This window comes from Pelodiscus sinensis, chromosome 1 (assembly GCF_052426305.1).
Source record: "Pelodiscus sinensis isolate ZL-2025 chromosome 1, ASM5242630v1, whole genome shotgun sequence".
Taxonomy (NCBI): domain Eukaryota; kingdom Metazoa; phylum Chordata; order Testudines; family Trionychidae; genus Pelodiscus; species Pelodiscus sinensis.
The window spans coordinates 178,258,732-178,330,820 of record NC_143052.1 but is presented as its reverse complement, the minus strand read 5'-3'; the positions used below and the strand labels follow the sequence as shown (position 1 = coordinate 178,330,820).

Below are 72,089 nucleotides of genomic sequence, written 5' to 3'. Positions count from 1 at the left end.
GGAGAGCTGCCAGCCTGGCCACCCAGGAGCAGGTGTGCATGAAAATCAAGGTGGTCCACTGAGACCCCCGACCCTGAGCCCTGAGCTTAGAATGGCCATACTGGGTCAGACCAAAGGTCCATCTAGTCCAGTAGCCTGTCTGCTGACAGCAGCCAACCCTAGGTACCCTGGAGGGGATGGACCAAAGACAGCGACCAAGCCGTTTGTCTCGTGCCATCCATCTCCAGCCTTCCACAAACTTTGGGCAGGCACACCATTTCTACCTCCTGGCTAATACCACTCCATGGACCCAACCTTCATGACTTGATCTCACTTCTCTTTAAACTCTGTTCTAGTTCTAGCCTTCACAGCCTCCTGCAGCAAGGAGTTCCACAGGTTGACTCTTTGCTTTGTGAAGAAGAACTTTCTGTTATTAGTTTGAAGCCTGCTACCCATTCCTTTCCTTTGGTGTCCTCTAGTCCTTCTATTATTGGAACTAATGAAGAACTTTTCTTTATGCACCCTCTCCACACCACTCTTGCTTTTATAGACCTCTATCATATCCCCCCTCCATCTCCTCTTCTCTAAGCTGAAAAGTCCCAGTCTCTTTAGCCTCTCTTCATATGGGACCTGTTCCAAACCCCTGATCATTTTAGTTGCCCTCCCCTCTCCCACCCTCTCTCTTCCCCTCTCCCACCTCTTTTTCCCAGTCTCGCCCAGTTTTGTTCAATAAAGAAAGATTCTATTTTTGAACACACGTTTTCTTTATTTTGTACATCAGGAAGGGGGGTGAGGGAAGGGTAAGTGGAAGGAGGTGAGGGAGGAATGGGATACGCGTTCCCGATGGGGAGGACTGGGCTGGCTCTGCGGGCTTCTCGGGGTGGAAGCTCTCCTGCAGCCCCCCGATTGTCCCCTCCCCCCGGATGGCAGCCTGCGGCAAGTGCAGCCGGGGTGATGGCCGAGTGCTGTGATGTTCCGCGTGTGGGCACTCAGGGAACTCCAAGCCAGGACTGCTTTGCAAGCGGGGAACCCTGAGAACTGTCTGTCTGGGGTGGGGGTCGGGTCCCTTTAAGCACAGCCCTCGGCTAGCCTGAGACAGCAGCTCCACGCTCTAAGTCCTCATCTGATGCCCTGCCGGCACTTCTTCCGGCCATCCTTAACCTCTGTTCAGGGTCCACTCTGTGTGGACATGCTAGTTCGAATTAGCAAAACACTTATTCGAACTAGTTTTTAAGTCTAGCTGCGCTAATTCGAATTAGCTTAGTTCGAATTAACTAATTCGAACTAAGTTAGTTCAAATTAGCGCTGTAGTGTAGACATATCCTCGAAGAGTAGGCAGGATTTTGGTTACAATAGGACAGAACCTGCAAGAAATTTCAAGTTACTTTCACTGGTGGGGGCACAGAGAAATTTCCTTTGTACTTTCTTTCCTTGGCTGCACAGGGTGGATTCTATCTGAATCATATTTCTCCTACTTTTTTGCGGAAAAGTGCGTCTAGATTGGCACGGATGCTTTTCTGCAAAAAGTACTTTTGCGGAAAAGCATCCCTGCCAATCTAGACGCTCTTTTCCGAAAATTCTTTTAACGGAAAACTTTTCCGTTAAAAGCATTTCTGGAAAATTATGCCAGTCTAGACATAGTCCTTGAGTCGTTCCCGCCAGCCGCTCTGCTAGCCACCTGCTGGTTGTTCCCGCCAGCTGCTCCACTGGCTGCAATGGGTCTGGCTCCCAGCCAAACCAGTGATTTCAGCTCTTAACGATTTCAACTCTTTAGCCCCCAGCTAGGCTGGCCAAAGACTCTAGCTTCCACTGGACTAGCAAAAAGACTCCTCATGAAGTCTGCTTTAGGTCTGTCCTTAAAACCAGGGGGAAAGGGGCAGGTTGAGCCAGTCTTACAGCTCACACGTGGCAGGCATGAAGCAGGCTGACTCAAGCCCTCTCCTCCCTCCCCCAACTCAGTTCACTCAACTCTGGCAGGGGGGAGGCTTGTTCCTCTGAGACCTCTTACAATGATGATGTCTCTCCTGCAAGCACTGGTGTCATATTTTACAGTTCCCACATTTAGGGGTAGCATGATTTGTGACCCCCCTCAACAGCCCCAAATTAGTTACAATATATCACATTCCATTCCAACACTGATCCTCCATCAGCCCTGGCTGAATTAGATTTACATAGCCACACCTCGGATTCCTTCCCCCTTCTGGCATGAACTGTATTTACATATCAACAGTTAATTATCTTGATGAGCTAAACAATTGGAGTGAGCACACCCACTCCCAGAGCAGCTCTCTCCTTTTAGCTGGCTGGTAGCATGCAGTAATTCAGCCCCGGCTTACACTCACATTGATGGAAAGATTTATTCCTCACATTCTTGCACATGGATGGAAAACATTAGAAGGAATATAGCTCAGAATTAAGGTGCTTGCTCCTTTAATTTGAAAAAAAGTGTAAGGGATGATATACAGATGTTTCCTTTTATTCTTTCTTTCATCAGGCTTTCGTCAGCTGTATAACCAAATTTGTTAACTGACATTCAGAATACATATACATGTGTGTTGAGTATCGTTTGGTTTTCCAAGTGCATAACTAATAACTATATAGAATATTGTTTTTTAAAAAAATCTTTATTAACAAGTAAAATACAATTGTATACTAAGGCTGCTTGATCTGATTCTCACTGAAGTCAGTGTAAAGCTCTAAGATCAGATCCTTTGTGCTCAAGGTGAAATACAAACAGAGCCATCCTGTCCACAAGATGGTTTGGGGCAACCACTCTGGGCCACCTACTTTGAGGAGCCTCATGGCAGCCACCCCAACCATCCTGTGAATGAGATGGTCCCCCATATTGAGGTTAGCCCAAGGGGCTCAGGGTGGCCTGCCCTATAAGTTTACCTGTGGGGCCTGGGGCTGGCATCAGGAGTCACCCCCCCCACCACCCGTGCTCACCACGGCAGCAGGAGCCGCGGGAAGTGGAGCCGCATAGCAGCCCGCTCTGTTCTGCTGTCATCTCCCAGCTAGGTCACCCTGTCTCACCACTGTAACTACCACTGGGGAGTTAATCACTGCACTCAGTCCCTGTGCCCATCAAGTTTAGCTCAAACAGCAAGGCTGTATATTTCCTGGTGTCCTATGCAAATCTGTAAACATACCTAGTCCTCATCTGCTCCCTTTCTTTATCCCACGGCGTGTTATGCTGTGTGTCTCTGTCCTTTGGTGGTTGTTTTTTAATAAAAGATTTGTTTTGGTGTGCAATCTTGATTCCAGTAATTGAAATCAAGCATAGCACAACACAGTAACTTGCACTTTTCTAATCAGAGCATTGTACAGAGCAATCACAGTCACCTACTAGCAAAGCACCCCAACCATCCTGTCAATGAGATGGTCCCCTATATTGAGGTTAGCCCAAGGGGCTCAGGGCAGCCTGCACTCCTGTGCATGGCAACAAATATTACTGGCTTTCAGCATCAAATTGCTGTATCAGGGCACCTATGATCCTTATAGCCCCATGCGTTGACCCTTTAATAGCCATATTCTCTGGCTGTTCAAATTGGGTGCACCTACACTGCAGGGCTTATCTTGAAATAAGCTATGCAAATTGAGCTATGCCAATTGTATAGCTTATTTTGAAATTGAAATTGGGAGCGTCTACACACCACTTATTTCAAAATAGAGCACTCTTCCTCTGACTTCTCTTTTTCCTCGTACAATGAGGGTTACAGGAGTCGAAGTAAGAAGTCCTCCTGCTTGACAGAATTTCCACATTATTTCGAAATAACTGCCTACTGTGTAGACGTGGAATAAGGTATTTCAAAATAACGCTAGTTATTTCAAAATAATGTTGCTCTGTAGATGTACCCATTCAGCCTGCAGGTGCTGAGCCTCTGTGGTCCATCTTGAGTGAAGCTTCCCCCTTCCCTTCACAAATATTCTGAAGGGTACAGCATTTGGCTAGCAGCACAGGAATGTTGACATCGGCCAAGTCCAGCTTCCTATATACACATCCCGAGTGGGACTTTCTTTGGTCACAGACACATTCCACAGTGATTCTGCATTTGCTCAGCCTGTTGTTGAACAGCTCTTTGCTTCTGTCAAAGCTCCCTATGTATGGCTTCAGCTGCTATGGCATTAAGGGGTAGGCAGGGTCTCCCAGGACCACAATAGACATTTTGATTTCCTTTACAGTTATCTTCTGGTATGGGAAGAAAGTCCCCATTTGCAGCTTCCTGAACAGGCCTGTATTCTGAAAGGTGTGAGCATCATGCACCTTTCTGGACCAGCCTGTGTTAATGTCCACGAAACACCTGAGGTGATCCACAAGCTCCTAGAGAACCATGGAAAAATATCCCTTCCAATTAATGTACTCAGTGGCTAGGTGGTCCAGATGCCAGAAATGGAATATGTGTGCCACCTCTCACATCTCTGTAGATAGGGAAGCTCATTTGTGCAAAGCCATCTACAATGTCATACACATTGCCCAGAGTCACGGTTTTCAGAGCTGGGTGCAATTAATGCTCTGCACACTTCCATCAATGTAAGTCCAATGGTCGACTTTTCCAGTCTGATTAACTGATTAACGACTAATCAGCTTCCACAGTACAATTGCTACATGTTTCTCCATTGGCAGGACAGCTCTCATTCTCGTCTCCTTGCACCACAGCTGGGGGCGAGCTCATCACATAGTCCCATGGAATTGTGATAGAAATGTAGCAATGTTAGTCTGGTGTAGCTGAAACAAAAAACAGGACTATGTAGCACTTTAAAGACTATTAAACCATCTTGTTAGTCTTTAAAGTGCTACATAGTCCTGTTTTTTGTCCCATGGAATTGGCTTTCCTCATCCAGAAGTTCTGCAATCATTGCTTGTCTTCCCAGACTTGCATGATGCTGTGATCCCACCACTCCATTTTTTTCCCTGGCACTAAAAGCAGTGTTCCACTGTGGTCAGTACTTCCATGAATGCCACACATCTTAACATGTATTAGCTACGACACACGGCAAGATCAGAGTTGGTGTCCCCTTCTTCACTGTAGTTTAAGGATAACTTGACTGCCATTTGTAATTTGTTGGTGAGACCTATTAGCATTTTCTTTAATAGTTTAGGATATGTTCCTGCAGACCAAAGAGACAGAGCACTCAGTACAAAAGCCAATGAGAGATGACACCAAATGCAGATGGAAGCACAGGTTTTACCAGGATTTGAAGTAATGCATCATAGGGCACTGGAACAGGACCTAGGATGACCTGTGTATTCCCCTGTGTTCCCACAAGCCTCAGCAGCAGAAAAATAAAAGATGCTTTGTGGGAGAACTGCCCAGAGTATAGCACTCTGAATGAGGCTGCAAGCGCCACAGGTGTGGTCTCGCTAATACACTGGCAGCTGACAGTGTGGATACATAACAGTGGTTTCCTAACTGCAGTTGAGTAACTGCAGATGGAAATGGGCATGGGGTTTGCTGCCATAGTTATGTGGGCATCCAATTCACTGAGGAGGAAATATCCAGTTAGCATAGGACATAAAATCCTTGATAAATATATTCTCATCAAAATAAGTAAACTAGTCCTGATAATAAATGGAAGTAATATCACAATGTCTTGGTTGATATGCATGCATACAACTGTGTACCAATTATTTCTATTGGATGGGCTCAACTGCTTAATCCTTGATAGTGGGGGCACATCTACACAGCAGGGCTAAAGTCAAATTAAGCTGCCCAACTTCAGATACATCAATTGTGTAGCTGAAGTTGAAATTGTTTAATTTGGCTATCTGCACAGCAGGAAGCCGAAGGAAGAACACCCTTCCTCCAACTTCCCTTACTCCTTGTGAAATGAGAGTTACAGGAATCAGTCAAAAGTCCTCCAGCTCAATATTATTTGGAAATAATGGTTTTCTGTACAGACAGACTCTTTGTTATTTCAGAATAACATCAGTTATTCCGAAATTATGCAGCTGTGTAGACATAGCCTGGGAGACCTAACAGTGTTCCCTTTTAGCTCATGGATTTCCCCTTCTAGGGCAGGGGAGTCCAAGTTCTCTTTCTAACAGAGCCTTGAAGTTCCAAATTGCTATGGCATGCAACCATGGCTTTCTTAGATAACAGTGTGACGGATCTCCCCTCCATGCTTTATGAAACAGACTTATGGACATGAATTTATGTAATTCAAAGGTGCTTTGAACAAATTATTTCATGTAACCCGTCAATCTTCATGTCATGAGCTGATGATTCTGTTTATCTTACTTCGATGTATTTATCATGTGTGTGTGTGAATTTTGACATATGGAGTGGAGAATTCTTTGTGTGTTTCAAATGTGTGAATGAGAGACATAGAGGGTGTTAACCTTCAAAGTCTTGATGAGCAACTGTTAAACAATCTTTTTTGTCCTTAAGTCTGAGCAGTGGTAATTAGGGAGTAACCTCAATTCTTTAACAAAAAGAATAGGAAAGCAGAGGCCTTGGTCATTTGGCCCTGCTGTACCTGAAGGAAAGGAACTAAAGATCTCAGGGGCGGCGGGGACACAGCCCTGTTTTGGAGGAGTAGATGGAAAAGAGGTTTTAGGGTGAGTTTGTATAAGTTTGTACTGAGGTTTCAGTGTAGAATTAGCTAAGCCTTTTTGTTTCTTTTGATTTGTAACCTACTTTGTTCTGCCTGTTCTCACTTACTATCACTTAAATCCTAGTGCTTGTACTTAATAAAATCATTTCTCTTTTCTGTCAAATCCAGTGTAAATAATTGTTACCTGGGGGGAGGGAAGGGGGGCAACCAGAGTGTACATTCTGCCTTTCATTGTTAAAGGTGGCTTACCCTTATCTAATTTTGGGGGGGGGGGGGCCTTGATCCCATCTGGGAGTAGTGTCTCAGGAAGCTGAGCCCTAAACTGCACTTTCCTTGGGCCTGAAGAGGTTCAGTGTCTGTACTACTTCTCGATGGGGGCAGGAACCTCAGCTGAGGGTCTTGGCTGGGGGGAGCTGGCCTGGCAGGACCGGGCAGTGAGGAGCCCCAGAGAATGGGAAGATGAGTGGCAGTGGCCATGTCAGCACCCTGGAAGGTACCCCCGAGAGGTTGTCTGTGACCGCACCCTGTCACACACAGATTTGTTGCAATTCTGATTTCTTATATTTAAAAAGCAGCTTGGCAAAACCGTTATGAAATTTTAACACCCAGGCATAAAATGACCTTGTTCACTTTTTATTGTGTCACTGATAACAAAAAAAACATCTCTCTCACCCTCGACCAATTGCTTCCTGGGCATGTAGTTCAGTAGAATTTTGTAAGGCTAGTCTAATGCTTTGCATTGAGGCTCTTAAGGCACTTTTGCACATTGATTCCAGGTGATTAAATTTAAGCAATGGACAAAGCAAGTCATGTGAATAGAGCCCTTTTCCTCCAGACCTTTTCTTGTGTATGACTCATTATCAGGAGAAGCATTCAAAGAAGAAGAAAAAGTGACATTCTTTTTTTCTCCACCCTCTAAACAACAGTGAAGTGATGGCTTGATATAATCATCAATGGCTCTCCACACTGACTGAAGCCCTGATGCACAATAGAAAACCCTCAAATATTAAGTGGTTTAGTAAGTAACAGGTAGCACAGGCAGGCTCAGCTCAAATAGCACAATCTGTATCTCACTGCCTAAGGTCTCGTAAAGCACAGGGCTAAGAGGGGTATGGGTGAGTTAGATGGATAAATAGTCCAGATAGTATTGTCAAGTTGCAATTCCCTGTTGCCAGCATACTTCATGGTCCATCTTTTCTTTTCATATACATGAAATGTCCAAGGGTGAAGGTAATAAAAAAGTCATGTCTAAGGCCAGTTCCTGAGAGCACATGCAAATGCTGTTGGTTTCATCTAGCTTTAATATTACACTTTTCATCTGTAGAACTCAAAGCACTTTGCAAAGGTGGGCAGTGTCCTTATCCCCATTTTCCAGATTGAGAAACTAAGGAAGGAAGCAACTTGCCCAAGGTAATGCAGCAGACCAGTGGCAGAGCTCAGAATTAAATCAACTCTTGAGTCCCAGTCTAGCACCGTAGCTCCTGTATTATGCTGAACAAGTGCCGAGGGGAGACACGTTTGGTTGGTATCTCTCATCATTTGCCCTGTAGTTGTATGGAACTAGACTTTTTCAGATCACAAGCACTGTGCTCTTTTTGTTTTCTTTTTCTGGGAGATGTAATCATTACAGAAGTCATTGTTCCATGTGCAGGAAGCCTACCATACAAGGCATATCAATGCTCACCATTTAAAATTGTGTTTACAAATAATATTACTTGGGTATTTGCAGGATCCTCTATACTAGAGAATAATATGAATGCTGCAATAATATTTAATAAGCAAAAGTTAAAACTGTAAAGATCTTACTGGAATCTAATAGAGTGTTCTGGTTTCAGCTAATGAATAGGGTGAATAATTGGTCCTAGGGGCCAGATACTTAGCTGGTATCAATTACCATGGCTTCCTTGAAGGGAAGAGGCAAACCCATAAAACCACATTCCCAGACACCCTGCCAGCCTAATCCCTTTTCATTTACGAAGGCCGAGATCATGGACTCAGCTGGTCTGATATGCCCCTACAGTATGCCAGAATTCCTTCTAGCTTCTCCCCTCTACTAATTTTTGAAGCCTGTTTCAAGCCAACTCCCTACAACTGTCTTTCACAGCCGACACACACAGCCACCAGACTGACTGAAAACTAAACTGACGAGGTGGAAGTCAGAAAAAGGTCACCCTTTGAAAAGCCTTGCTACGGCACAATTCTGTCTGTGGAGTCTGATCTCCATTATGTTCAGAACACTAATTCCTGCCTTACAGCCATTTGGACACTGCAATGACTGTCACATTAGAGCAGATAGTTTTAGTTAGTGAACAGAACATGAGAAGGAAAGGAAAGCATTTGGCACAAAACCCATAATACCCTACTATCTGATTGACAGGTTTTTGGATGGATGCATGCAGCCCAGGACGCTCTCCTGGTACTGAACATGCTCTAGCTCCATTATGTTTATAATATGTAACTCATTTCCTTTGCAAGAGACCTCAGCCTGTTCTTTGGACCGTGATTACTTTCTCTCATAATCTTTACAAGCTCCCTGCCACTGCTGATCTTTTCTAATGGTGTGTCTACCCTAGGAAAAAAAAATACTGCAAGCAGCAATGATACAGCTACTGGGCTAAGCCACCAGGGTTCAGCTGATTTAATTTAAAGCAGGTTCTCATGAGGCATCCAAGCCCTGTTTAATTTATCAACCCTCCAGGTGTCACCTCATATGCCTCCTCCACTGAGCTATCCTTTCATTTATCAAAATCAAATCTGACTCCAGTTGCACTTGCCTTGTTTTCTGACTTTAACTTAATTCAAATCATTCCCAGGAATAGTTCAGAATCACTGACACATTTTGGCCCTTCTATCGGCTCTACCATCCAAAAGTGCCTGCTGAGAATAATCCTGATTTTGGTTTGACCAGCAAGAGGATGGGCCTGGTCTGGGGTAACATTGTCAAAACAACGACATGGCTTAGGCACCTGAGTGCCACTTGTGAAAGTGCCTTAGGCACAGAGGAGCCTGCACAGCCGTGGCTTTTACTAAGTCTTTGGCTTGTCCGTGCCTTAGTCACTTTGGAAACTAGACTTTTGTGAATCAAGTCAGCACTTTTGAAAACATTAGCAGTGGTTCTGAAAGCCAGACATCCTGTCCCAGCCCTGCTGGGTCTCCTGTATGCTGCTCCATTGCCCTCCCAAACAGACATGGTGGCATGGTTAGAGATTCAAGAAATGCCACTTCTGGGTTAAAAATACTGTAATTGTTGCAAATATTTTTTCACTGAACATCCAACCATGCCCATCAATAGTCGCTTTCTACTGCCTACTCTTTGATCTTCCTTTCCATTTGACCATCTGGCTGCCCAGCTCTAATTGTTGGCTCCATCACTTTTCAAAGTTACCTCTCACTCCTCTAGCATTGCACTCTCTGGCAATGGGCAAGACTTAAAAGTCTTCTTACTCTCCCCTGTATTCCAGTGCTCAACTTTCACATACTCTCTTCTGTCTGGTTTAGATTAGGTTGAGGGGAGATTCATATGTTCCAGTTAGGTCCCCACTTGGGATGAGACAGGAAAGATTCAGCCCTCTCTCTCCGACCAAGACTGCTCTGATTCTGCTCCTTTGTTAGCTTATTATAAAAATTCATTATTTGTATTATCATGGTGCCAAGGAGCCCTGGCCATCAACCAAGACCCCATTGTGATAGGTGCTGTATAAACAGCTTAAAGAAAGATTGTCCATACTGCAAAGAGCTTAAACACACAAACTGAAAAAATAAACCAACAGGACTAGGTTTAGGCAAAAGCTTATCCCAATTACCTAGTCTAACAGGTTTTGTTGTGCTTGCCAGAAGAAAACTCATTCAGGCAAATGTGTGAGGTGCCTTCTCTACAGGATAATTTTATACTTATTTGACTCTCTTGATTAATTTATACCACTTCAAAACCAACAATTTTTAAACCAGAGCATTAGTGACACACATGGGTTTGCGCCGGTTTCACTAACTCAGTAAAAAACCCATTTCAGTTAAATGGATACACTTATTTCATGTAGACTCCAAGACCCGAGAGAATGTTCTATGGACAGAGCAACCATCCCACTCCTTCTATCTACAGGCAATATAATTATAACACCCTAACATTCTCCACTACATCTTCTTCTCTTATCTGCGGGGACAGAGGAAAGAAAGGAGGACTAGGAAACAAGAGGAAAATCACTTTATTTTCATGAGCACTCTACATCTTTTACATCTCCTAGTAGCTAATGAAATTAACATTTCAGGAAAAGCAAGCCAGAGGACATTTGTTGAAGTCAGTTTCTTTTAATCTGCTGACTGCCTTATTGCTGGGTTGAATGAGAGTGTGTTGTTGCAGTCAGTGGATTTTGATTCAGAGGCTCTGATATTTCCTTTCACATGAGACTAAGTGGCAAAAAAAAATCTCTCTATAAGATTTCCAACAGCTAATTCATTTCAAGGGAAATTAAATTTCACTTCCTTCACATGAGTAATACATTGTCTTTTTCACTTCATACTAGTGGAACATATTTCTTCTCCAAGAGAAGATGCAGTAGCACTACAAAATCAACAACAACAAACCTTAGCAGCATTAAATAACACAGTCAAATCAAGGAAGTAAAATGAACAATTACATAGATATTGTTCCTTTGCTCCTGCGAACAATATTTGTTTGTGGTTTCCATTCAAGAAGTAAACAATGTGGATAGTCATTTCTCTGGAAATAAGAAGAGACAAAGCACCCTCTTGTGGCAACTCATGAAAATACAAGATACCTGCTCAAACATACAGTAAATACAAAGGAGCTTCAGGGGGTAGCCGAGTTACAGGAAAAAAAACCAGAAAGCAAATGGTCTAGTATCACTTTATAGACTAACAAAACATGTAAATAGTATCATGAGCTTTCATGGGCGCAGCCCACTTCTTCAGATGACCGGAGTTATGATTAGAGGATAAGGTAAGCTCCATAGGCGTGCGCAGCACATTTCATTAGGGTGTGCACCCAAAGAATTTTTTAAAAATGTACTCTTTGACCCCCATTAGCCACACCACCCACTGACTCCCATTAGCCACGCCTCTGGAGGTAATACTTTCGGGGCAATATGGACACATGACCAGATATAAAACGTGTCATATGACCCCCCCCCCCCAAGGATTTTTCCCACCATCCTCTTACCAATAGGGATTAGTTTGGCCCTCACCAAACTATCCCCCCGCCCCATGCAACTATCCTGCAATTGCTTTAACCCAATGTGTGTGACATTAACTTGCAGGGGTGGAGAGTCTGGGGGAAGTGTCCCCTCTAAGAGTTTCCTCCCATGAGCACAATACATTTTGTGTTGTATACCAGTACTGAGTTTGTGGCTTGTTTGGATGTGCCAGTGTGGTACCCAAGTTATTAATAAGTATCTTATGAACCTCTACCTTTCCCCTCTGTTGCTCTTTCTCCTCCCCTTGCTCCATCAGCTCCCCTGGTGCCTGCTGCCCCCCCCCACAACCCCTCACCCACCTCTGCTGTCCTGACTTATGCCCTTCTCACTGCCCTCAGCCTTCCTGAGACCTGCCCCCCTCCACCAGCCCTTCTCTCCCCCCTGTGCCCACTCCTCCAGTAGCCCCACTCTGATCAAGTGAGCTACCCCTCCTCATCCCCTCTCCTAACACCTCCCTCTACACACCTGCCCTGCCTCTCTCCTTTGGTGCTGGTCCCTCCTCTGCAGGTGTCGGCCTTCTCCTTCATCTCTAGAATCCCTTAGCCCTGCACCCTCCTGGTGCCTTCCCCTTCCTTCACTGCCCCTGTCCCCTTTTTCCCTGATAACCACCTCCTCACCACTCTCTGCCCCATTCCCCTCCTGCCCCTCTGTGCCCTCACACATGCCTTGCTCCATCCCCACCTTCCTTATGCCCAGCCCTTCTTCCAAGCCTTCTCCCAGCACCTCCCCTTCTCCCCTCTAGCCCTCAAAGCCCTTCCCTTCTCCTAGCATCATCCTGTCCCCCCTCTCACTGACACTTCCCCTGCTGCCCTTTTCCTCATTGTCTCGACTTGGACCCCTGGCATTTGTCTCTCCTCCACCCAGTCCCTTGGTGCCTTCTCCTTTCTTCTCCCAGCCTTGCCCCCGCCCTCAGCACAAGCCCCTTCCTCTCTGACCCTTCCCCCTATTTTTCCCTCCTCCTCCAGCAGCCGCCAGCTGGTTTGTAACAGAGTTCCAGGGTCGCCCTGACTGTCACCCTTCTGGTGCTCCCCCTACTCTGTCTTTCTTGGGTTTCTCAGCCCCCTTTTGGGCCACAAACCCTCACCTCACAGTCTCTGGTTCCCAAAGTTCCAGCAGTCTCCCCATCACTTGGTGTCTGCACCCAGTCCGACTCATAGGGTTGCCAGGTGTCTGGTTTTCTACCGGACAGTCCGGTTATTGGGCCCTCTGTCTGGTAAAAACATCCAGAAAATATCCAACATGTGCAATTTCTGGTATCTCCTGGTTTTCTGGCTGGATACCAGACCCGGGCTAGCCACGCTGCTCCTGATCCCTTGTCCGGGGCACACCTCCACCTTCCCTCTTGGAGTTTAAACTTACCTCGCTTGCCAGAGAGGTGCTGCTTCCTGCTGCCTGTTTCCCTGGGGTCCTAAGACCTGCTGATTTTGGCTGAGCATTTGTGGCAAACCTGGCACAGCATCCCTTCCCCAGTGCTCCAGGGCAGCCCTTTGAAACATTAGGGTGTGCCTGGGCACACCCGGCACACCCCGTGCACATGCCTATGGTAAGCTTTCATTATTAAAAACACAGAGAAAGATGAATAATTTTTCACCTCATGGCCCTAATACTAAGCAAATGGTGTTGGGCAATGTTCAGTAATACTTAACTTTTGAAACTTACCAGTTGTGTAATGAACGGATGAACTTTCATTATTGTCCCTTCTGTTTTAGAATCCAGTTCTACAATCCACTTGTAGGGAGTGTGCTGTGTGTCCAAGGAATCTGAATTTAAGATGGTTGTTGTGCTAGGTATGGTCTCAAAATATTAAAGACAATAAAGTTATAATTGGCAGAACTTTTTAATTTTAAAACTTTACATTCATCGCAACATGGCGCAAAATTGCAAAGCTGCCTACTGTTTAATAACAACATATTCCAAAGGAAAAGAAAAAGGAACAAACCCACTTACCTGAATTTGAATTGAATCCTGCCCTAGTATAAGTTGGTGGAAATGGGTCTAACTCAGGGGTAGGCAATAAAATGGTGGTGGTTCACCAGGACTAGCCCCTGTTGGGCTGCCACCGGTATATTTACCTGCAAGAAGAAGCACAGACCGGGACACCACTTCCCGCAGCTCCCATTGGTCAGGAACAGTGATCCATGATCGCTGGGAGTTGCAATTGCCCATATCTATGGTGGTATAGGCAAATTTGGTGGCAGCAACCTGCCAGGGGCTAACCCTAGCAAACTGGATCCAGCTCAGAGGCCAGTGTTTGCTCATTGTTGATCTAATTGAACAGAGTATACAACCTCACCCTTAATATGTCCAGTCACAAATGCACAAAACTAAATTATTTGTCTGACAGGCAAAAAATCTGCCAAGTGATTATAAGACGCTTGGAACATCACAATTACATTTGGACTAAAATACACAGATCATTGTAAGTCAGCTTTATCTTCTAATCTTGTGGTGGATTAAGATGTACGAGCTTACCTGCACTGGTATGAAGTTGGAGAGATTGCTCTATATATTTTAAAGATTTGTGCATGCTTGTCTGTTTGTTCAAGAACTCCCCCTAAATGGAAAGAGGTAGGACCACCAAATATGGAATGCACCTTCCTCTTATCCTAACTTTTTATCCTAACTTATCCTATCCAAAGGTCAAGGATAGGTCGAGCCAGCAAAACAGGATGTGCCTGGAATGGGACTGTTTTCCATAACATGGAAAGAGATGGACAAAGAGAGGAGGGACACCATACTCACAGTCACCACTCGGGGCAGCAAGCCCAAAAGGGACAGCTGTCTTGCAGAGTGACCAGTCAGGGCAACTGCAACACCAAGGTAGTTCCTAGATGGGGATAGGGCTTGCCATCTTGCTTGCAACTGGCCCAGGTAAGTGGCCCCATTTTAAACCTCTTGCCCCCAACCCTTGGCCCGAAGATGGGGGGAAAGTCCACTGGCTTCACTGCTATGCCCCTCCTCTCTCCCAGGAGCACCACCTGGGCCAGGAAGCTGGCCAATCTGTCCTGTCCCAGGCAGGGCTCAGAGAACGCCAGTGGGAGCGGCCAACACTGACCTGATCCCTTCTCTCTTGACCCTGGGCCAGGCTTGGGGAGTCCTGTGTGGCCTCAATCCCTGATAGTTAGCTCAAATTTGAGTTAGTTCAAATTTAGATGAATGAGTGAACAGGAGGGGTCCTGAAGCAATTTGTGTACTGGGGGTGATGAGAGGAAAACTGTAAGCCAGAGGTCGGCATCCTTTTCAAACCAAAGAGCCAAACTACATCAAAATTCAGAACAATTGGTCAACAAAGAGCTGTATAAGAATGTCCATTTGCATGACTGAGAATATACAACTTAATATAATTGATGATTGACATGATGATTAATAAAAGCATAAATGAAACATTGTACTCACAAACATTATTTAATAGGATTTCTGCTGCTGGTGGGGTGCAGTTTGTGGATGTGGAGGTGCAGGAGTCAGGGTTGGGATGTATGAGGGGCTCAGGGCATGGGGTTGGGGTGTGTGGGAGGTGCAGGAGGTATAACACTATTATACCTGCTTTGACAGAGCCAGGGCTCCAGTCCTGACTGTGTAGGTGCAAAGGCAGCCATCTACTGAGACAGTCTGAGATACAATGTCATAATAATCACACAACATCAAATTCATCAAATTTCTGTTATTCATGGACAGATTCCGCAAATTATCTTAGGAATTGTGTCAAAATGTCCATACTCTAAATTAAAAACTCAGGGTTCTGATTTGGAAAGAGGTGTCAAAGTGTGTGTGTGTGTGTCTAGAAAGAGTGTGACCTGGGGCTTAGGTCATTGATATAGTTGGCCCAGGTTCAACTCCCTGTTCTGTCTGGTTTAAAGCAGAGTTCTCCTAGGGTATGTCTACGCTACAGCATTATTTTGAAATATCTAATTTCAGAATATGTTATTTCGAAATAATGCATCTAGACACAAACTGCATTTTGAAATAGCATTTTGCTATTTTGAACTAGCCTATCCACACTGATTCGATGCTGAATCTCATTTAAGGCTGGCCAGAACCGGTTCTGGCAGGGCATCAGGTCGGGAGTTACTTTGTGTGGCTGCTGCCTGAGGCCTGTGCGTAAAGGGACCCCACTGGACAGCCACTTCTCAGCTTTCCCTGCTTGCTTGCCTACCTCACTGAGGGACAGCAAAGCATTTTTTCCTCTGCATGATCTGGTTGCCCTCACTCAGGACACCACAGCACTCTGCAGCATGGAGCCGGAGCCACCCTTGGGCACTCTGGTGCTTCTCTTGGACTTGTTGCTGAGAGCCTGGCAGCACTTTCTGCAGGCTGCCTCGCAGGATCTGCAGCAACCCCACCCCCAGGTCTTCTTCCAGACCCTCCTGGGGTATGTGGAAGAGCAGCTGCAGCTCCTGGATGCCAGCGTGCCCCACCGCATCTGGCATCTGGACACCAGCACTGACTGGTGGGACCACATCATCCTGGGGAGATCAACAATGGACCCCAAACTTCAGGATGAAGAGGGACACCTTCCTGGAGCTCTATGGGTAGCTCGCCTCTGCTCTGCGGCAACGGGACATGCACATGAGGCCCGCCATTCCCCTCCAGAAGCATGTGGTCGTCACCCTCTGGAAGCTCTCCATGCCTGATAGCCACCGATCTGTGGTGAACCAGTTTGGCGTGGGGAGATTCACCATCGGAGCAGTGCTCATGCAGGTATGGCAATCTCCAGCCACTGTGCCAGAGGGGGGGGGAGTGCAAGGAGGGAATGGGCTGCCTGGCGTGGCAGGGAAGGGGGAGGTGGTGAAAGTCCCCTCCCGGGCGGGGGCAAGGGGTTGTTCTGTCCTGCCCACGGTGGCCAGGATTGCGGGGGGGGGGGGGGGGTTGCTCCTGGGGAGTAGGGGCAGGGGGCAGTGGTGGGGAGGGAGCACTCTCAGTCACCCTGGCACTCAGTGACTCTTGGTTTTGTGTGTCCCTCTGCAGGTGGTCAAGGCCATCAACAGAGTGCTGCTCCGCAGTGTCATCTGCCTCGCCAATGTCGATGCGGTCATCAAGGGGTTTGGCACCCTGGGCTTCCCCAACTGTGGGGGAGGCTATCGATGGGACACACATTCCCATCTGTGCCCTGGACCACCAGGCCTCCATGTACATCAACTGGAAGGGATACTTTTCCATCATCCTGCAGGCTGTGTCTGACCACCGGGGCCACTTTGTGGACATCAGTGTGGGCTGGTCTGGCAGAGCACGACACATGGGTATACCGCAACTCCTCCATGTGCCAGAGGCTGCACACCGGGACTTTCTTCCCCGTCCGTCACATCAGGGTTGGAGATGTGGACATGCCTGTCTGCCTGGTGGGGGATGTGACCTATCCCCTACAACTCTGACTCATGAAGCCCTACATGGGACACCTCAACCCTTCCCGACAGGCATTTAATGCCAGGTTGAGCAGGGCCCGCATCGTAGTGGAGGGGGCCTTCAGCCAGCTTAAGGCCCAATTTAGATGCCTCCTTACCCTCCTGGACCTCTCTGAGAGGAATATTCTGCGTGTGGTGACAGCGTGCTGTGTGTGCTGCACAATTTGTGTGAGCGGAAGGGAGAGGCTTTCCTGCCAGGCTGGATGGCAGAGGTCGACCACTTGGCTGGCCTGTATACACAGGCCTCCATGGCTGCCATCCGGGAGGTCAATTGGGGGGCTGTGCATATCTGGGAGGCACTGTGGGAGAGCTTCCACCCAGAGGAGCAGTAACTGTCTCCCTGGTGTGCCCCACTGGGGGCTTGTGATTAATTCCTCCCTCACGTCCTCCACTTACCCCTCCCTAAAGCCCCTTCATGATGTAAAATAAAAGACACATGTGTCCATGAAAACAAAGTCTCTTTATTGAACAAAACTGGGAGGCGGGGGGGAATGAAACTCAGGTGAGACTGGGGAAAGAAGGAAGGAGAGGGGAGCAGAGAGGGGGAGAGGGGGAGGGGGAAACCTGGGAGGAGGGAGCTGGAAGGGGGAGGCAAGGGGAGGAAGGGGGAGGAGAAGCTTAGGGTTGGGGGTCTCACCGGCCCAACTGTCTCCTAGCAACGTGGGTACGGATACCTCAGCATCCCCGGAGGAGGGGGAGGGGTTGGAGGGTATGGAGGGAGAATGAATGGGAGGAGAAGCGGTAGCTAGGGAGACAGCAGGGGCTGGAGTGGCAGGAGGCAGCAAGCTCTGCTCCAGGATCTGCAGGTGCTGGCAGATGGCATGGCCCTGGGCAAGCTGCTCCCGCCAGCTCTCCCACCGGAGCTGCAGGTCTTCTTGCACCCAGTGCTCCAGCGTGTGGTGCAGGGCTTGTAGTGCCCCCAGGTGCTGCCACTGGTAGTTCTCTTGTGCACGGGTCAGCCTGCAGAGTGCTCGGGTGCGGGAGGATGTCCTGGACAGGGCGGTACGCCCTGCACTCGCAGCTGCTGCGGCTGTGGAGAAACAAGAGAAATGGTCAGTTATCCCTGGGGACACAGTGGGTGAAGCCCAGCCACTCTCTGCAAGCGAGGACGACAATTCTCTGCACCATCAGAGCCGATGTGCTTGCACACAGGCCATATTCGGGATGTCCTGCTATCTCCGGGAGTGGGAGCTGCCCTGAGACTGCACCCATGCCCCTGTGCTGCATCACTGTGTGTGTGTGTGCGGGGGAGGAGATGTCCCCTGCCTCTGTGTAGAGGGGGCTTGTGGAGGGAGGGAGTCCTGCTGTGTCCCACCCCGGGCTCAGGAGCATGTCATGTCTCTTCACACATGTGTGTGGCTAACAGGCCAATGCCCCTGTGTGGCAGCCAGCTGGGGTCATGTGCCCAGAGGTGGCATGGCACGTGCTCACACATGCACAGGTTGCTGCATGATCTGTGGTCAGCAAGGCCCACGTGCGCAGTCCCTGGTCTCCTTCCCCTCCCGCCCCTGCATATGGGGACAGTGATAGAATTCACATGTTGTTGCCTCACTGGCCTCAGATGACACCAGCGACAGGTCCGCTGGGATGGCTCAGAGGTCCTGGCTGTACGGCATGCTCCCTCCGGGCTTCTGTGACTCCTGGCCCTCCTCTTCATCCTCCTCCCTGCGCTGGTCAGGGCCCTCTGCCTCAGGGTCGATGACCACCTCGGGGTCACCGACCATCCCGCTCCCCAGGATGCAGTCCAGGGCATCCAAATAGGGGCAGCTCTCTGGGTCTGCTCCTGGTTGGGAGCTGTCCCTTGTGGCTCTGGCATATGTCTGCCACAGCTCCTTAATTTTCATCTGAACCTGCTCCTGGGTTTGTATGTGGCCTTTGGTGGCCAGGCTGGCAGCCATCCGGCTATAGATGGCCACATTCCTGCATCTAGTGCGGAGATCATGGATGTTGGCGGCATCTCCCCAAACCTCAGTCAGGTCCATGATCTCCACACTGGACCAGGAAGGTGCCCGGCTTCTCCTGGGAGCTGGCAGTCTGCTCCTGGGGAGCGGTGGAGGGCTGGCTGCCAGCGGCTGGCTGGCTCATGTTATGGCCGGCTCTGGACTGACAGGCCTGGTGCTAGCCACAAAAGACTGAGGCTAGACTCTACCCCTTTAAGGGCTCCAGAAGGGGGAGGGAGGAGAGGAGTTTTCCTGTTTGTGCCCAGAGTGGCCACCAGGGTTGGAGAACCGCTATTTCGAAGTAGCCCCTATTCCCTGCCTACACAGCACCTATTTCGAAATCGCTATTTTGAAATAGGTGCTATTACTCATAGAATGAGGTTTACCAGTTTTGAAATAAGCACTCCGCTATTTCGAAATAATTTCAAAATAGTCGTTGGCTTGTGTAGACACTAGGAAAGTTATTTCAAAATAACGGCTGTTATTTTCAAATAACTTTGCTGTGTAGACATACCCTAAGTCTCATCATTCTCATGTAAAGGAGGGACTTGCACCTTGGTCTCCCACATCCTAGACTACTGCCCTTAACATCAGTCTATGAATTCCTTCCTCCAGCTCCCAATGATAACTGCAAAACATTTCTAACCAGTTCTAGAAATAGCCAGTGTGGCAGTTAGTGAAGTACAAGGCAACAGTTCCTTGCCAAAACAAGACATTATTTTTCACCTGCTAGAACTGTGGCTGAATAAATGGTTTGGAGACTTTACATGTAGTAACAGATCCTAATATTAACTAATTATGCGCCGATGAAAAAACAGCCCTCAGTTATTTTTTTCTTTTATGTTAATTTGCTCAGTTGTTAAGCACAAAAATAAGGTAAAAAACTAAAGATTAGGATAATGAAAGACTGAAAGCTCTCCTTTGACATTTGTAACCAGGATTTAATCATTGGTTTTTAAAGATCTTCCTTCTGATATGAAAGTATTCCTTCTCAAAATATGAATAAGTAATGAGATACCCAATTATGTTTTTGGAGCTGTATGGTGCAAACACTCATAATCTTCTTGTAACTTAAATAGCTCTTTCTGTATCCAACAGTAAGTGCTAACTGTTTTAGCTCAGAATCAATCTGTTGTCTGCAGGGTTTTTTGTTTGTACAAAGAGGAGAGTTTAGAAATAAGATCAGATTCAGAAGGCTCAGGATTACCCATTTCTACAGTTTTGTAAGGTTACTTTTTATAAGTTCCCATCAGCCTAAATTTTCAAAAATGACCAGTGACTTTGAATGCCTCAGTTTTGGATAACCAACCTGAGATGACTTTAAAAGGCATCTGCCCTCTGGAAAAAAATCAGATTGTTTTGCTGTACCTAAAATGGGGTAACCCAAAAGTGGAGGTGTCCTGAATCCCTCATCACTTTTGAAAATATAGACTTTCATTTTGCAGCAAAATTGCATGTAACAAATTGTTACACTATAACATTGCTTTAGTATATTGAATTAAATTCTATAATTAGGTAATCTCTTTCAACTAGTACCTCATAGAATACTAATATTTTTCCAGCAGACAAAATTTTTGTCCATAACTTTTGAAAATAACACTTGAAAATATTTTTTTCTGCTTCACTGATTGGCTCATTATCATGCCTGATCTATTTTTATTTCTACCAGTATCACACATCATAGTAAAAAGCTTACTTAATAATGAGTTTTCATCAACAAGTTACTTCTGTTCTGTAAAATCTGAGATAAAAGACAAAAGGATTGGATGATAATTTCCTCCTCATCTTTCCAAAACAGCCCAGGCAAATAAAACATAGAAAAGTTCTAAAATACTCAACCATTTTATTGCCAGAAAGGAAATTCTGATCCAAATCAGGGTTGATATTGTGTGCTCTATAGAAGGAAATGTGGTCACCATTAGAGTTCAAATCGTGTTTTTGAAAAGACATTCCTTTGTCCTGTTCTTAAAAAAATAAAAAAATAAAAATTAAAAAAAAAATCCCTCTTCCCCCCTACCCTTCACAAAGAGATACATTTACCGCAGTGCTGGGTGAACAACTTAACTGGGTCCTATTTGGTATCTATCAGTATTTGGTCTTCCAAATTCAGTGTGTGAAAAAATGGTAATCTGTTTGAAAAGACACAGCGGCTGCGTCTAGACTGGCAAGTTTTTCCTCAAAAGCAGGTGCTTTTGTGGAAAAACTTGCCAGCTGTCTACACTGGCCGCTTGAATTTCTGCATGAACACTGATGATCTCATGTAAGATTGTCAGTGTTCTTGCAGAAATGCTATGGTGCTCCCATTCGGGCAAAAGCTCTCTTGCGCAAATGCTTTTGTGCAAGAGGGCCAGTGTAGACAACAAGGTATTGTTTTGCGCTAAAAAGCCCCGATGGTGAAAATGGTGATCGGGGCTTTCTTGCGCAAAACCGCATCTAGATTGGCACAGACGTTTTTCCGCAAAAAGTGGGTGTGCGGAAAAGCATCCATGCCAATCTAGACACTCTTTTCCGCAAATGCTTTTAACGGAAAAACTTTTCCGTTAAAAGCATTTGCGGAAAATCATGCCAGTCTAGATGTAGCCTGCCTGTATACAACTGTCAGTGGACATTAACATATGACTACTTCCACATAAAAGCAAGCATTTAAAATTATATTTTAAGAGAATTTAGTGTTTGTGAGTAGAGCTAATCAAATAGTTTTCCCCCTCAAATGTAAATTATTTTGGGGAAAAATCAACTGAAATCAAATATATTTATTTTGAAATGCTACTTCAGGGCCTCATGAAACTTATAATTCATGTGCCTCATTTAAATCAGGTTCTCTGGTCTGATTATATCTTTCATAATGTTCCATAGTTTCCCCTCTCCAACAGGGGAAGTGGCGCACTGCCACTGTCCCAGGCCTTAATGCATCATGGGAAGTGTAGTCTGGCTGGGGAGCCTAGTCTGCAGAAGAGAATGGGACACGAGGCAACCAAACTACAGTTTTCCCAAATTGAAATATAGTAGTTTTCAGCATACGTAATACCCAAAATTGAAAATTCCCGTGGAAAGCAGGCACTTTTTGAAAATAATTTTGTGTAACCAATAACTCCATTTTCCATCAATAGTTTTGATGGGAGATTTTCACCCAACCCTGCTTGGGACATGCTAGACCAACCTGACATGGTAATCCCTCTTGGTTCCCAAGAATAGGTACAAAACTGGCAGCAGCAGTGCAGGTTTTTCCACCCTGCTCACCTTGCACTACAGTGAACACAAGGAGCAGAGGGATGTCCAGATGCACAGCCAGGTTCATCACCACCCTGTACCTTCTCATTTCAACCACTGTAAAATGTTATCCCTCTGATGGGCAGTGAGGCGGAGATAAAGTGTCCCTAATCAACCACATCACTGGCTCCCTACATACCAAATACAGAACCAGCTCCGTCAGCCATATGGCACTTACTCAAAAGGCATTAGACTAGGCATATTGTTGCCACAGCAGGGGCATGCCAGGGCTGTCTTGAGGAAGGAGCCAAAGAGGGTGTAGGTTAGAGCAGGAGGCATGGTTGGAGTAATCCTGCAATGTGGCAATACTGTGATGTTGTAAGCCCCAAAGTGTGGTTTTGACAGCAAGGAACTGAAGTCAGGGTAGCCCTGAGGGTTCAGCTAGCCAGTGATGAGGTCAAATTGGCCCTTGCTTCCTAGAACTGGGGAGTCTCATGCTGCTTTCCTCTAGTCTGTGTACTGGTGGTAGGTCAGCATAGGGCAGGGTTTATCCCTTTCAGGCCCGCCAACAGGGGCAGAGGTGGGAAGAGAAGGGCTAAGAAGGCAACTGCCCTAGTGCTCAGTGATTTATAGGGACCTGGAGGAATGGTTGCTGCTGCTCTAGCCACGTGGCTTTTACTACATTAAAAGGCAGAGCCAGAGTGCCGCTGCCTCCCTTCTCCCCCCACCCTGCACCACAGAGACAGTGCTGAGGGGACCTGGCTTTTAAACCAGCACCAGCTCCTGCTTTTCCCCCTCCCCTTGCTGCCTTTGATAGTTCTAGTTCTAGCCTTCACAGTCTCCTTCAGCAAGGAGTTCCACAGGTTGATTATTTGCTTTGTGAAGAAGAACTTTCTGTTATTAGTTTGAAGCCTGCTACCCATGCATTTCATTTGGTGTCCTCTAGTCCTTCTATTATGGGAACTAATGAAGAACTTTTCTTTATGCACCCTCTCCACACCACTCATGCTTTTATAGACCTCTATCATATCCCCCCTCAGTCTCCTCTTTTCTAAGCTGAAAAGTCCCAGTCTCTTTAGCCTCTCTTCATATGGGACCTGTTCCAAACCCCTGTTCATTTTAGTTGCCCTCGCCTCTCCCACCCTCTCTCTTCCCCTCTCCCACCTCCTTTTCCCAGTCTCCCAGAGTTTTGTTCAATAAAGAGAGTTTCTATTTTTGAACACACGTGTCCTTTATTTTGTACATCAGGAAGGGGGGCTAGGGAGGGATAAGTGGAAGGAGGTGAGGGAGGAATGGGGTACGAGCCCCCGATGGGGAGGATTGGGATGGCTCTGTGGACTTCTCGGGGTGGAAGCTCTCCTGAAGCCCCTTGATTGACCCCCCCTCCGGATGGCAGCCTGCGGCAAGTGCAGCCGGGCTGATGGCCGAGTGCTGTGATGTGCTGAGTGTGGGCACTCAGGGCACTCCAAGCCAGGACTGCTTTCAAGCAGGGAACCCCTGAGAACTGTCTGTCCGGGGTGGGGGTCGGGTCCCTTTAAGCACAGCCCTCGGCTAGCCTGAGGCAGCAGCTCCACACTCTAAGTCCTAATCTGATGCCCTGACAGCACTGCTTCCGGCCATCCTGAACCTCAGTTCAGGGTCCACTCAGTATGGACATGCTAGTTTGAATTAGCAAAACGCTAATTGAACTAATTTTTAAGTCTAGATGCACTAGTTCGAATTAGCTTAGTTCGAATTAACTAATCTGAACTAAGTTAGTTTGAATTAGTGCTGTAGTGTAGACATACCCTGAGTTACCTACATCTGCTGCTAGTTGTCATTCTTGTCAATTTCATGGATCCCTGCTGGAGTTGTGAAATTGACAAGAAAGACTGTTAGTATCTCTGCTTTGAACCCCACACCTAGCTTACAGCTCAGGCTGTAGCCCCATGGCAGGTAGGGGGCTCAAGATAGACCCTGGCTGCCTCCCAGTGCCCCACTTTGGGAGATGCAGATGAGATCCTGTGGGTGTGGGAGCTTCAGGGGGAGGAAAATAGGGGTGGCCAGGCTCTCAGTGAAGAGAAACCAGGTGACAGTAGAGAGCAAGGGTGGGAGGGCAACCTGGCTCTCAGCAGGAAACTCCTCAGGGAACTGAGGCAGTAGCCTGGTTCTTCACATAGAGCTCTTCACAGAGCTCAGCCAGACCAGCAGGAAATGGAGCAGAAAATGTGGGTGACCAGCGCTGACAACCCAGGCTGCAATTGGGCTCACAGCAGGTAGTTTCACCTGGTGCCAAAAGCCCAGGCTCTCTGCCACCCGCTCCTCCTCCTCATTGCCCTCTTAAGTTGGTAGAAGTGTTTCTGGTGAGGATACACACCACCAATTGAAGGAGAGTAATGTGAACATGGAAACCATAGTAAGTGGTGGCTGTAAGGTGGCTGTGGTGGCTGTAAGTTGGCCTAACATAGGTTGACTTAAATTTGTAGTGTCAGTTGGAAGACAGGCTCAGACTTCAAGAGTAAGAAAAGGCAGGCTATATAGGTCTGTCACAGCTAGTCACATCTTTCATTTAGGGAGAAGTGACCATGCTGACGTTTCCTTCATATTTTTCCACATCTGTTAAATAGGCACATATCAGTACCAAGGAGTCAGAGAGAGAGATGTGAGTCACTTACCTAAGGCCACACAAGAACACAAGAGTCCTTGCTTCCAAACTTGTCCTCTAGCCTACTCACAATACCTTTCCCCATAGAACAGGAAATCATTCCTAGAAAGAACGAATAGTATAAGGAATTGCTCACAAATCTCATATATAGCTTATGATTTCATTCAGATGGTTTTAGGATCTAGGTTTTTAGTGTTATTAGTTGATACCATATCAGCCAATATGATATGATACAAAGAAGAATAGTCTGAACATTTTGATACATTATTATGTTTTTCAATTCTCCTGGTATTGATACAAAATATTTGGTGGAACTGGTAACCCAAAGTAATGTTCTATAACCGAGATCTAGATCTGTCTGACCCACAGTTCCTATTGCTATTTTATGCATTTCATTGATATAGGAGCAAAACAAAGCAACAAATAAACAACCCTTCCTCCTCTCCCACCGAACACAATGTAGCCCAGAGAAAAAATAGTGGGAAGAAAGAATGTACATATTTGTTCACCCAGCTGACTAAATACTGTACATTGGCTGATGTGTATTTTTTATCAAAGCTTCCCGCACAAAGGAAGCTTGTTTCAAACACTGGCACTGTAAAAAGAACAAGAATGAGCAAAGAAAATAGCATAAGCAACTCTAAGCATGTGAGCAGTGGCTTGCCACAGAACAACATATTCTTTGTAAATGATTTTATATAGTTGTTTCATCCTAAATTGGTGCATATTTTGATGAACACTCTCAAAGTAACTAGGACATTAGCAAGAGTTACAATGTTGATCATGGTTTGGGAGGTGCCCAATGGACAGAAACTGTTCTACAGAGAAAGCTCCGTATATACATCTAGAGATTATTTTAACGATGGTCATCTTAATCTATTAATCAAAAGGGTTCGTCTACACTGGCCCCTTTTCCGAAAGGGGCATGCTAATTTCACAGGTCGTAATAGGGAAATCCACGGGGGATTTAAATATCCCCCGCGGCATTTAAATAAAAATGTCCGCCGCTTTTTTCCGGCTTTTAGAAAAGCCGGAAAAGAGCGTCTACACTGGCCCCGATCCTCCGGAAAAAAGCCCTTTTCCGGAGGATCTCTTATTCCTACATTGAAGTGAAATTAGCATGCCCCTTTCGGAAAAGGGGCCAGTGTAGACGTAGCCAAATAGTTACACAAGAAGTAATACAGTGGTTTCCAGTGGTTTCCCTTAGTTTTCTTTGCTTTTCAGGTTAAGAGACTGATTACTTAGAATCAGCTAGTCAGTGTTTCGGTCATTTAGTTGTAATAATGGATTATTCAAGTTCTTTATCTCTCTCCATCTATACAAATCTGGATCTGCTGTTTGCTCTCCAAATTGTTGTCTAGCATGTACCATTGTGTTTGATGATCCCAGAGTGAAATGGACTAGGCCCAAAGCTTAATTGTTATAGGCGTGGGGAACAATGCAGAAGAAGAGGAAAAGACAGGGAGGCCACAAAACCCAGAATGTTTATTCTTTAAAACCATTCTCATTTTCTTATATGGTTGAATGGGTCAAATCACCGTCTGCACCACTTTGTGACTGGGCATAGTGTGGCAGCTCTCTCTTCATTGGGGCTTCTTGTCTGCTCTGTGGCCAACTCTGCGGTGGCCTTCTTCTCTTGCTGTGACTAGGCCCTCCAGCCAGGTCACTTTAAATTATCACCTCTTCTAGGGTTGCCCTCAAATAAAACACCAGTAGAATAAACACAGATAAACTGAGTTAGTGAGAGACAGAAGGAAACTACTCTCTCTCAGGGTGTAACAAGGTCTGACCATCCTTTCCTGCAGGGAGTGGCTTTCAGGAAATAGTTTCCTGGGAAGTTCTTGTCTTCAGTCAGTGTTTGCTCAGGAGCTGAGGGTTAAAGGTCTGTTTGCTCCCCTAGTCTGCCAACAAGGGAAATGTTTTGCTCCCCACCAGGGCATGCCTTGCAGCTGTGGAGGGTTATAGCTCTTTTAGAAACAACCTGTAGTTGTCCAGTATGGAGTTTGCATACACCTTCAAACATGAGGATTAACATTTTTTTATATTAGGAGATTCATAATTAATAAGAGACAAAGGCTAAATGGAGCCTTTACAATGGAGTTATACAATTACTGAATAGTTCCAAGTAGTTACTACAGAGCAACCTTATAAAGGGAAACCTATCAGGATGTCCTTTCTGAGGTGGGTCAGTTTTGTTATGGAAGAAATAGCACATATTTTTGCAAAGCATTTATCAAATGGTAGAACTTATTCCATTCTGCACAGCAAACAGAAACAGCAAAGAGGGTTAAGGATAAGTTGGCTTGAATCTGTTATCAAGTCTTGAAGACTAATCTTGAAGACAGCTGTATCTTCCCTCCCCTGAAAGATAGAAGAAGGACTTTGCCTGTAACAAGGTAAAGGAATAATGTAACATTGTATATCCCAGTTACCCTACAATCCAAAGGGAAAAATTAAGTGATATTTGTGATTCTATTTCAATGTTTATCACAAAAATGATGTGAGATTGAATGAGCACATAAGAGAGATTGAAAGACAGATGCCATAGAAGCTAGAAATGTTGGGCCTGACTCATTTCCCCTTTTAAAATAAATCAGGGGAAACCAAGTAAAGTCACTGAAGTTAGCTGGTGTGCAACTAGTGAAAGGGAATGGAGACTCACAGTATTGTGCAGCAGGATGATGCCTTGCTCAGGCACTAATCTATGACTTTGGATTTCAGTCCCTACTGTGCCACAGACTTCTGTTACCTTGAACAAGTCACTTGATGGAGGCCAAACTGAGGCAATGATAATGGAGTGACCAGGGCCTATATCAGTATCTGACCCAGACTAGCCAGAGCTCAGGTCAGTCCCAACCCCTGCACATTATGCCCTAGGCACATACCTAAGTTGTCTACATCTTAATCCGTCCCCAGCAATGATACACAGCATGTGTATGGCTGTGAGCAACTTGGTGATATTCCCTACAGAGAATAAACACACTATGAGTCCAGGTCCTGCAACACTGATACCAGTGGAAATTTTGTCAGTGACTTCAACTACTTCCTCAGGTCCTCCCTACTGCCCTCTATTTCCCTGCTCCCACTAAAACTGCCTCCTGCTCACCAGTACCCTGTCCCCACACCCAAACTTCCTGTTCACCTTTCATAATTTCTTTACTGCTTTCCTCGAGTCATTGCATCCTAATAGTGTCCTGCCTGACTCTTTGGACCATCTAGTGCCATCTGTTTTGCTTGTAGCCATGTCTTCAGTCTCAATGGAAACAATGGGAGGAGGCAGCCATTTTTATTAGGAGCAGCCTGACTTCCACATACACATTGATTATTAGAGAACCTGTCACCATCTTTGCTGGCTTCAGCCCCATTGGCAGTCATGGAAGATAGTGGCCATTGTGGATGAGAAAGTTTGTGAGTCCATAATCTTTCATTGCATTTTCAGGAGACAGAAAAATACAACAACAACAACAAAACCCTTCCCCAAATTGCTAAACTCATGACTGAGCCACAAGAGCTGGCAATACTGCATCAGTTTGGAATGTTTGCCCTGGCAAGAAGCAAGCTCTGTGTCCTGCTGGAAAGCTGGGAATCTGAAGATTGATATGAACCATTAAGGTAATCCAAGCAACCTTGTCTCTTGTCCCACAGCACTATGCTGAGAAAAAGCTTCTTCCCTCCAACCTAGCATAGCTAGTCAGACAAGGAAGAATTCTGCTGTAATTCCTCTTGCATGCTTGGGGACATTTGGTTCTCAGTCCCACCTGTGCTGTCCTTTTCATTCGCCATTTTACCCTTTGTTTCAAAGTGTTTTAAAATGATCTAGAATTCAAAAACTCCACTTCATATTTTGACATTTTCTGAGGATGGATTATATCACAACCATTTATCTTCAGCTTGTTTCATTGCTTTAAAGCCTCATGGTCATTTTGGACTCTTCAGTGCTCCTTAGGTCAATCCAAAGAACTATAGCTGCACTGGAAGCACCCTCTTCTACTTGTAAGTGTCCAGAAATACCCCATCCTACTGAACTCAGATTCATGATGTCCTGAGCCATACTTTTACTGCCTCTAATCTTGGTTATGTCAATTCACACCTCAGAATGAAGCTGCAGAGACCTGGAAGCTGCCTGAGTAGATACAAATTATAAGAAGCTGGTTTGCTTAGAAACATAGGTTGTCATGGACACATCATTCCAGTGCACTGGCTTCTTACTGAATACAAAACCCACTCAAAGGCTTTTGTCTTACTGAATAGCCCTAACAAGCCAAGGGAACATCTTTCCATCCATGATCCCGACCTCCCAAGATAGTCAACAATTTCATTCTTCTGGAATGTAGCTAACAGGATTGGCTCATGAACGCACGAGACAGAACTTTCTCAGAAGCTGGACCAAGACTCTGGAACTGATACCAAGGACCTTGCCACTTTCAGAATGAAATGCAGAACTCATTTCTTTGACTTCACACTTCCTTAATACTTTCTAATCCCCATATTACCAACTCTCATGCTGTATAATCAAAACACACAGTTTATCTCTATCTAGGAGTGTTTGGCTTTTTTAGAAACGTGCAGGCTCTTCAGGTTCCACAATAGTGGGAAGGTATCAGAATCTAGCTAAATACATAACACAACTTAGATATAGTGGCATCACCATGAATCTCTTCATGTGAGGACACTTCTCCCCTCCAAACAAAACAAAACAAAACAAAACAAAACAAAACAAAACAAAACAAAAACAAAACAAAACAAAACAAACAAACAAAAAACCCAAAAGAGAGAGAGAATAATCCTGTAACATTTCACCTCCCCTGTAAGAAGTTGTTGATAATATTTATTTTTAGGTACTATTCTTGAGGGGTTTAGTAGGTTTACCTTCTGTTGTGGGTTAGCTTTTGCAGAAAGGCAGGATTTGCCCTATGCTCTGTAGGCACTAATGCTACAATACATTTTAGCTACTTCTGACAGGGCCTACCATAGCTCCCTTTTGTCTCAATAACCTCTGGGTGGTTCTAGTTCTGCGTCTCCTCATTAGCATGATAATGTAGCAAGGTCACAGGCTGGGCCAGATTAAGCCCTTTAGAGGCCCTAAGCACTGAAAAGATTATGGTGCCCCTCCATATGGAATTCGAAATAAAAACAATACTATATCGTAAAATCTCTCTCTCTCTTTTTTTTTTTTTTTTTGGCGCCCCTGCTTTGCTGGTGCCCTAAGCACATGCTTAGTCTACCTATTGGGTTATCCAGCCCTGGTCACAGGTAATGAGACAATTTCTAAGACTACCTGGTCCTGATCCAAGATGACATTTAAAAATTAAGATTGGAATGCTGAGTTGGATCTGATGATAATATGGAATCAGGGAACAGAACACAGCTGTGAATTATTTTGATTTAAAAATGGTACCTTACATGATATAATGCTTATATCAATGACATATATAACTAGCAGTTAATGAAAACGTTACTCTGAGTAAAAAGTTGGTTGAATCAGATGTACTCTAGGGCATTATTTATAAATTGATGTCCATAAAAATGAGACCAAAACTTTATACAGTTACGGTGTCCATTTATGGTCTACATAGTAAGAAGCATCGCCACTTAAATACTGGTAAAAATCTTTTCACTTGTATATGAGGGTATGTCTACACTACCACCCTAGTTCGAACTAGGGTGGTAATGTAGTCAACCGGAGTTGCAAATGAAGCCCAGGATTTGAATTTCCCGGGCTTCATTTGCATGTTGCCGGGTGCCACCATTTTTAAATGTCCGCTAGTTTGGACTCCATGCCCCGCGGCTACACGCGGCACGAACTAGGTAGTTCGGTCTAGGCTTCCCATTCCGAACTACTCTTACTCTTCGTGGACGAGGAGTAATGGTAGTTTGGAATAGGAAGCCTAGTCCGAACTACCTAGTTCGTGCCGCGTGTAGCCATGGGGCACGGAGGAGTAACGGTAGTTCGGAATAGGAAGCCTAGTCCGAACTACCTAGTTCGTGCCGCGTGTAGCCGCAGGGCACGGAGTCCGAACTAGCGGACATTTAAAAATGGCAGCGCTCGGCAACATGCAACAGAGGAGTAACGCGTGGAGGAATGCGTGGAGTAACGGAGGAGTAACGCGTGGAGTAACGCGTGGAACGAGGAGTAACGGTAGTTCGGAATAGGAAGCCTAGTCTGAACTACCTAGTTCGTGCTGCGTGTAGCCGTGGGGCACGGAGTCCGAACTAGCGGACATTTAAAAATGGCGGCACCCGGCAACATGCAAATGAAGCCCGGGAAATTCAAATCCCGGGCTTCATTTGCAACTCCGGTTGACTACATTAACCACCCTAGTTCAAACTAGGGTGGTAGGGTAGACATACCCTAACAGTCTAGAAAATCTGCAAAACATGCAGCTTAATTGTGCAAAAAATATTGCTTGTACCATAATGACTGCTAAAATGTGGATAGATAAAATGGGGGTTCTTTTTTCCTTCCACTTCACATGATGAGGGGGTTCTGGATCATCTCCTTCTCCCTCCTCACCCTACACAATGAGGAGTTGGAGAGGTATGTATGTGAAAGTTCAGCAGTTCCATGTGATCAAAGCAATTTGAGAGATTCCACATGCACAGGATGTGGTGTCATCACTAGCCATAACATAATGCAGCATGTCATACCCTCACCTTGATAAAAGGTGGAAGAAGTCTAGATATGCAGGTGCAAAGCATGTCTTGTGAAACACCACATGGGATCAGAGGCAGACCCTATGACTGGCAAAGACAATGGTCAAGGTCAAAAATAGCGCAGTTAAACAAACCAAATGAAGCTTATCATTTATACTAAGGCTTTGAAACTCCAGTGATAATAGGAAACTTTGCAACTTTAATGAGGTGGATGTAAATATCAACTCCCTTGCAACCACTGTAGATCTTTTCAAGAAAAAAATTCCTGCTGGGTTGAATGGAATTATCCCTTTGACTAGCTGCAGGCATTGGACACGGGCTGTATTCTCTGACTGCTTGGGGTTGCCTTACCCTTATCTATCTACAGTAGCTCTTACAATACAAATGATTTAATTTTTCCACTGGAAAAAGAGGGCATGCGGCTGAAATGCCTTCTATCATTCCATGAAAGGAAAAGAGAAAACCTGCAGTACACAGAGCTGCTTTACGTGATTATAGCAACTTGAATTCTGAAAGAAAGGAGGCTCAGAAGAAATTTCTTTCCCCTCCCAGCTAGATCTTTTGTGAAACATTGTCCTAAACAAATAAAAGAATTTTGCTCAAATGATCTACCTTGCTGTTTTCCTTTCCTTTGAAGAATCCTTTGATACAAGAGGCAACCCATCAGGAATAATTAGATTATATGGCAGCATCCATGGAAACAATGAAGCTTTTGAAAAGAACTCCTACAGAAGATCTTAGAAATCATATCTATTATGGCTATCTTTTACTATTTCACAGACGACACAGCTCCAAATTATGGGAACTAACAGTGGGCAAATTCTGATTGCTCTATGCTTTGTCCTTGGTCAATAATTATTACTACATGAAACAGTCAACTATTGCACCACGGAAATCAGTTGGGTTTCAGGAAGAAATTGATCACTTTTTAAGCTTCAGCAATGAGTAATGCAAACGACATGCATTTTACATAGCATATTTAGTAAATTTGCTTTTCATAGCCACTTTAAACAGGTGCATGTCCAGGCTAAAAATACAAGAAAGTATAGATAAGTCTGAATGCCTCTAATCTTCATCACAGATAAAGACATTGGAATTTTGGGGCTTGAACTGATCTGTTTAAGCATGTTGAAGACAAGACCCTAACTGTCTCAGTTGTTCTCTTTTTTTTACTCCAATTTAATTCACAATTTTCAGTATTTCCAAAGGTGGCACTCTCTCTCCGGCCACTAACCTAGGATAAGGGAAATAACATGAATCAATAAAATAGGAAATGGTGGCAAAATAGCCCTGTTCAGTTATTTTATGTAAAATGTTCATAATGCATTAGAAAAAGTGAGAAGTCTGCCTTCATCAGTGAAAGCAGCCGGTGACACACGAACAATTAAATAGAGTTCACTGTTTCCATAGATCTCACTACCCTTGCAGTCTTTGTGAATGAAGGGGAGGGGAGGGAGGAAACGGTTACATATTAATTAACTGCTTTTTAAAATGTAAAAAAAGACCTTCTTGAAAGTGCCAGTTTGACAGCACTGAAAATCGAGGGTGAGATTTTTCAAAAAACACCTAAGTGATTTAGGAGGACTAGACCTTTGAAAGTCAGGGAGACCAGTGCTTGGTCACTTAGGACATGACTATACTGAACACAAGATTGATGCTCTGGAAGTTGAACTTCTAGCGTTCGATTTAGAGGATCTAGTATAGACCCGTACATCAAATGCTGAAGGCAGCCCCCACTGGTATCCAGTACTCTTCCTTCTGCGAGGAGTAAGGAAAGTTGACGGGAGCATGTGCTCCCATTGGCCTCCCGTTGTGTGGATGCCGCCATGGCTCAGCTTAAGGTAAGCTGACTCCAGATATGCATTTTGTGCAGCTCGAGCAGCATACTGTAAGCTGGACTTCCTAGTCTAGTATGGACCAGACCTTAAGTGATTTGAAAAGCCCATTTTGAAATCTTGTGTTGCTCCACTGCACAGATCAGCAATACAAGTCTCCTCTAAATGGCCCTGCAAACCTGTCTTAAAACAAGTTGACAAGCCAACTCTCAAAGGCTGAGACTACTGTCTCAACTGCTGTGACCCTGTTTGGTTTCTATTGAAAGACTGACAACAGGTATGTCCGTTAGTGCTAATTAGGATGGGCTTTTTTGTGATAATAGATACTTGTGCACTAAGAACCAAGTTAACATTTGTTGTTCATTTCACTGAGGTCAGAGAACAGCTATAAAATAGTACTAGGTTGAACACTATCCATCAGGGCTGAACCTGACCTGGAAACCAACACTCAAATAGACCATTAATGGATATGGATAACAACCCAAATTGAATAAGATCTAGGGATGAAAGACTTCATATCCATTACCAGATTCCTGAGCCAGCTGGTTCCTGTGTGGATGAAGTTCTGTGGGGGGAAAAACCATATTCCTTCTTTTTACCTTTTATTTCTGTGCCTGATTTATTGTGCCAATTACAAAGAAGAAATTATTTTCTATTTGTATTAGAGTTCTTAATTTTTCTTTTACAGTAACCTTGCCTAGTGACATAGGATATTATCTTACTCATGTCTTTCTTTTTTTTCAGGAATATGCTGGAAGTGTCACCAGCCAGATTATACTGTAAGGAGTATACTTTTCTAACAGTGGTTCTATTTTTTAAAATTAGGCATGAGATAGATTTCCTTCTGCATACCCTGTGAATATTTGTCATGAGCCCTTATCCCCCAGATCATAAATATCAGTGTTGTCACCAGCAGAGGAGAATGTGGAGGCAGCAGCTTGGGGGCGAGGCATAATGTGAACATCATCATGAAGGGTATGTCTACACTAGACCCCTAGTTTGAACTAGGGAGGCTAATGTAGGCATTCAAAGTTGCAAATGAAGCCCGGGATTTAAATATCACCAGTTTTTCACTTGTGTGCCTAGGTAATGGTGGAGACAACCACAATTAGTTATATCTAGTTTTTTTCAAGAGTTGTATTGTGGTTTGTTTATTTTAAGAATGTGTGGTTTCCACACACCTTTATTTGCATGATTTGAATATAAATTAGTTTAAAAAATGAAATAGATGGATTCTGTTTTGTTGGGCCAAAGCATGGCGCGTAGTTCAAGTCCTTATATACACAGTATTCTGACATAAGGAGCTCATTACCAGCAAAGTGGATAGTAGGTGAAGATTTCATTTACCTGAGCTACTGAGCATATACAACTCCAACTGAAGCCAAAGGCAGTTGTGGATGCTCAGCACAGCACCGAATTAAGGCCTGAATTGAAGAAATAGAACTGTGTCTTAACCATCACTCATCATGGCTATGTCTACATTAGCCCCCTAGTTCGAACTAGGGAGGCTAATGTAGGCATTCGAACTGCAAAAGATTTAAATATCCTGGGCTTCATTTGCATCTTCCCATCCGGGCGCCATTTTTAAATCCCCTTAGTCCAAACTAACTGCCAAGGTGTTAGTTATTCTGAACTAACTAATGAGGTGTAACAGTTAACTCGAACTAAGGACTTAGTTCGAGTTAACGTTTGACTGCCGCGTGTAACCACGGGCAGTTAGTTTGGACTAAGGGGATTTAAAAATGGTGCCCGGATGGGAAGATGCAAATGAAGCCCGGGATATTTAAATCTTTTGCAACTTCGAATGCCTACATTAGCCTCCCTAGTTCGAACTAGGGGGCTAGTGTAGACATAGCCATGATGAGTGATGGTTAAGACACAGTTCCATTTCTTCAATTCAGGCCTTAATTAGGTGCCGTGCTGAGCATCCACAACTGCCTTTGGCTTCAGTTGGAGTTGTATGTGCTCAGTAGCTCAGGTAAATGAAATCTTCACCTACTATCCACTTTGCTAGTAATGAGCTCCTTATGTCAGAATACTGTGTATATAAGGACTTGAACTACGCTCCATGCTTTGGCCCAACAAAACAGAATCCATCTATTTCATTTTTTAAAGTAATTATATTCAAATCATGCAAATAAAGGTGTGTGGAAACCACACATTCTTAAAACAATGAAACCACAATACAACTCTTAAAAAAAACTAGATATAACTAATTGTGGTTGTCTCCACCATTACCTAGGCACACTCTTAAATGAAAAACTGGTGTTCATGGTAGTACTAACTATTGCCACTAAGGTGTGCTAGATCTCCAAATATCACCCACACCCTATTCTGACGTTACTAAATGTACTGTTATAACCTCAACAATGTCCACCATTGTGTCTCAGACTGCTAACCCTTTCATGCAACCATTTTATACACAGCATGTTTTCATGCAAGAACAACATCATATTGTAGAGGAAATCTGCTAAAACAAAACGGTGATTTCTCTATTTTAATCTGGACAGGGTGATTAGTTCCTGTCTCAATCTGCTTTCCTTTGTGAAGGGGTGTTACGGATATAATTTTGATTTAATAGAAATGCTTGTGTATGTAGTTTTGGGAGAATTTGGAAAGCCTTAACAGTGTGAGAGAGGAGTTTTTCATGCTGTTTTGACATTCGTCTGCTTCCAGGATCAATTGTGTGATGTTGTACCCTCACTATTGCTGTCACCATAAATGTAAGTGCCTTTTGCTTTTACATGAGGCTGACTCTTCCATTAGTCAGAGAGACATAAACCAAAATATTTCCCAGACACACTTATTGATATCTGAAAAACAGAGAACACAGTGGAGTATTTTAAAATAAGCTGTCTACTCAGGGGTAAAGGTTTAACAAAGACCTGTCTAGGAATGGGTGAGGATGAGAAGATTTAGCTTCCCCCACCCCTTGCAAACTCTGAAAACACATCACTTTGTATTTTAAGAAGAGTTCATTCTGTTTGAAAGCAATAATGACACAATAATTTTCAGCCAACGGGTAATCTCTTGAAATTGATCTCTGGTGAGAGGTCACACTCTCCCACCATACAGTTTGTGGTCCTCTAGTGCTAACAGAGGGAGTTTACCTCAGAAGCTAACACATTTTCAATCAGATGTCATATGTGAAAAAGAGTAGTGTGCCTGTAAACAATGGAATTTTCACATATAATAAGCAAATAAAAGCTTGTTAGAAAATGATAGGAAGCTACAAAGGGTGCAATTAACAGTATACATATCAACGTTATTCTTTTTTCATGGAAAAAGCAATTGTCTCCCATACCATTTACAGACAGAACACATGAATTTCTCTGAAATGCAGGGAAACAAGGGACAAAGGACCCCAGGTGATATTGTTGCCCTCACTTAAGATATTCTGCACCATTCTGGCAGCACAAAGCACATTTAAAAGACTGGCTTAACTGCCCAGTAAAACTCCTGAGAATTGCAGGGGTGGCATCGCTGGCTCTGAATTACTTCTTCCGTGTTCCATGTCCCAGGGTAAGAGGTGAAGTCAAAAGGTGAAGGGGAAAAGGGAATGGTCTTTTATTCAAATTTGTTGAATAAAATTTATCGGCTTTGTTGAGTTGCCTGTTGTGAGCTGCTGCATCCCAGAGTCTGCTCTAAGCTGCTCCTCAGGATTAGGTGAGACCCGGTGGCTCAACGACAAGGAAACCACAAGCAGGACAGTTTGGGTAGGAAGAATCTTGGCCATCCTTCCTTGCCTGAGTTCAGTTGGTTGCCTCTGTTGAGGATGTGGACTAATGGGCACAAACAATCATTTGGTCATCCATCTAGGACCTCTACTTGGAGACAGGCCTCCAGGAAATTCTCAATTCTGTTGTTTAACAGCCCCCAGTTGTCCAAGTACATGGGGGCTGGAACAATAAGGGTATGTGTCAAGGAAGTAGGCAGGGGAACAGGTGAACAGACACTTAGCTGCTCCCAAGTAATCCACAATTGGTAGTGTCAGAGACAAGATGAGAGTCACTGATGAAGATGTTCAAGTGAAAGCTCCTCATTGGCTGTTTTACAATCTGTGCTGTTAAAAAAGAAATCATACCAAGAAATGTACCAGAGAGATGGCCAGCCAGGCACATTTTAAAGCAGTGGGAAAAGTTTTGACGTTATGACATGCACACTTATAACTATAGGGTTTTGAAAATTGTCTGTCTGGCCATCCATCTGAAGTCTGAGCACACAGACACTATAAACAGCCAAATATTTGACCTGGTTTTCAGACATCCTTGGATGGCCTAGTACTACTTTAAAAATTCTTTTGGTCAGAGCCGTCAATACTGCCCATGCTATGCAGAACAGGCTCTTTATAAATTCACCTGAATCCATGTGGAACCCATTACACATGTATAAAATACAATTTTAAAGATATTTGCACTTTTAAAATTTTGTTTCTTTATTTTGCAAGAGGAACGCTGAAAAGCCTTTTTAAAAATGTTTGAAGGTGCTTGAATCCAAGGCAATTGCTCAGTCCTCTTACTGCGACAGCAGGAAACCACAAAGTTTAGGTCTGGATCTCAGGTTTCCCAAAGGTCTAGAGCATGTGGAGTGAGGATTTTGGTTTGAATTAATGTATGATCATAATATCAGCATTTGACTTTGGCTTTAAAAAATTATTTGTATAAATGACTGGCCAACATACAAATAATACATTTGCCATTCACTGAGTTAATTTAGCTGTATCAGTATTATTGACAAACTATGAAGATGCCTTCCATTTAATTGTTATTTATAGATTGACAAAAGTGTGCCCTTCTACATAATTTGTAGCACTTGTATAGTGCAAAGTGGGGCAAAAACAGTACATCTTCTTTCCCCCCTCCAGGATATTGTAAACAAAAGGCTAAAACCCCTTCCTTTGTCTTGCACTCCACTCATCCATTTCCTCAATATTATTTTTAAAAAATTCAAAAAAGAGAGGGGTTTCTGGTTTTGTTAGATCATCTGTAAAAGTAGATTCTAGAGCAAAGAATGTCCTCCCAGAGCACAGCCATCACACTTAAATCTGGAAATTGTAAGCACAAATACCACCCAAAACCTTCAACTGTATGTCAGATCATGAGGAAAGATGAAATCTCTTTCGATTGCCACAGGCCAAGTAAATACAGGGCTTTATAGGCCAAAGACAATGACTTCATGGCACTTAGGACTCGGGAGCACAAAAGAAGTAAATGCAGCGCATGCAGGATGAATGTGCTATAGTCCCATTAGCTAACACCATTCTACAAACAATGATCCAGATGTCTAATGGTCTTCCAATGTAAAGTAAAAGAAAAAAAGACATAACAAATGGGATTACTGTAATGAGGGAAAGGCCACAAAGAAGAGGACAAAAATCCCTAGTGAGATGTTAATGGAAAAAGTGCACTTGGTTTCCAACATAAACTAGGGTTCCAGGAGCAATCTAGGATACTAGAGTGACTTCAGATTTCTAAACACTTGAGCAAAGGTTGGCCAAAACACTGACTACTGCAGACAAGGATCTCTAATGTCACCTTTGTAATGAGGACAGTCAGGCAAGCAGAGAAAGCTGGATCACACCTATGAGGCTATACCCAGAAGCCCCAGGCTATTCTTAATTGAGTTCATGGCTGGAGACAAGACAACCTCAGGAATCAGAAGCCAGCTCCCTGACAGCCTTTCTGTCTGATGAGACCAGCAAAAGTTGGATGAAGCAGATAATCTGGGCCTGCAATATGCATGCATATAAAGTATTGCATGGAAGAGCAACCCTCTCTCTGCTTAATTATAGAGGTTTTTCTTAATATTTTAGAGCTGGAATGAAAAAAAACCTATTCAATTAATTTTGAGGTTCAATGAATGCCAACATGTGTTTGTTTTCTAAGACTTCTCTCCGTTTTCTTTTAGTAATAAAAAAGCTAAATGCATCAAAACTAACACAAAGAAAGAATAAGGGTAAAATTCACTCCAATTCAGAGGGTTTTAATCTAAGAAATATTCATAATTTTTGGATTAATCATTTCCCTTGATTTATTAACAGCTATAGACATAACACTACTTAGATGGGGCAGATTGAGGTGCGCTGACAGCCTCCCTGGGCAAGGTGTGTGAAGTGCGGAGCCAGCCCCCCTGGCAGCCCAGAACACTGCCTTGAGTGCATTATCCGACCCTCCATCCCAGCCCTTAACACCGTGTGGTGATGGAGCAGCAATTTTAAAGGCCAGGGCTAGGTCCACCACTCCTGCCGGAGCAGCAATTATGGTGGCTCGGAGATCAGGGAACCTTTGAATTGCAGGGCCCTAAGGCTACTGCTCCCTTTGCTTCCCCTTGTCAGCAGGCCTGTTTGCCATTAGTTTCAATGGAGTTGCACCAGGCATGAAAGTGGACCACTGGCTTCATATTTAGAAAACAAGCCTGTATAATTGCTACACACCTCATATAATGTCTCTGCCTTAATTCAAAGGGATTTTTCCAATAGCTCCCCTTTTTATGCACTTTTACCTTTCCTCATTCTTTATTACCACAATACTCCTCGAACATGATTGCATCTGCGTTTTATTAAGTTTACTGCATATGACTGAGGAAAGCCGATATCTCACCATGGCATGCTGTGTTTTAATATTCTACACTCTATTGGGTTGGTACTTTCTTTAATAAATAAGCATATATTTTGAAATATTTGGAATGTTTAGGGGATAAATTAAAAATAAAATTGGCATCCAGAAAGCCAACCAATCAGCCTCTGTGACAGGCCCAGAGGAAATATTAAAGTTGCCAGTCCTATTGTGTGAGGAGTCAGATTATAGCTTACTGGTGTCAACTGTCAGCTGGAAATCAATTATCTCATTAGTTAGATTCTAGGCATACCCATGGTACCTCCCCTTCCCCAAAAAGCATACACACACACTAGCATTGAGCCTCAATGATTTCCGACTAGAAAGAAAGGAAAAGAAGAACAAATGTGGAGCAAAGAGTACTTGCCTCAACTCCACTTCCATTTTAACTTTTTCCCCCCTCAAGGCTATTCAATCCCAAAGCCTCAGGGTGTTCACCAATTCTTTCTTTCCCCCTCTTTAGACTCCTTTGCCCAAAAATCTGTATGGAAACAATCCATGTGTGGTTGAGAATGCCTGGATGGGACTCCCTCTTTTTAACTGGCCAGTGGGTTCAACTGCTGAATGACATATAGGTGCAAATCATACTCCTTTCTTCCAGTACAGTCTTCCAAGAACTTCAAGTGAGAAAGAAGATTGATGTGGAAACTGAGCCGAAAATCTTGCATGGCAGAAAAAGAAGCTGCAAGATTAATTGATTACTGGACAAATCATTCATTTAATTACTTGCTTTCCCCTCCAGCTTTTGTAAACAATCAAAACATAAGCCATTCCCAGTACCTGTATGTTCTGAACACCTGATGAGAGGATTGTAAGAAAAAGAAAAGTAAATAAAAATATACAAGCAGAATGGGGAACGATGTGGATGACTGCCCTATAATTAAAACTGATATTGTGGATGCCAATGTAATAATTCACCTCAGCTGATAGACTAGCTAACTGCAAATACATTGTGAGTACAATAGACAGTCTGGGCCCTGTAAGATTAATGTTTTTTTCTGCATGCGAGTTGCAACTAAAAGGTTTACTTTTTTCCTTTATTAACCCCAAAATAAATAATGGTTATAATATTACATATCTTCTTACCTTATCTTTGACAGTTTCTTCATGCTGAAATAAGAGATTGCTGCATTATGCAGCAAAGCTTCTCAATGTATCATGCACGTGAGAGAGAAAAAGAAAGGGTCATTCATGCTATAAAATATCTGGCAACATTTCAAAGTTGGCTTCCCTTCTAATCAGTCTTGAACATGACTGCACTATGTTCCTGTAATTTAAAATAAGGTTAGATTTACATTTCCTTTTATGGTGGTGTGCTTATTCCTTTTTATTTGTACAATTTATCATCCTCAGTTATTCTGGATAGAGATTAATATTAGCATGATGTTCTAAGATGAAGTATATAAAAATATCCACTTTTCATTTTGGAAGTCCCCAACAGGCATGTTCCTAACCCAAATAGCCTGTTATGCCATGTAAACCATGCAGCAAACATAATAAATATAGCAATGTATTTCCTGTGACCAACTTACTTTCTGACAGACTTGAAAAGACAGACAAGGTAAGATCAAATATAATAATCTTGTAAATTCTTTAAAATTGTATTTGCATTTGACATTCATCTCCCCCAGTGGCAATTTTTCTCTTCCTCATCTACCTCCCTCCTTTCACTAAATCATTGTTAGTTGCAAAACCTTAAATTTGCCCTTTGCAGATTTGATTCCTAATTCATTATGAAATAAGGACTGGAACTGTTGAGTTTAAAGATGTATGCCCTTCAAGTTTGCTATTAGACCTGAAAATATCTAAGGACCATATGAAAATTGTCACATGTGGGTTTGAACTCTCCATGACTTTTAGTTTTGTGAAGTGAATCACAGATTCTATGTGCAATTTGATCCTGGTTGTGGCTATCACAGAAGAACATCTTACTAACTACACAAAGGCAAGACTGGTATACAATAGATTTTTGGAGGGGGCACTGGGGATGGGGGTGAGTACTGTGTGTGAATTCATGCAGAAAAAGCCAAAGAAAGCTTTGTGATATACTCCTTTGTGTCCATGCAAAGAGTTGCACACTCAATTAAAATCTGGCACTGATGTGAAACAAATAATATTCAGAGAATACAAGAAGCCGCCATTTTACTGCTTTCTTCTGGAATAGTGACAAAATGGTGGAATAGAAGACAACTGACAGACACTCCATTAACTTTGGATCCTTCTTTTCCCCTTAAGACTTTTGAATTTGTCTCCAAACTAGGGAGTCATGGAATTTATATATAGTTCTTAGTCTACAGAAGCAATAGAACATAATTATTGCATTCTCTTTATAAAAACTTTATTAAATATAGGTTCTGTTGCTACTCTGTCATATCTGTACAAGAACAGTCAGAAATTAAACTGATATGACATTCTATGACAACTGAAATTGCATATAAAATGAGTTTGATTGGTAATACAAGAACAACAATAATGGATGTTCTGTCCCTTTATTTAAAAATATTTCTATCTTTTAGGGATAGAAACCATTTCCCCCTTTTTTCTCAAATCTCCCTTAGGCTGTGTCTAGACTGCAGGGTTTTTTCAAAAAAAGTCACCTGCGTCTAGACTACAGCTGTGTTCTTTTGAAATTAAATCGAAGAAAGCGGCTTTTCTTTTGACGGCGGTACTCCTCATTTCACTAGGAATACCGCCTTTTTCCGAAAGAGCTCTTTCGAAAAAAGGCGCTATGTAATGCAAACTGTGCTTTTTCGAAAGAGAGCATCCAGACTGCCTGGGTGCTCTCTTTTGAAAAAGCAGCTTGCATTTTCGAAAGTACTGATTATAGTCTAGATGCTTTTTTTTTTTAAAGAAGCTTTTTCGAAAGTATCTTTCGAAAAAGTCTCTTTTGAAAGAGTCTTGCAGTCTAGACGTAGCCTTAGTGAGAGAAAGATGGATGTTTCATAATTGGCAGAGTTTATACATTTGGTGGGGTCACAAAAAATAAGCATCTTTTATATGGAGAATGTCCAAATTGCACTTTCACCATTTAAATGTTAGTAAGTTATCAACAGACTTTTCCCCTTGGTGATTGCTGAATATTGTACCCAGATGCTCTGATTAATCAAAATCTGACTTTAAAAAAATGTGATTAGGTAGTGCTTTATAACTAGATAATTTTCTGCTGCCACAATAGTTACAGAGGGTACCTTCCACATGAGAAGGGCCTATATTCCTGCAATTGTATTTTACATAGTTTGCTTATCTCAGTGGAAAGGGACAGATTTCCGATTATGTAAGTAAAAAGAAATATACTCTGTACTTAGGGTGAAAGGGTATAGCAGTTCTCACGCTCTTTGCGTTCTCAATTTACAACTTTTTTTTTGTTACATGGATCAGAATTACCACCTTAAACCCTTCTTAGCCACTATGATATGTGCTGGGGCTATCATGAAAACAAAAAGAATACTCAAGCTAAAGTAGCCAGATTCTACAAAGTAATTCCATTAACCACGGTGTAACTGAGAGCTAAATCTCAATCCCACCGAAGTACTGTAATTGGTAAAATTATTGTGGTCAGATTTAATCTGAGGACAGCTAGACCCAATATTTGCTAATGGAGGTTATTCACATCTTTGGAGAACAGTGATGCATAAGTCTCGTGCTACTCTCCACGCATTTGGGATATGTCTAGACTGCTCCCTCTTGTGTAAGAGAATATGCAAATGAGGCAAAGCAGTGAATATTACCATGTCTCATTTGCACACTTAATGAGCTGCCATTTTTGCGCAAGGGGCTTTTACGCAAAAAGGAGCCATCTACACAGCTTCTTTTTGCACAACCCCCCCTTTTGCGCAAGAGCTGTTCTTTCTGAAAAAAGCAGCAGAACAGCTCTTGCACAAGAGGGGGGTTTTGTACAAAAAGGAGTGGTATAGACGGGTCTTTTTTGCACAAAAGCCCCTTGTGCAAAATGGTGGCTCATTAAGTATGCAACTGAGGCATGGTGATATTCATCGCTTCACCTCATTTGCTTATTCTGTTGTGCAAGAGGGAGCAGTCTAGACGTAACCGTAATGTTTCTAAAAGGTGCATTCCTTCACACCCTAAAAATCCCTAAATTTAGGATGTTTGTCATGCCTCCAAAGGATGACATAAGTGGACAAAGTCAAGAATACTTTTCACAGACCAAACCAAAATAAAAGGGAAAGTTCTTATCCCCTTGAAAATGAATATCTAACAAATCATTAAACTTGTTAAAGAAAGAACTTTTAATAGACAAGAATACAGGATTAAGAGACCTTTGATCTGACAAGAAAAGCATTGAATACATTGATTTCTGTGGCTCAACTCAAAACATATTTCACAAAATATAAATGGAATAAAATTATTGTTAAAAGAACAGATACCTTGAAGAACAAATAAAAGGAAATGGAGGATGATCTTGTGGTTGAAACACTGCAAGAAGAATCAGGGACTTCTTGTGAAACCAGGCTTAGACTAATCACTTAATTTCTCCATGTCTCAGTTTTTCCATCTGTAAAATGAAGATAACCTGTAAATTATCATACACATGGCACTGTAGAATGTAGTATCTGTCAACATTTGAAAGGTAAACAGCCTAACTAAAAATGAAGACACAATTGAAACCTACCAAAGTTCAACACACTATGATGTATCTTGTGCTCAATCTAAGCTTTGCTACAAAATCACTCATGAAACATGCATAAATTGGATGGAATTTATGGAAGAGTTGAATTTACACTGAATTTTTTTGGAATTTGCTAACACAACTGCAGTTCCTTGTCTAACTTTTCTGGGACACAACATAAGATGATACATTGACTTGCTCCTGCAACAGACAATAATGGTACTCTTTGTCAAACATCAATTTATATCAACTTATTATTGAGAGTGACACAGAGGGAGACAGAGAGAAATGCGGAAGTAGAAATTTAATACTGTATGTCAGTATAAGTAGGAAGTCTGTAAGGGACATTAAGCTTTAATGATGGCATTCATTATCATGGTATTCAATTGAGAAATGGCAGGTGGCCAATAAAATTCTTTGATGATGTTTATGTGTGTTGATGTTTGGCCATCCATCTCTACCAATATATATGTGATTTTTTATTGCACGTGATGGACAAGACAATTGTTTATCAGATTTGCAGTTCTAAGCATTGTAAACTTCTTTGAATTTCATCTCAGATAACAAGACAGTTGTAATTCAGGTTTTAGAATGCTCCAGAAAAGCATTGTTACACCTGCACCTCTTGAAGCAAAGAAAAAATAAAGGTGTAACATTCTCCTTAAAGAATCCAGAACTATAAGCCACCATGTTAACCCTCTGCCTCAGCAAAGCTGTGTCTACGCTGCACTGCTCTTCCGAAAAAAGCTACACAAATTGTGAATCGCAATTTGTATAGCTTTTTCCGCTTCTTTTTTTCAGAAGAGGCTTTTCTGACATTTGGCCCATCTACATTGAACCAAATTTCAGAAACCCTCCCCCCTTTTTCAGAACATCCCTTCTTCCTTGTAAAACAAGGTTTACAGGGATACCAAAAAAGTGTGTCTGCTCCTCTGAGAAAAATTTCGGAAGAGCAGATGCATTCTCTGGACGTGGTAGAGTTTTTCCTCTAGTATCCCGGAAAAACTCTGCAATGTAGACATAGCCCAAAAGTGAGCTTTGCTAGAGACCACGCTGTATGCCAGCTCTTTATCTAACCAGTTTGTCTACTTTGTCAGCAAAGTGCTGGAGGATCTACCAGTCTTTACATAAGAACGGCCGTACTGGGTCAGACCAAAGGTCCATCTAGCCCAGTAGCCTGTCTTCCGAAGGTGGCCAGCACCAGGTGCCCCAGAGAGGGTGGACCAAAGACAATGATCAAACGATTTGTCTCCTGCCATCCTTCTCAAGCCTCTGACAAACAGACGCCAGGGACACCATTTCTACCCCCTGGCTAATAGCCTTTTATGGACCTAACCTCCATGAAATTATCTAGCGTCTCTTTAAACTCTGTTATAGTCCAAGTTATATTTACCTTGCCTTGCAGATTACAGTCAGTGAGTCCCAGTTCTCAAGTTTCCTAGAAACATCTCTCTGTAGGGCCCAGTCTGTTTCACCATGATACTCATAGAAATTATGTTTGCTGACTCCAGAGAGACAGTGTACACACCAACACCAGTGTGCTCAGAATATTGTTTCTGTTAATTTGACTGCTTTGTTTACCTTATCTGTAAATGTACTTTCTTTGATGTTTTGCTCATTGTAATCAATTTGGCTAAGGATCTCAGCTGGCTAACATATTACACAGGCAATTTCCCCTCTTTGTGATCGTGCCAGCTTCAAGCCTGCCAGCCCAGAGCCAACAGTGGCTACCGGGGCCCCTGACGCAGTGGCCCTAAAACATGAGCTAGCAAGCCAATGGCAGCCAGCCCTCCACCACTCCCCAGGAGCAGTCCGCTAGCTCCCAAGAGCCTGACAGGGACTGGAGAAGGCGGGAGGTTTCCTGGTCTAGGGTGGAGATCATGGACCTTATTCAGGTTTGAGAGGGATGCCCCCAACATCCATGATCTCCGCACTAAATGGAGGAATGCGGGCATCTATGGCAGGATAGCTGCCAGCCTGGCCACCGAAGGCCACATGCAAACCCAGGAGCAGGTTTGCATGAAAATCAAGTTGGTCCAGTGAGACCCCCAACCCTGGGCCCAGAGCTTCCCCTCCCCCTGCTTCCCCTTGCTTCTCTCTTCCAACTCCCGCCTCCCAGTTTTTCCCCTCCCCTCTCCCACCTCCGTTTCCCAGTCTCCCAAGAGGTTCATCCCCTCTCCCCAGTTTTATTCAATAAACCCAGTTTCTATTTTTGAACATACGTGTCTTTTATTTGACATCAGGAAGGGGGGCTAGGGAGGGGTAAGTGGAAGGACATGAGGGAGGAATGGGGCATGAGCCCCTGGTGGGGAGGACCGGGGAGGCTCTGAGGGCTCCTCGGGGTGGATGCTCTCCCTCAGGGCCTCCTGGCTCCTGACAGCCCCCCGATGGACTCCCTGGATGGCAGCCTGCAGCAAGTGCAGCTGGGCTGATGGTAATGACCCCACAAAATGTACCGGCATGCCAAGGGGCAGCTCTGGCTCCATGTGGCCGAGTGCTGTGGTGGCCCGAGTGCAGGCACTCAGGGCACTCCAAGACAGGACTGCTTTGCTGTTCCTCATCGAGGTAGACAAGCAAGCGGGGAATCCTGAGAACTGTCTGTCTGGGGTGGGGGTAGGATCCCTTTAAGCATGGCGCTCAGTTAGCCTCAGGCAGCAGCCCCACACACTAAGTCCTAATCTGATGCCCTGTCGGCACTGGTTCCGGCCAGCCTTAACTTCGGTTCAGGGGCCACTCAGTGTGGACACGCTATTTCGAAATAGCAAAATTCTATTTCGAAATAGTTTTTGTGTATAGATGCATTATTTCGAATTAGCTTAATTCAGATTAACTATTTTGAATTAAATTAATTCGAAATAGCGCTGTAGTGTAGACATACCCTAAGGCTGTGTCTACACTACTTCTCTTTCTCAAAACAGGGATGTAAATCAGACACTTCAAAATTGAAAATGAAGCCAGGATTTAAATTTCCTGTGCTTCATTTGCATAATAGTGGCTGTGGGGTTTTTTGACATGGGGCTTTTCGATAGAAAAATGGCAGTTTAGACGGGGATCTTTTGAAAATAAAATCCTGTTTCAAAAGATCCTGTACTCCTCAAAAAATAAGGATTACAGGATCTTTCAAAAAAGGGTTTTATTTTCAAAAGATCCCTGTCTAAACTGCCGGTTTTCTATTGAAAAGCCCCGTGTTGAAAAAACTGCGTCCGCCATTATGCATATGAAGCACAGGAAATTTAAATCCCGGCTTCATTTTAAATTTTGAAGTGTCTAATTTGAGAAAAGGGATGTAGTCTCGACACACTCTATGGTGCCAGAGGACTCCTCGCCATTTTTTGAGATTCAGACTAACACAGCTACCCGGTGAGACTTTCCTATTTGCAATGTTTTAATGCCACGTTATTTCCCTCTCTTTATTAAAAGTTTCTTTTTTTCACTCAGACTCTGTGCATGTGAGTGGGGAAGCATCACCTCTCAGAGGCGCCCGAGGTGGTGTGTTCAAGCCGGATCTGTGCTGGATGAAGAGGAACCCATAGATATTGAACCTGGCCCTGACTGCTGCTAGCTCCAAGACCTGGCAAAGGTTTACATATACAACCTGTACATCCACGATGCAATGATATTTATGATCTATGCACCACCCGTTTAAAAATAACTTATAAGATTTCTTTTGGATGCATATTATGACACCATTGCATAGGGGTTAGCGAGTGTACTGGGCTTGAGTTCCAGTGTAGTGGGGCTTCTTTCAGTGGTTATTGAGGGGCCCATAGGATCACAAGGGCCTTCCTAATTATTTTCATAATCTGTTCCAAGGGATTGGACACTAGTGCATACAACTTGTAATTTACTGCCGTGATGTGCACATGTTCTGTCTGTAATAAAAGCAATGGGCTCAGAATAGGTTCTGCTTTTATTGGAAACATGTAGATGTCTGACATTCACATCTATGAAGCTAAGGGGGCTCAAGAAGCTTAGAAACTGCAATATTGTATTGTACCTTCAGTGAGAGCTGTAAATCGGTTTGTATTGAATCAGCGCCTAGGGGGTTGGGAAGCTAACTTACCTTCCTGATAGTGATATGTTTGACTACAAAATTGCAAGTTTGGGATACAAGAAAAAAATAAATGTCTTTGACTTACCTATTTTTGTACAAAATAGCAAAAAGTTTTCTCTGGTTAGTTGGTGAATTTTCAATTTAATTGGTGCATTTTCTGAAACACAAATTTTCTTTATGGGTTCCCAAAACACCTATATATACTTGAAAATATTTTAAGATGTGAGCATCTCGATTTTTTTGGCAACTACTTTGAAGAGTACATTTCATGCAGTGCGGGGCAGATGCCCCATCACACCATCTGAGAGTTCACTTATTCAAGAGCTCCTCCTAATGGTAAGAGCTAGGACCACCACATTTGGTCTGCATTTTCCTCTTATCAGAACTTAAAACAAAGTCAGGGTTTGGTTATGCCAGGATAATGGGATGGGCATGTAATTTAATTGTTTCTCATAAAATAGAAAGGGCAGGGTCTTGTAGGAGGAAGTTATACTACAGAATGAGCACAGGAGCAGCAAAGGGCCAGAGATGGGGACCAGACAAGCTAAAATCCCATTGGGCCAGCAAGGGAAGGAATAAGGAAAGGGACAGCTATCTACTATATTTTTCCGGGTATGTCTACACTACAGTGCTATTTCGAATTAACTTAATTCGAAATAGTTAATTTGAATTAAGCTAATTCGAAATAATGCATCTATACACAAAAACTATTTTGAAATAGAATTTTGCTATTTCAAAATAGCGCGTTCACACTGAGTGGCCCCTGAACCGAAGTTAAGACTGGCTGGAACCAGTGCTGGCAGGGCATCGGGTTAGGACTTAGTGTGTGGGGCTGCTGCCTGAGGCTAACTGAGCTCCGTGCTTAAAGGGATCCTACCCCCACCCCGGACAGACAGTTCTCAGTGTTCCCTGCTTGCTTGTTTACCTCAATGAGGGACAGCAAAGCAGTCCTGTCTTGGAGTGCCTGCACTCGGGACATCACAGCACTCGGCCACATGGTGCCAGAGCTTCCCCTAAGCACACTGATGCGTATCATGGGGTCGTTGCTGCAGGCTGCCATCCGAGGGGCCCATCGGGGGGCTGTCATGATCCAGGAGGCCCTGAGGGAGAGTGTCCACCCCAAGAAGCCCTCAGAGCCTCCCCGGTCCTCCCGACCGGGGGCTCGTGTCCCATTCCTCCCTCACGTCCTTCCACTTACTCCTCCCTAAGCCCCCCTTCCTGATGTCAAATAAAAGACACATATGTTTAAAAATAGAAACTGGGTTTATTGAACAAAACTGGGGGGGGGGGGGAATGAACCTCTGGGGAGCCTGGGAAAAGGAGGTGGGAAAGCGGAAGAGAAAGTGTGGGAGAGGGGAGGGGGAAACCTGGGAGGAGGAAGCTGGAAGGAGGAAGCAAGGGGAAGAAGGGGGAGGGAAAGCTCAGGGTTGTGGGTCTCACCGGATCAACCTGACTTTCAGGCAAACCTGCTCCTGGGTTAGCCTGTGGCCTTTGGTAGCCTGGCTGGCAGCTATCCTGCCATAGATGGCCACATTCTTCCATCTAGTGTGGAGATCATGGATGTTGGGGGCATCCCTCTCAAACCTGAATAAGGTCCATGATCTCTACCCTGGACCAGGAAGCCTCCTGCCTTCTCCAGCCCCTGTCAGGCTCTTGGGAGCTGGCAGATTGGTCCTGGGGAGCAGTGGAGGGCTGGCTGAAAGTGGCTTGCTAGCTCATGTTTTAGGGCCACTGCTGGCTCTGGGCTGGCAGGCTTAGAGCTCGCACAGTCTCTGTGGCCAGGGTCTATCCCTTTAATGTCTCTGGGCTGGGAGGGAGGAGATTAAGTTTTCCTGGTTGTGCCCAGAGTGACCACCAGGGCACCCTGGGAAGGGCCAGAAGTCCCCTTTTTCGAATTAAGTGTCTACACAGCACTTATTTCGAAATAGCTATTTCGAATTTGGCATTACTCCTCGTAGAATGAGGTTTACCAAATTTGAAATAAGGGCTCCACTATTTTGAATTTATTTCAAAATAGCGGTTTGCCTGTGTAGACATTATTAAAGTTAATTCGAAATAGCTGCTGGTCCTTCAAATTAACTTTGTGGTGTAGACAGGCCCTCCGAGAGTTTATCTGTGTGTCTGGCTGTACCCCAGGTGGGGGAGACATGCACTCCTCCCCCAGCTGTGCCCACTGCAGCTGTTGTGGCGTTTGAGAAATGCTTCCCACCTGGTCCTAAGCTGCTGTGGTGAGACAAGGCTCCTCAGGACATCCTGCAAACTGAAGCCCTCATCCCAGCCTCAGAGCAATGATGTAAATGAAGAAAAACAAAACTGATTTGAGTTAAGGGCCCAAACAGTGTATATCTTAGAGTATTTAAACAAACACACACACACACACACACACACACACACACACACACACACACACAGAAATCTACTGCTATCTTTTCTGTTAGACTTATAATGTGTGTATATGTAAGGATATTTGTTGCAGAAATTACCCTGTAGGATCCATTATAGTAAAAACAATATGTCCAGTACATATAGGGAGACTTCACCAAGTTTGCAGAAGCAGTGAAAAAATTTTCTACAATTTTCATGGAATTAAAATAGTTTCCACAGTGTGTCAGTTAGTACTTATTTGCATTAAAAATCAGTTCTATAAGAAGAAAATAGCAGTGAAAAAGGTAAAAAAATATTGAGTTCAGTGCATAGAGTCCACTTGTTGACCATGCCCTATAGTTACTTGGCAAACACAAGAATTCATGCAGACAGTTTATGGCTTCAAGAGGACATTAAAGGAGCCAAGGACTGCTGGGATGCATGGATACCCTCACCTTGTCCAGTTACAGTACCTGTGCCAACTGCAAGAAGGAGGTGTGGTGCTGAGACTGTGACAGCTATCTTTCAAGAATCCTCTCTCCACAAGAGTTGCCTATGCCTGTTGTCTGTGAACTCCAAACTCCCACTCCTTGCCATAGAGTGGAGAATCCTTCGTATTTAAGGAGGCGAGAATTCATTTTTATCAGCAAACAAACTGTCCCAGGTGCCCCTCCAGCTTCAGCTCCTTATACATGATTCAGGAGCCTGTTTCCCTTAGGGGATTCCACTGATTCTCACATGCAATACAAATGGATGACTGTCACACAGAATGGCCACCTTCTACAGCATTCAGAATCTCAACTTTCTAGGTCCCACTCACAGCAACAGCATGTTGTCCACTCCAGAGTAGGACTGCCAGATCTGACTGAGCTATTCTGAAAGATTTTTCTCCCCAACATGCTGTGATGTTGTTTTCTTAAAAAAAAAAAAAAAAAAAAAAACACACCTATTAAAATCTCCTGGATTGCTTTCAGTAGTCACTGGAAGATTATTGCTGGTTCTGGGAGACAGGGGCGGCCTGTGAGTATAGGCAGACTTGGCGGTCGCCTAAGGCGCTGCCTTCAATGGGGTGCCCAATGATTACATCATGGCCATTGATGGCCGTGCAGGCAGGGGCACAGATTGTGCGTTTCACCTGGGGCGCCAGCTGCCACAGCCGGCATCAGGCTGCTCCTCCTGGGAGACTATAGGCCACGAGTAGGGAACCTTTTTTGGGTCAGGGACTGCTGACCCACAGAAAAAAAATCAGTCAGAGGCCACACAAAAGTGAGAAGCAAAAAAGAGAAACCTAACCCTCCCTGACATGGCCCCTGACTAAGAAGGAGAAAGATACTCCTCACGGTGGGAGGGCGGGTGGGCTGGAATGCCAGAGCATGCTCCCCAATGCTGGGGGGAGCTCAAAGCCAGATCCAGGCAAGCCATGGGCCACATCTGGGCCTTAGGTTCCCCATCCCTGCTCTAGGCCAATTCTGGAGAGTTGGCAAAACCTACTCCTGGGGTCCTCATAGTCATTCTTCCAATGGCAATCCCATCCTTCATTCATTGAGCTAGCAGGCAGAAATAAGGTTGGAATTTCCTATTAGTTCTCTCTCTATCTAGAGATGTGTATGAAGAGGTGGAGAGGCCATCTTGTTCTCTGTCCACCCTCCAGCTGATCAGATTCTGGGGGGCAAGGTCATAGTTTGCAGCACTAGTGCTAATCTGTGGCATGGGAGTTCCACAGTAGCTTATACTGATTTTGGCCAGCAGAGCACTGCATAATGGCATCCGACGAGGGAAAGCTCTAGCCCTCAATCATCTACATTTATATAATTGTATTTTATACAGATTGGGACCTATCCTGCTCCCATTAAAGCTTAAAAGATTTTAGCCATTGATTGGAGGCAGGAAAAGAGTCCTTCGGTCTCAGAGATTATTTTAAGGCAGCTGATTTCCAGGGACAAAGTACTCTTTGTCAAATACTGCCACTGAGAAATGGTTAATTACAGAAGAAAAAGGCTGCTCTGCTTTGACAGGGAATTACAATGCCTCCCATCTTTAAAATATGAGTCCAGATATAATAAAAACACAGATCATTTTGAGCCATTGTAAAACCGAGAAATATCTCCCGATGCCCCTTTCTTTGTTTACAGATAGCCACACAATCATCTTCATGGAAATATCCACAGTAAATTGGGTGCATTCATTTACTGGAAACAAAATACTGAAGAACAATACAACAGTGTTTAGCCTATACACTAGAATTTTAAAAAAATGGTTTCAGGATAATATTTCCTAAACATATCTATGTCGTTATTATTAAGGGATTATTTCTTAGGCTTCTGACAACTTTTATTATTGTTTATTTTGCATTAGATTCGACATGAAACATTCAGTAATCAAAGGTAATTTTACTAACACAGAGGAAAGGGTAGACATGAGAAAAATGCTGCTATCCTTTCAGTGCACTTAGGGCCAGATCCTGAGGGGTGTTTTGCACCTGCAATTCTCAGCTCTCTCTCCTAATCACAATATTACCAGGTTGCTGGGCACCGATGACAATTTTTCTTTTGGAGCTGTGGAAAACAGAGCAGGAGGGGGTAAGAGGAGGAAGCTGTACATCTCAGCAGTGTTCGTGTTGTCAGCTATATTCATACTCCTGGTTGCTTTTGCCCTGTTATATTATTTATTATTATTATTTATTATGATTATTAATTGATTTAATTATCTGCATGGGTCTAGTATCTAGATGTCTGAATCAGAGGTCAGGGTTCCACTGTGCTAAGCATGACACATCTACAACAAAACGACTATCCTTTCCCCAAAGAGCATGCTAGCTAAGTATAAGATGAGATCAGTCAATATCCTCTTTCTCCTTTCTGTCCTTCTCTCTCCCTGTCAGAGTCAGTGGGGTATGAGGAGTAGCTTGTCTTTGGCAGCAGTGGCACCTAACAGTAAGTATCTAAGCCCTAATCTACACTAAGGTATTATTTCAAAATAACCCCCCTTAGGTCGAATTTAAAAGTAGAGCATCTACTCTACCAAGCCTGTTATTTCAAAATCTGTACTCCGGCTTTCCTTGGGGCATAACACTAATTATGAAATAATTATTTCAAAATAGTATTAGTGTGGACTCACTGGAGCTACTAATTCAAAATAATTTGCCTCCAGCTGTAACCACTCTGGTCAGACCTGCAGCTGTAACCACTCTGGCCAGACCTGGCATCTCCACTGTTTCCCCTTCTCCTGTGGAGCTTAGAAGTTGGGGAAGCAGAAAGACTTGTGCCATGTGGAGAGCTGTGAGAGCCCTGTGTGACACAGCAGCAAGTGAGGTAGCCATGAGTGACCCTAATGCTCCCCCTCGGGCCCTCCCACAGCTGACAGCATTCCTACTGCTCTCTTGGTTACCATTGTCCAGGGATATAGAAGAACTCGGGCCTGGACTGGTGTGGAGATCCTTGACCTCATCAAGGGTTAGGGGGAGGAGACCCTCCTCCAGGATCTCTGCACCAGGAAGAGGAATGCAGAAGTGTATGGTGGGGCAGCCACCAGCCTGGCTGACAAAGGCTACACCCAGACACTCAACCAGAGTCAGGTGAAAATAAAAGAGCTCTGACAGGCCATCCTGGGATGGGGACCAGTCACCTTCCCTGCCATTGTTGCTGAGTCCATCAGGACATGCCCAACGTCAGCCTCCAGAAAGGGAGAGAAAGGGTGGCAGAAGATGACGAAAAAGAGGAGGAGGAGGAGGCAGCCAGCCAGGCAAACATGCCTGCAAGCCAGGACCTGCTTCTCACCCTGGAGCCAGTCTCCCCATCCCATAATGTCTCCCAGGCTTTGAAGGAACACGGAGAGGGCACTTCAGGTGAGTTCTATAACTTTTGCTATCTACACGCAGAGGCTGGTAACAGGCTGCAAGGGGCTGCATGCTCCTCTCTTGGCCTACTCTGTCTGGAGGCTAAACAACAGCATATGCACATAGGTGCATGTGGAGTGCCAGTCTGGAGCACTCAGCCCCATGACACTCTCACACAGGAACCCCTTGCTCCTTCTCACAAGGTTCTTGGAGAAACCTGCCTTACTCTAGCCTCCATGGTTGGACACCTTCCCACAACAAGCCTCCACTAAGGAGTCTGGGGTCATGGAATTACACAGCAGTGCTGGACATGGCCCATGGTCATGCCCACACTCAGGCAGCATCCGCTCCTGGTCAAGTGCAGAGATGTGGAAGAGACTGGTCCCATGCCTGGGGACCTGCCGGGGGAGTAAGAGGAAGTGAACGAGTGGCACTGTCTCTGGCAAACGATGTCTGCTGCTCACACATACCTCCCCCAAACACCTCCCCTACCCTCTCCTAGTGGGCAGGGATAGAAGTTCTCTCTCTGCAGGATGCTGCCAGTGCCAGACCCAGCATGTAAGGGACACAGTAGGAAGCTGAACCACCACCATGTTCCCTTCTCCCTCCTGCATGCTCCTCACCTGGCCTGCGCCTTCCTATGCCTGCTTGTCCATGGGCCATGGGAGTAGGGATGCTCCACTGGGTGTCTGTACCCCTGATGAAACTGCCCACTGCCTAGACAACACATGGTCTTGCTCGAAGCATGTAACCATTGTCTGAACTGAGACTTTTGGTGTCGGCTCAGAGATTAGGGCTAAGCTTCAAACACCGTGTCTCCTGAAATGACAGCCCTTGTGACTTTTCTTCTCAGCAGGCCCAGCTGCAAGCTTGGCATGTCCACTCCCTCCCACACCATGTACCCAACTCTGCAGGATCTGCAGGAGGAAATGCACCCAGTAGGACCTCCTGAGGGAGCAGATGGTCTACCCTGCAGTCCTAGGTCCAGGGACTCAAGGACAAGCAACAGGGGCAAGCTGCTGACTGGGAGGAGCACTGGGCTGAGCGGGAGCAAAAGAAGGCCACCTGGGACCAGCTGGTGAGTCAGCACGATGCCATGTGCTCCTCCCTCACCTTGGTGATGGAGCACATGGTGTCATGCATGAAGCAGGTCACCAGTCACCTCCCTACTCTCCCCATGCCTTCCCCTCCTAAGATCCACTCTCAGTCCCATCCCTAAGCCTCCTTCCCCATTCCAGGTTCCTTAACAAGTTCCTCTCCTGTTCTATGTCCCTGCAATAAACAATCCTGTTTTTTCAATACAGTGTAATGGGTTGGACTCATTTTCCGCACGGCTTCTTCCCTCAGGGTGGCTTTGGGGAAGTAGCTGGACGCTCCAATGCCGACGCGCACCCTTTGGGTGAGGTGTTCTCTTCAGGGCACTGCCCTCTGGCAGTGACCACTCTGGTCTTGGCCGACGCCCCCTTCCGGGGGGGAGTCACTGTTCTTCCTTCGCTCCTCCTCCAGGGTCCTTCCTACTCCCTAGGATCCCCAGTTCTTCTCCCACTCTGCCTGCCCAGTTGCCTCCTGCAACCCTGCCTTGTGGACTTATGGCCTGGGGCTTCCCTGGCTCAAATTCTCCCAGCCTACTGCAGCTGCCTCCTTGCCTCCTTTTAGGGCTGCCTCCATGCGAGCCACACCCTCCATGACTGCCTCCTTGTAGCCCTGGGCCTCAGGCTGGGTAGCCTGGGTTTGCTAGGCTGAATCCTCTCTCATTGCAGGCAGGCAGGTCTCTCTCCTCCTCCCAGGAGATTCTCTTATAATCTCCAGCTGGGACCTCCTTATGTGCCTCAGCTGGGCTTCCCCTTGACTCCAGCCCCTTAAAGGGCCAGTACCCCTTTAAGGTATCAGCCCCTTAAAGGGCCAGTACAGGGCAATGCCCTGCCACACCAGATGGCTTTATTGTTTGCTCTGCAGGGGAGGGGGAAAGGTGTGAAGGGAGGAGTTGGGGAGGAAAGATACACAGAGGGAATGCAGGGGCCCCTTGTGGAGAGGCACGGGGTAGAGTCTCACAACTGGCTTTGCTCAAAACTCTCCCTCAAGGCCTCCTGGATGAGCAAAGATCTTTGAAGTGCTCTCCTGATGGTGCTGATGTCCGACTGCTCGAATACCCTGGCCAGCCATTCAGTTCTCTCAGCAGGACGCCAGCACAAAATGGATGTTCTGTCTGGACCTCAGCAAGTGTGTGAGGAGACTCCTGAACCTCCCCTTTAAATGGCGGAATGTGCTCTCCACCACCATGTGGCCCCTGCTCTGTCTGGCATTATAGTTATCCTTGGTGAGGTCCATGCTGGTCGTGTATGGCTTTGTGAGCCAGGAGAGCAAGGAGTAGGCTGAGTCGCCTGGGATCACTAAGGGCATGTCCACGTTCCCAACTCTGATGGCGCAATCAAGGAAAAAATTGCCAGTGTACATCTTTTGGAACAGGCATGGGTTCTGGAAATTATTAAATCGCCTGGTTCATGTGTTTAAAATGGCCAACAAGAAAGGATGGTATTTCCAAAGGAATATGGACAAAAGCTATATCTCATAGCATATTGCGTTCTTGAAAAGTCCTCAGATGTACCAGACTTGGTGTACTTGTGTGGGATTCAAAGAGAGCTTTACATGGTCTTTCTGTCTCCGAATTCCTCTGGTCTGGGGCTGGCCAAGGTATGCTTTAACTCTGAACATAACTTACAGCAGCATCAATTCTGCTGTATGTTACAGCACCTTGGAATGACACACCAGACCAGAGTTCATTATGGTCTCTTGAGATCATTACAGTACAGTCCTTTAAACCACAACCTCTCCTCTGCCCCCTTTTACCTCCTCCATTTCCAGCACAACCCTAGTTCTCAGGAGGATAGGAGTGTGTGGTGTTGAGTCAGACAACATTAGTGTAAAATTAAATGTGCCTTGTTCTTCAAGAGTGAACCAGAAAATTCTCCTCCTTTCCCCATCACCTATTCATGGGGGAGGAGACGGTTTATTTGGGCTGAAAGGAATGATGTCTACATTTCTTCATGGGTTGGAGGAGAACTTGAGCGAGCTCATCTTCCTATATCAGTACATGAAGGAGTAGGGCAGGAAGGGGCTGGTGAAGAGGGGGATAAAGGAGTATCCCTATCAAATTAGAAATCTGCCTAAGTAATTAGGAGCCATCTTTTCTATTTGGGTGGCCTGCCCTCCCATGCTAGGAATTTCTCTTAATTGTATCAAATAACCAGATGTCTAGGGTGGGTTTTCATAATGAGGTTAAAGAAGTAAGTAGGGGCATGAGATAATATCAGAATGTTTAGTTTGTTGTAACTTGCATCTAGCGACCTGTGCTAAATAAAGCTAAAAGAGCCATCTGCCAGAGGTAAATGAGATTTGGAATTTTGCTTGTGGACCTTCTTCTTGCAAGAGACAGGGGAGAGTTGAAGTCTTTGCAGACTGAGGTATCTTTGAGAACCTCTACGCTGCTGACCGGAATGGATGAGGTGAATGGCAAGAGCATTCAGAAGTAATAGGGATTAAGGTGAAAGGATCAACTCTTTAGTATTTTAAATTATGGATGTTCCCTAATCCCACACTGAACCCAACTAAATGCTTGGTTCACAGAAGTGTTGGAAGATAACCAGGAAGGAGCTAAATTAATAATGCTGCAACCTGCCCCCAATATCGTATTTATGCCTATCTGTTATTCTTACCTATCATGATCAAACTAGCCTAGGCCACAGCTTGGCCCATTACTATCAATATTTTAATTGGAAGTGCATCACTTTTCAGGCCACCCATCATCCAATGTAATGGTTATAATGAACATTTAAACACACACACACACACACACACACACACATATATATATATATATATAGAGAGAGAGAGAGAGAGAGAGAGAGAGAGAGAGATTAAATTGCAATTGCCCCAACAGAACTTGAATTCTATCACCTTGAATCAAAATAAAAAAGCTGTTATTTCTTGACCTGAATGTTGATTCTGCTTCCAGAAAATCCAGCAACCCTGATGACAGAAGCAAAACGTGACCTGACTATCTAAATCATTTTGTCAGGAATAGAGCCCTACATTATAAACTAAACAATTTTGTAAATTATTATTCATTTTTTTATTCAAGTATTTTGCTACTTCTGGGAAAAGAAAAATTTCTCTTGCTTGATTTCCATTGCATTTAATAGTCTTTATACATACACTGAAATAAGAAAAGATCCCTGTGTATTTCTACACCAAAGGTCAGTTTTTAAATCACCATATCTAATTTGCATTTAAATCTTAATGAAAACTTCACTATAGCATTTCATACCATACACGAGGAATGTGATTTCCACACAGGCAATTGTTCTTAGCTTTTGTTGTTGGTCTATTTTATTCCAAGGTTTATAACACATGAACAAAAGCAACAAAATATGAAATATTATTATAAAATATTAAATATACAGTGGAGTGAGCTTCAATGGTCACTATGTTAAAGTCTAGCTTGGAGGATCATCAGTTACTGATAAGTCAGTCTATGTGAATGAAATGCCTAGAGAAACCTTAGGACAGGGCTTTTATCATTTTTATTTCACACATAATACAGGTTGGACCTCTCTGGTCCAGTACCCTGGGGACTAGAGTGGTCCTGAACAATGGAGTTTGCCAGACCAGGGGAGGTCAGGTCTCAGACTCTCCCAGGGTTTCCCTCCTGACTCTGGCCCCAGCCAGTATGTTGCCACTGGTCCACCAGCAGGGCTCTGTGCCCCTGCCCACCATCCTGCTTCAGCTACCAGCCACCACAGGCTCCCTGACCCCAGGCTACTGACTCTATGGGCTGCTGGCTGCCAGACTAGCTCCTTTCTGCTTCCAGCCACTGGCAACCTCTGCAGCTAGGCCTTTCTGGTCCAGCAACATCCATTGTCTAGAAGGACCATGGATGTTGCTGGATCAGAAAGTCCCTGACCAGAGAGGTTCAACCTGGACACTGCCCTGTTCCAGCTGCTGGCCAACATGAACTCCCTGTTCCCAGGTCACTGGACCTGCAGGCTTCCAGCTGCCAGACCAGCTCCTCTCCCAGCTGCTGGCAACCTTGGCAACTGGGGTTCTCTGGTCCAGCAACATCCATTGTCTGGAAGGACATGACCAGAGAGGTTCAACCTGAACTAGATATTCACCTGGCAGCTTCCAATATGTCCAGGTTTGTTTTAAATGTGAAGGTCTGGATTCTCAGGTTGCTCAAAATAAACCATGACTTCTATATTTTAAAAATCTAGAATTTTCCAGTTTTTCTTTAGAGGCCTTGTCTTCACTAGGAAATTCTGTGCCAGATCTTCAGATAGTATAAATGGACTTCCATGACACTAAGAGAATTTATATCACCTAAGGATCTGGTCCCCTATGTTTAAACACAACCAGGGTTTACCCATGATTAGATGACACAATAGCAAACATGATTTGCCCATATCTAAACTGACATTTCAGTCATGGTCAGGATTATATCTGCTATCTCATTTCTGTAGACTTAAACACATTAAGATTTCTGAATGAAAACAAACCTATATACAGTGTAGGGTCATTGTCTTTAACACTCACAACTGAATACCTGACCTAACCAAGTGAGTTATAAGATCAAGAACACATATTCCTGCGCATCCAGAAATATAATCTATGCTATCATGTGCCGAAAGTGTCCGTCTGCTATGTACATTGGACAAACATCTCAGACACTTCGCCAAAGGATTAATGCCCACAAAACAGATATCAGACAAGATCACAAAGAGAAAACAGTTTCTTGCCACTTTAACCAGAAAGGACACTCTCTAAATGACTTAGCCACCTGCATTCTGCTACAAAGACCTTTTACATCTGCACTTGAAAGGGAATCCTCTGAACTGTCATTCATGTTAAAATTCGACACTTGCCAACAAGGACTTAACAAGACTTTGAACTTTCTCACCCATTACCAAGACAGTTTCCCCAATTATCACCTCTAATACCATTAACTCACAAACATCCCACTCTCCCTACCTTTAATATCAGCAATTCACAGACACTTACCTTCCTTCCTCCCCCTTCCCACCCCCCCCGCATCCCCCTTCTGTTCTGCAATGTGATTTGTCCTTTTCATATTTGTTCATTTTTTTTAATTGTATCCTTTGGTATATATGGTTGTGACTACTTTCTTCCACTATTTGATCTGAGGAAGTGGGTCTGGCCCACGAAAGCTCATCATCTAATAAACCATCTTGTTAGTCTTTAAAGTGCTACATTGTCCTGCATTTTGCTTCAACTGAATACCTGTTCTTTTTTACATACACGTACATATTCACTTAAAACAAAAAATGCATGTGCTTTCTTAGCCACAGGGTTAGTTCTGCTCCCAGGGGAAAAAGTTGCAAAACTACCAGTAGAATCAGATTCAATATAAAGGTGTTATGGGTGTCTGCACATTGGCAGTTTTTAATCTGTAAGGATTAATTCTCTCAAATAAAAACATAGAAAGTTGCAGATCTATATAAAATTACAACATTCTACTCTTAGTATTTATAACTAAAATATTGACACATGAAGTATAACATAGACTGTTTTTAGTAGATTACCATTCTCTATATGCTTAATTAGGTTTACCAGAGTTTTCTTCCATTGTTGTTAAGATTCCCATTGTTGCTCTGACATGAAAACGGCATCTGCTTGCTCTGAAGGGCTACACTGGGAGGATTTCATATATTTTTATAGAGGTGAGGCTCTTGGGCTGCTGCTGGGGCTGGAATTCCCTGGCTGCTGGAGCCAAAATGAGGCTGAAGCTCCACAGCCAGGGACAGGGCCAGAGCTCCTGGCTGCCATAGGGGTCAGAACTCCTTGGCTGGGGCCAGAGGTCCACAACCGCAGCCATGCCAGAGTTCCCCTGTTTCTGGGGCCAGGGATCTCCATTGGGACCAGAACTCCCCGCCATACCATCCATTCTCTCCTTTGTGCCCGCCTCCCCCACTCTGGGCTCCTGGCTGAGTCACCAGTGCCCCTTACAGTGCTCCTGCCCCACCGCCAGACCTTCCTCTTCCTGGGCTCTCTGCTCCAGGAACATCCATGGTCCTTGCCAGACCATGGATGTTGCCAGACCAAGGAGTCCCAGTTAAGGGAGGTACAACCTGTACTCTTAACTTCAAAATAGCAAAACTAATATCTGGTGTTAAGGGGTGGAACACCATTTGGCCCACTGTGTCATACAAAGTGGCAAGATAAAGCGACATATTTTGTTATGGTGCAACAGCTCAAAAACATGACAGTGCATCATCACATTATGACATACAGGCAGTCCCCGGGTTACGTACAAGATAGGGACTGTAGGTTTGTTCTTAAGTTGAATCTGTATGTAAGTCGGAACTGGCGTCAGCCGCTGCTGAAACTGACCGCCAGTCCTGACTTACATACAGATTCAACTTAAGAACCCCAAGCATCCCCAAGTCAGCTGCTGCTGAAACTGATCAGCGGCTGATTCCAGGAAGCCTGGGGCAGAACAACTCTGCCTCGGGCTTCCTGTAGTCAGCGCTGGTCAGTTTCAGCAGCGGCTGACTTGGGGACGCCTGGGGCAGAGCAGCTGGGGTGCTGCTGGGTTGCTCCAGTAGCACCGCTCCTCGCTCCTCGGCGCTACTAGACCAACCCAGCAGCACCCCAGCTGCTCTGCCCCAGGCGTCCTGATTCAGCCACTGCTGAAACTGACCAGCAGCGGCTGAATCAGGACCTGGGGCAGAGCAGCTGGGGTGCTGCTGGGTTGGTCCACTAGTGCCCAGAGCGGCGCTGCAGGACCAATCGGCAGCGCCCCAACTACTCTGCCCCAGGGTCCAAAACAAAAGCCTGGTCTGCTGGGGGGGGGCCACACTATCTGCGCCCCCCCCAGCAGACCAGGGACATGGGGAGCAGAGCCGCAGCGGCAGCAGGGTGCCGCGCCTCTGAGGCTTTGCTCTGGCAAAGTCTCAGAGGCGCGGGACCCCGCCGCGGCTGCGGCTTCAGTCCCGGTGCCTGTGGTCTGCTGGGGACCGTCCCCAGCAGACCACATGCACCGGGACTGTAGCCGCAGCAGCGGTGGGTTCCCGCGCTTCTGAGGCTTTGCCAGAGCAAAGCCTCAGAAGCGCGGGAACCCGCCCGGTGCCCCTGGTCTGCTGGAGATGGTCTCCAGCAGACCAGGGGCACCGGAGCAGCTTACAAACGGGGCTTTCTCGCCCTGGAGCTCGCAGGTAGCAATCCGCTACCTCGACCTCCGGGGCGAGAAAGCCCCATTCGTAAGTGCGGATCCGACATAAGTCGGATCCGCGTAAGTCGGGGACTGCCTGTATAAGTAATGATTTTTATCAGAGAGGTAGCCATCTTAGTCTGAATCTGCATAAACAATGAGAATGCATCTGATGAAATGGGCCTTTGCCCATGAAAGCTTATGCTCCAATAAATCCATTAGACTATAAGGTGCCACAGGACTTCTCATAGTTAAGTAATGATCTTGTGACATTGATAATTGTAAGAATAGTTTAATACTCTTTCTGCATAATTAACTATAGATCATGTAAAATGCATAGCAGCATTTTCCTTGTGCTCTGACCAACCTGTGGTAAAGAATGAGATGGAGTACAAATTAATTGAACTTTTCCCTTTATATATGTTGATGGGTTGAAGGGTATAACTAGCTTGTAGCTATGTATGCTAAAGAGAGCAGTAGAGGTGACAAACTTCAAAATATTTAGAGATTTGTTTCAAATCATTTATATTTTGGAATGCCTGATTATATCTGTCTGCTTGGTGTGGCAAACTGGAGTGAGAGTTTCATGAGAATAAACTGTCTTGCAAGATTCCTACTATTTTCAATTTCTGATCAGGTCATGTAGTATTTCAGCTCTTTTTTTTTTTGCTCCCAGCCAGGCCCAAGAAGCGCATGAAAAAGATGGGGATTCAAAATGCTGAATAAACTTTTTGAAACCTCAAAAATGGTTTATTTACATTTCTGGTACAGATAAGCGTTTGGGTGTGTCAGTTCAGACTTACACAAACCAGCTCACTCACCTCAATTTATGATTTCCCATGTTTTTAATGCAAGTTTTAAAACAATACCAACAATTAAGTGTCCCCCCCCAACCACCTGACCAGATGTCCTCAATAAACTCTACATGGAACTTGTGTAATTTCCACTGGGAGCAAGCTAAATAGTTTTGCTAAAAGTCAATGATTCCCTAGATTTAACATGTTGTTTATAACAAATTCAATTATTTTTTGATATATTGACTCATTTACCCTACTGATTCTGAAGCAGGAACCTTATTGAAGTGACTTCAGGTTAGATCTCCCTGGTCCTCAGGACTTGACTGGTCATGAATGAGGTAGTTTGCAAGACCAGGGGGCTCAATTCTAACCGCATCTGCCTGGCTTTGGTCCCAGCTCCATCTGCTAGACTCCTCATTCGGACCCACTGCCAGTACCACTGCCACTGCTCCCCAGCGCTGCTGGGCCCCCCGCTACTGCCAGCTCTTGCTGGACTGCTTGCTGCTGGTCCTAGCCACCACTCAAGCCTAAGTCACTTTGTAAAATGGGACTTGGGAGCTTTTGAATATTTTAGCCATTAAACTACTTTTTTCATAATTCTCTTCAGTACTACTGCATTATGTTCCTTGTTAAAACCTTGCTCTTTTGCAATAATAATGAGAAAAATACAAGTTTGGACAGGAACGCTGGACCAGGTATACATTTCGATTCAGTTTAGAAACATACATTAAAGAAAATATTATTCATGAAGCAGCAGAAAATAGTAATGAAATAATAGTAGTTTTCTTTTATAGTGCTATGTAGCATCTTAAAAAAATGTAACGTAGGAGATAAAAGAGATAGTTGTGAGTATGCAGATTCTGCTCTGCACTCATACTTGATCCCAAGTGAAATTGGAATGGTACAGTTTGAACATTCCAAGTACTTAAAATAACATGCTTGTAAAACCTCATTATTTTAAACTAAAGTTCAACAATACTGTTGTGGTCGATATTTTTGGCTACCTTACGGACCTCCTCACTCTCTGCCCTACCACAGTGGTGGAGATAAGCTGAGGCAATTTTTGCCAACAATACCTGGGACACTCTCTCTCTACTTTCGCAATAGAACCTCAATATGTTGATATTCAGGTCATGGCATAAGGCCCATTTCTCTATTGAGTTCTGTGTGGGGAGAGGTTGGGGGCGGGGTGGGGGGGAGGGCTAAGAGATTTGTTTCTTTAAGGTTATATAGAAGAACAAGTAGTGCTGCTATTGTAGAATGACCTGTAAATTCTTGGCTATTATAGCTAATTTGGAGATATTTTTAGCTTGAGCTTTCAAAGTGAAAATGTATCTGGAGACTGTAAGTACAAATGTTTTAAGAGATTAAAAAAATTAAAAGTGGAGGCTAAAGTTTCAGGATGGTTAGATGTTTGTGCATCCACTCATATTTCTATAGCACACAATACAATGTATATGGTATTTCATGTTAGTAAATTGTACATTGTAATTGTTAACATTTTTCTTAAAATTTAAAATCTGTGTTTCTAGAAAGAGTACATTTTCCTCAAAAGAAGAACTTCACGTAAGTGGGAGTAACTGCAACATTTCAAGGAAATACGGTCAAAACAAAGAAAGATTACATTTTAGTAACTATATTCAAGTTATTCAAGAATGCTGCCTCTGCTAGTATAATAAAACCTAAGTTTCTAATTTCAGCACTAGGGCTGTGTCCAGACTCAGGGTTTTTTTCGAAAAAAGTAGCCTTTTTTCGAAAAATCTTCACCTGCGCCTAGACTGCAGCCGCGTTCTTTCGAAATGAAATCGAAAGAACGCGGCTTTTCTTTCGACGGTGGTAAACCTCATTTCACAAGGAAGAACGCCTTTTTTCGAAAGCGCTCTTTCGAAAAAAGGCGTTCTTGAATGCCAACAGGGCTTTTTAGAAAGAGAGCATCCAGACTCACTCGCTGATTTCTTTCCAAAAAGTAGCTTGCTTTTTCGAAAGTACTGCTTGCAGTCTAGACGCTCTTTTTCGAAAGAGGCTTTTTCGAAAGATACTTTCGAAAAAGCCTCTTTTGAAAGAGGCTTGCAGTCTAGACATAGCCTAAAAGGGAAGAATCTTATCTGTGACATAGAAGACTGTGCCATGAACATTCTCCATTAATTGGTGGCTTAGTACAACTAACGATAATCTGTGGTGCACACTCCTCTCTATTGCCCAATATGGTCAAATTCTGACTGTGGAGCAATCTTTAGTGGGAGGCTTGTGATACCAATGACTTGCTGAATGATTTACATGGTGAAATTCTGACCCTGTTGAAATCAATGGGAATAGAATGTCACCAAAAAGCAGAAACAACCCCATCAGATGTCATTGCTGGACTAGTCAGTGTTAGATGCCAGTTAGTAAAGATGACAGAATAGATAATCCCCTGCAGCTGAATTCTACTTGGACCAGATAGGCTAGACCTGCTTTAACTTATCTGACAGGCAAATGGTCAATTGGGGTCTTTACACCAGTGGGAGGTAAGCATAGAGGAGCTCTGCTACACAGAGGCATATCGAGGGTCTTTGCCCATGGAGCAAAGACAAAATTTGTGCCCCTCCCACCACCGTTGCATGGTTGGGCCCCGATCCTGGCACATGGCCAGGTGTAAGTAAAAAGATAAAATGTGAAGGGCTTGTTTGTCAAATAGCTGGTCTTCCATAGAATCATCATCCTGGAACAGAACAATTGCTCACCAGCCACCTTCTGCTCCCACAAAATGCTTCCATGCGTTAGGGTCTACTGAGCAGTTAGAAAAGGATTGGTCATTGAGCAGCACGACTAACATCACAAAGGTAGATTTTTGCTGAAAGTATTTTTCTGATTGCCCCAAAAGAGAACACTTCCTGTCACACCAGAAATAAGGCTGAGGGCTGACGTGTAACGTGAGCCAGGAAAATATATGAATCCTTTTGTGAGATAATTAAAAGAATGTTAGATAAAGATAACATGGCAACATATAAAAATCAATTTGGGAGACTAAAAATTGAACATTGATGTGCAAGTATTTCTTCCCTGCTATAATAGTCCAAAACTCTGTAAAACTTTTAAATATTCCTTGCAGCCTAAAATAGTCATACTAAAATATTGTTCAGCCATTTCACCTAATAATATATCATTTGGAGCGTTGTCATTGTGAGGTTTCACACTGGCATTGGAAGAGGGCTTTACTCAGCTTCATTTCTGAGATTTAGACTACATTCTACTGAACAATTTAGTATTATTAGTGTTTGAAGGAGGGAACCACAAACACAACACACACACACACACACACACACACACACACACACACACACACACACACACACACACACACACAAAGGAAAAAGAATACCAGGAGTTAAACTGTAAAGGACCTATAATATTTACTGTCATGGTTCAGAGCAACTACATCTCCTCATTGATATAACAACTCTTTCAGCGGTGGCCTTTTTGAGTGGGACCTGAACCTCTCTTCTTTTTGGCCACTATTGGTGGTGGGTATAGTAAGAAGGGAGAAGTTATGTCTGTACAAATAGCCTAGTGTGGCCCTGCCCAAACTTTGCTTCCAGGCCTGCTGTTCCCATGGGGCTGGCAGGTGTGCCTCCTGCAGGGATTCAGGGTGGTTGGTTCTGGGGTCATGCTACTTGCCTGGTGCTCTGGGACTGGCCAGCCGAGAATTGGGACTTGGAGAACTGCATGCCCTTAGCTGTCTGGTGCTAGGGGTGAGGGTTAATGTGGGAGGGCTTTGGGCTCCTGCTTGGGGGCAGGAAAGGATGAATGTGGAGGAAGGGCATGAAGAGAAGGGGAAAGGAGGGGCATCAATCACAAGTGGGGAGGCCAGGAGCTAGCCTCCATGGGTGGATCACTAGTCACCCTTGCTGGCCAAGGTATTTCCAGAACTGCACAATTCCCTTGCTATACTGTTATTCTCAGCACAGAAAGGTTGCCCATGGACATCTACTTTCTTTCTCCTCAGATGGGGTATGTCTACACTACCCCCCTAGTTCGAACTAGGGGGGGTAATGTAGTCATACGGAGTTGCAAATGAAGCCCGGGATTTGAATTTCCCGGGCTTCATTTGCATAAAGCTGGCCAGCGCCATTTTTAAATGCCGGCTAGGTCGGACCCCGTGCCGCGCGGCTACACGTGGCACGGGGTCCGACCTAGCCGGCATTTAAAAATGGCGCCGGCCGGCTTTATGCAAATGAAGCCCGGGAAATTCAAATCCCGGGCTTCATTTGCAACTCCGTATGACTACATTACCCCCTCTAGTTCGAACTAGGGGGGTAGTGTAGACATATCCATGGTTAGCAGGTATAATTGCTACAGTTATAATATGCCACATAGCAATTCCTATGCAAGCTTACTTTATTTCTACAGGTAAAAAATATTACAGAGAATACTAATTTATAACAATAGAAATATCTACCTGCATGCAAACAAGGTTACAAGAGTCCACCCTGGTATGTAGTCAGGCAGAAACCAGTCCTTCAAACCCTCACCCACAAGTATTACTTTGTGGTCCCAAGTTCATCACAGCAGAAGCTGAAAACAAGCACTTCTAGCCCTACCCTAAGGATGGGGACCCTCTGTGGACCAGAAGTCCATTATTTAATCAGAGTCCCATTGTTTGTTGGTCCCTGAAAAATCCAGTGTGAACTAGTATGTGTGCATCTTTCCAACATGTTTGTGTGTGTGGTGGCTTTCAAGGGTTGGTTATGGAGAAAGTACATTAGCAACCTCCTCTTTACTAGGGAAGGTATGTACAATACTACAGCACATACACAATTGAATTTTAATACAATGTACTTTAAAGTTATTGACCTTAGTTCTATCAGGTTCAATTTAGTTTCATAAAGATTGTTCACAATGTTATCAGTCTGTCATATTCATTAGCTGGAAAGAAGGGAGGGAAAGTTGCAGCAACCATGGTAAAAGCCATTTGAGGCCTACTTATGATGGTTTATTACTGAGTTAAAAGGATTAGTTACCAGATGAATCCTTATCTCACTGAGACTGAACTCAAAACAGAGGAAGACAAAACACAGCAGCTTTAGTAATTGCTAGTAAAAAAGGGGTAGATTCCACACTTGTGAAGGTCAGTGACATGAGTATAATATTCCCTCAGACTGTATAACCAAATCTGGTGTTTTCATTATCTAGGATATTTATGTCAGTCTTTTGTTTAGGCAAGAATAGTCTGCACTCCTTTTTAAACATCATCTACTTCTTTTTCCGGACAAATACTACCACATCAAAACAATGCTACATGCTGATGAGAAAGTGAATCCTTCTTTCAATAGCTTTTAGTTTCCTGCTACTCTTCAATGCACCTCTTTTTCACCTGAGCCCCATGTTATCTCCTGATGGTATGTGAATGGGACAACACACTGCAATTAAGAATGTACATATATTTGCACATAGGGTATGTAATATAGGCTAATTGGTTGTGAAGCATGTGGAGAGGATGGACATCTATGCTAGCTGGGCCCTTAAACTTCTTCTGTTACAGAAGGGACAATACAGCTTCTTTCCCTCCCACAGTGATGTCTGGTCCTTGCTATAAGTTGAACTTAGCTACATTAGGTCAATTTTTTAAACAGTGAGTCTACAGCACTAAGCCCATTCTGCCAACTTTAAGGACTGTTAGGATACATCTAGACTACAGACTTTTGTCAACAGAATCAGTTGACAAAGCTTCTGTCGACAAAGAGCATCCAGACTGCCGGACACTCTGTCGACAAAAGAAGACACCCAGAAGGGCTTCTGGAGGGTAACAGGGGCAGCCTTAAAGGCCCAAGCACTGCTGCATGCTCTCTGCAGAGATGCATGCTTAAAGGGATCCTCCTGGACAGCCATTGCTCTGCTCCTGCTTCTGGCTTGCTTACCTCCTAGAGGGAAAGCAAAGCTGCTGCAGTTTTTGCTCTGGTTGCCCTGCTTCCTCAGAAACCACAGCACTTTATTTTCTGGTTTGGTTTTTGGCCATGGAGCCTGAGCTGCCACTAGGCAGGCAATGACCCCACACCTTGCTGTTGGAAGCTCTGCTGCATGCTTATGAGAGCATCATGATATTTGCAGCAGAGCCCAGCTTTGAGTCCCTTACTCAGGCTGCAGCCCTACTGCCCTTGCCCCCCAACTTATTCATGGAGAGGTGAAGGCTGGACACCAGTTCTGACTTTTTTTTTTTTAAATGGAGATTGCGTATCTCCTAGAGCTGAAAGGGACCTTGAAAGGTCATCGAGTCCAGTTCCCTGCCTTCACAGCAGGACCAACTACCATCCCTGACAATTTTTTGTCCCAAATCCCTAAATGGCCTCTGCAAGGATTGAACTCACAACCCTGGGTTTAGCAGGCCAATGCACAAACCACTGAGCTATCCCTCTCCCTGTGCCCCCACCATCGTGTCCCCCCTCACACACACCCAATGGCCGAGCAGCACAGACAAGTGTCAGAACACGGTTGGGGTTCCTACAGAGTGATGAGAAGCCTGAAGCTGTGAGGCAATCCCAGTGTCCCCAACCTGTGCCTGCACCTGGCATCACTGCCTGCAGAAGCAGGTGGTGCCTAGCAGCCATGCGGGTGCAGAGGTAGGACGGCCCTCCCTGAGGGTGGCCATGGGTGTGCCCACCCTTCCCTCCAGGCTGTGATCATCATGACGTCACAGCACTACACCATCCACTTCGCTCCTGCTCATAGGCATGCACAGCACATTTCATTAGGGTGTGCACCCAAAGAATTTTTGTAAAATGTACTCTTTGACCCCCCATTAGCCACACCCCCTGACTCTCATTAGCCACGCCTCTGGAATAACACTCTCAGGGCAATATGGACACATGACCAGAAGTAAAAGGTGTCATGTGACCCTCCTAAGGACTTTTCCCCCACCATCCTCCTACCAATAGGGATTAGTTTGGCCCTCACCAAACCCCCTTCATGCAACTATCCTGCAATTGCATTAACCCACGGTGTGATATTTAAATCCCGGGCTTCATTTGCAAGTTCAAATGCCTACATTAGCCACCCCAGTTCAAACTAGGGTGGAAGTGTAGACATACCGTAATAAATATAAACCTCTACCTTTTTCCTGCTGCCCTGTCTCCTCCCCTTGCTCCATCAGCTCCCATGGTGCCTGCTGCCCTCCTCCCCCAACCCCTTTCCCACCTCTGCTGTCCTGACTCCTACCCTTCTCACTGCCCTCAGCCTTCCTGAGATCTGCCCCCCTCCACCAGCCCTTCTCTCTCCCCTGTGACCACTCCGCCAGTAACCCCACTCTGATAATGTAAGCTACCTCTTCTCATCCCCTCTCCTAACATCTCCCTCTACACACCTGCTCTGCCTCTCTCCTCTGGTGCTGGTCCCTCCCCTGCAGGTGTCTGCCCTTCTGCTTCACCCTCAGAATCCCCTGGCACCTGCACCTTTCCTTACCCCTGCACCCTCCTGTTGCCTCCCCCTTCCCTCACTGCTCCTGCCCCCTTTTTCCCTGATGCCCATCCTCTCACCACCCTCTGCCCCCGTTTCCCTCATGCCCCCGTACCGTCACAGATGCTTTGCTCCATCCCCGCCTTCCTCATGCCCATCCCTTCTTTCAAGCCTTCTCCCAGCACCTCACCTTCTCCCCTCTAGCTCCCAAAGCCCTTCCCCCTCCTCTCCCAGCATCATTCTTTCCCACCCCTCACTGACACCTTCCCTCCTGCCCTTTTCCTCATTGTCTCCACTTGGCCCCCTGGCATTTGTCTCTCTCCTCCACTCTGTCCCTTGGTGCCTTCCCCTTCCTTCTCCTGACCTACTCCCCTCCCCTCAGCACAAGCCCCTTCCTCTCTGATCCTTTCCCCCTATTTTTCCCTCCTCCTCCAGCAGCCTCCAGCTGGTTTGTAACAGAGTTCTAGGGTTGCCCTGACTGTCACCCTTCTGGTGCTCCCCCTACTCTGTCTTTCTTAGGTTTCTCAGCCCCCTTTTAGGCCATAAACCCTCACCTCACAGTCTCTGGTTCCCAAAGTTCCGGCAGTCTCCCCATCACTTGGTGCCTGCACCGGGTCCAACTCGCAGGGTTGCCAAGTGCCTGGTTTTCTACCAGACAGTCTGGTTCTGGGGCCCTCTGTCTGGTAAAAAAATCCAGAAAACACCCAACACATGCAATGT

At 44.6% G+C, this 72,089-nt stretch overlaps 1 long non-coding RNA gene across 1 annotated transcript; it reads right to left on the bottom strand.

Moving 5' to 3' along the window:
- Nucleotides 1–17,625: 17,625 nt before the first annotated feature.
- LOC142826927 (uncharacterized) lies at nt 17,626–41,411 on the bottom strand. Its single transcript, XR_012901203.2, has 4 exons — nt 41,127–41,411; nt 24,948–25,039; nt 20,923–21,047; nt 17,626–18,173 (listed from the first exon to the last, which is right to left on the bottom strand). It is a non-coding gene; the product is annotated as an uncharacterized LOC142826927 (long non-coding RNA).
- Nucleotides 41,412–72,089: the final 30,678 nt, after the last annotated feature.